The sequence below is a fragment of the Oncorhynchus tshawytscha genome, linkage group LG22 (assembly GCF_018296145.1).
Source record: "Oncorhynchus tshawytscha isolate Ot180627B linkage group LG22, Otsh_v2.0, whole genome shotgun sequence".
NCBI classification, from domain to species: domain Eukaryota; kingdom Metazoa; phylum Chordata; class Actinopteri; order Salmoniformes; family Salmonidae; genus Oncorhynchus; species Oncorhynchus tshawytscha.
The window spans coordinates 24,715,807-24,787,189 of NC_056450.1; the positions used below are offsets into that span (position 1 = coordinate 24,715,807).

Genomic DNA, 71,383 nt, shown 5'->3' on the forward strand with positions numbered 1-71,383 from the left:
TCCTCCTTTCGCTGCTCCTGCTGTCGCTGCCTGTTACCACGCCGCTCGGTCCGGGTGTGGTAGGTGATTCTGTAACGGCGTTCGTCTGTTGAAGGAGAGTCGGACCAAAATGCAGCGTGGTGGTTACTCATGTTCTTTAATGAAAAAATAGCGATACATGAAATAACTAAATAAATACAAAAACAACAAACGAAACGTGAAAACCTAATTACAGCCTATCTGGTGAACACTACACAGAGACAGGAACAATCACCCACAAAATACACAGTGAAACCCAGGCTACCTAAATATTGTTCCCAATCAGAGACAACGAGAATCACCTGACTCTGATTGAGAACCGCCTCAGGCAGCCAAGCCTATGCTAGACGCACCCCTAATCAGCCACAATCCCAATGCCTACAAAAACCCCAATACGACAACACAATAAACCCATGTCACACCCTGGCCTGAATAAATAATTAAAGAAAGCACAAAATACTAAGACCAAGCCGTGACAGGTGCGCTATTTGATAAATCCCCCTTTTGATAAAAGGCACCTAAAGGAATCTCAGACCATGAGAAACAAGATTCTCTGGTCTGATGATTAAACTCTTGAACTCTTTGGCCTGAATGCCATGCGTCACATCTGGAGGAAACATGGCACCATTCCTACAGTGAAGCATGGGGGTGGCAGCATCATGCTCTGTGGATGTTTTTCAGCTACAGGGACTGGGGGACTAGTCAGGATCGAGGGAAAGATGAACGGAGCAAAGCACAGAGAGATATTTGATGAAAACCTGCTCCAGAGCGCTCAGGACCTCAGACTGGGGCGAAGGTTCACCTTTCAACAGGACAACGATCCTAAGCACACAGCCAACACAATGCAGGACAAGTCTCTGAATGTCCTTGAGTGGCCCAGCCAGAGCACGGACTTGAACCCGATCCAACATCTTTGGAGAGACCTGAAAATAGCTGTGCAGTGACGCTCCCCATCCAACCTGACAGAGCTTGAGAGGATCTGCAGAGAAGAATGGAAGAAACTCCTCAAATACAGGTGTGCCACACTTGTAGCGTCATACCCAAGAATACTTGAGGCTGTAATCGCTGCCAAAGGTGCTTCAACAAAGTACAGAGTAAAGGGTCTGAATACTTATGGAAATGTAATATTTCATTATTTTATTTGTTTATAAATTTGCAAAATTTCTAAAAACCTGTTTTTGCTTTGTCATTATGGGGTATTGTGTGGAGATTGATGAGGTAAAACAAATTATGTCATCCATTTTAGAAAAAGGCTGTAACGTAACAAATAGTGGAAAAAGTGAAGGGGTCTGAATACTTTCCGAATGCACTGTAAATCAGCACACTATAGCAACGAGGATGCTCTTGTGCTCATGACACTTTACAACACAGCAAGAAGGGTCTTTAGAGCACCTTTAAAAAACACTTTTTAAAATGTAATATCAGGAAACTGTGGACTGTGTTAGAATAACACATCACAACACATTTTCTGAAATTGTCTCTGTTTTGCTTTAAACATTCTCATCATGTTGACTGTTTCCTTTAAACCTAGCTGTAATGTCATGTACAGTAACACTGTAATGTCAACCTTACCTCTTTCTTCCATCTCTTCACACCTCTCTCTGTGTCAGTGGGCTGTACAGGACGGTGTTGTGAAATTTGTACATTTACATTTTTGTCACTTATTAGACGCTCTTATCCAGAGCGAGTTACAGTTAGTGCATTCCTCTTTATGTCGCTAGGTGGGACAACCAGGCTGCTGTGAGGCTGGTTTTAGCCTGGCCGAGTGTCACCAGTGTCAGGCAGAATGTGTGACTCTCCGCCCTGGTAAGGCGCCAGGGCCCAGAGGTAATTATTGATCCCAGAAACCTCATTCCACTTGGGATACAAACTCACAGTTGGGCTCAGGCAGACTGCCACCATTTTAGGAGACAGAAATAAAGATTAAAGGGGGAGGGAGTGGGGAGGAGATGATGAGAGAAGGGAGGAAAGGAATACCCCCTTAGAATTTGAAATGTTACAAGTAACTAGGTAAAGTAAGGATACACACTGACACATTGACTAGTGACACTTTCTCTCTTCTCGCCAATTATTTATGTCAGTGGCTTTACAACACACAATATGTAAATGGTGATGCCAAGAAAATCTATTTAGGTTGGCAATGCCTGGAACATGCCATTATTCTGCATGTCTATTCCTCCTCTTTCAAACTACCTTCTCACCAATGCTTTTCATTTTCTCCATCTCTCATTGTTCTTTGTCCCCCCTTCCTGACTCTATCTCACAAATGCTTACACGTGCACAGTCACGCATACACTCTTTCCCTCTCTCCTCATGGGCTTGGTCATTTCTGTGTGTTTGTTTCGTAATGATGTGTTGCATAACCTAGTTTGTTTCAGGCGTGATGTGGCGTAGATCTTCACTATCCCTCCTCCTGGGAGTGTTTTATTATTCATTGATTTCTTCTTTCCTCTTTTCCAATTAAACAGATTAGATATAGCCTATTCCTTTTTGCAGCCTGTAGTGCTATACTTCTAATAACGTAGTAATAGTGGGTTGCACCTCTACGGTAAGGCTTGCACAATGATGGTTTGATCAGTTTGGGTGGAAAGTGAAGGGTCTGTATACACAGCAGTGACATGATCACCCACTGGGATACTCTACTTATCAGACCCCACTGTCTATGTGTGTGTGTGTGTGTGTGTGTGTGTGTGTGTGTGTGTGTGTGTGTGTGTGTGTGTGAGAGAGAGAGAGAGAGAGAGTAAGTGAGCCACACTTGTATACTCAAGGAGCGAACATGTATGGAATAAAGCAGGCAGTGCATTAAGAGGGATTTAATATACAAGTAACATAGTATGCGTAATCTTCCATGAAGGGTTGTATACTGTGAGCATCAAGACGCCAAAGTGGTAAACAAAGTTGTGGTTGTGTATCTACATGCTGCATCGCAAGAAAATGCTATTCCATCAGTCACTCAGTAGGCTGGGCACGACCAATAAGCAACAGAATAAATCACATCCAGCATGCCTGTCACGTTCATTGGAATAAATGTCGGACCAAGGCGCAGCGGATGTTGAGTTCCACATTATTTATTACAAAGTGAAACTTAGCAAAGACAAAAAAACAAATAAACAATAAACTAACAATGAACCGTGACTACAGAGATGCTACGTGCACTAACTCAAAACAATATCCCATAACACACAGGTGGAAAAAATGCTACTTAAGTATGATCGCCAATTAGAGACAAGGATAGCCAGCTGCCTCTAATTGGGAATCATAATAAAACACCAACATAGAAAAAACAAACTAGAACCCCCACATAGAAAATATAAACTAGACTAAACCCCTAGTCACGCCCTGACCTACTCTACCATAGAAAATAAAGGCTTTCTATGGTCAGGACGTGACAATGTCTTGCAGTCACGGAATTTGCATAATTAAACCAAGACGTGGTTGAGAGGGTTGCATTATGCAAATTAGGTAATGATTAAATGAGATTCCATACACAAATGTAATCATAAAGAGGAAATGTTTAGCTTTCAGTTATTGCCTTTGATGATGCTACAGTTCATGGATAAAGCATTTAAAACATGTTGATATTAATAAAACAACAAGTTTATTAGCATGATGTTAGCAAGTTTGGACGGGATCTCTCTCCATGCTCACTCCACGTGGACCCATGTCGCACTCTGAGAGAAAAGGCATGAAAGAAATGGCAGTTGATAGCTTCGACTGGATGTTGTGACAAGGTTGTTATTACTTTTTGATTCTTCATACAGATTTCTAATTATACTCCCCTATCATCTTAGTTTTCCTTCCTTTGTTTTTGTCTTACTTAAATAACAAATCTCACCAGATTGGGTCTGCTGGATGGTCGGAATTTCTCCCTAAGGAGAGTCCCAAGTCTAGGACAAAAAGGCTTCTCAACAGTTTTTACCCCCAAGCCATAAGACTCCTGAACAGTTAATCAAATGGCTACCTGGACTATTTGCATTGTGCCCCCCCTCCAAACCCTCTTTTTATGCTGCTGCTGCTCTCTGTTTATCATATATGCATAGTCACTTTAACTATACATTCAGGTACATACTACCTCAATTGGGCCGACCAACAAGTGCTCCTGCACATTGGCTAACCGGGCCATCTGCATTGTGTCCCACCCACCACCCGCCAACCCCTCTTTTACGCTACTGCTACTCTCTGTTCATCATATATGCATAGTCACTTTAACCATATCTATATGTACATACTACCTCAATCAGCCTGACTAACCGGAGTCTGTATGTAGCCTCACTACTTTTATAGCCTCGCTACTGTATATAGCCTGTCTTTCTACTGTTGTTTTATTTCTTTACCTACCTATTGTTCACCTAATACCTTTTTTGCACTATTGGTTAGAGCCTGTAAGTAAGCATTTCACTGTAAGGTCTACTCCTGTTGTATTCAGCGCACGTGACAAATAAACTTTGATTTCATTTGATCCCTCTAACTCCCTGACCTGTAACTCTGCAGTGAGATCAAATTGTTGTGGAAATTCTTACACGGGGACACTCAATGTCAATTTTAAATGAATCATTGTTTATTGTCAGCACGCTAGAGAGGTTCCAACAAACTTGATGCACCAGAGTGAACATCTGTCAGGAGCTCTAACACAGCAGTCCCGTTAGTTCTCTTATGTACTGCACACAAGTCATATTTGCATGCTTTAGCTTATTCATAATTCATTCATCATTAACGTTGGCTTCATTCATGTGACCGACCAATACAGGGTCACGCATATGACAGAACAATACCTCACGAGGCTTCTTCTCTCTAAGCTGTTACCTTGAAACCGAGATATCATTCTCAAAACAAGGGTCTGGGCGTACTGCCAAATTGCAGATACTGATAGTGAGGGTTCGTTCAATCAGTCACTTACATAAACACAGAAAACGGTTATTAGAAAAGCACAAACATAGGACATAGAAATTGGTAAATAGAAAAGCACCAACATAACATTTCCATCACATTTCCCATCTAAAACAATTCGGAAGAGTTTATGCATGTATTATGACGACATTTTGTGACGGTTTTTTAAGAATTGGGCTTCGGTAAGGGTATTTTTGGCTGTTCAAGCCAAAGTTTGGGAGCCAAGTCTACACCCCTTCATCCATGATTGGTCAACTGTAGGGATTCTTTAATAAAGCCTTTGTTGTCATTCAACGAGAGATGACTCATTTTCATGCAAATGTTTTCATTGAGAAATACTGCGCCGAACATCTTAGTTAGATGTTAAATTGTGCAATTAAGATCTTGAAAAAAACGTTTCTTGAGTTATCTTAGATTAATTCTGACTATTTTTAGGAAGTGTATACTGGCTACAGCATCTAAAAATGGACACACAGTACTATTGCCGCTTCTTTCTCGTTTTTCAAGCGGTCTTTTAAGGGACTAAGCAAGCACACTCGTTCGGTTCGCCTAGCCAACTTCATCTAGCCACCACCTGAGCTGAAGCATGCTGACATCTTTAGAAGGATGTGGAAAAAGGAAAATGTGATGTTACAGGATGCTGTATGAATGTATGGTCTAATAGAATAGAATTCAATACAACTTTATTGTCCATATGTTACAGCGAACAACCAAAATGTGTCTTCTGGTTCTGAGAGGGTAGAGAGAGAAAAAGAGGGAAAGAGAGAGAGATGGGCGGATGAGTGGAAGAGAAGAGAGAGAGAAAGAGATTGATTGACCAGATGGGACAGTGTGGCCTTGAGGATGTAACATATATCTGGGGATCCTGTATCACTATGAATCTCTACTGGACCATTCTGACCCCCGTACTCTTCCCCATCTTCTCCATCTCCTTAAATTGTGGTCTATATGGTATGTTCTGTGACCATGTTTGGCTAGGACAGCCTAGGAGGAAGCAAGGGAGGAGAGGAGGAGTGAGGCAGAGGCTCAAGAGATTAGCCAGTAAGCAGGCATGCCGGCCTTTACCCTCTTTCATGCTGGCCAATGTCCAATCCCTGCGCAACAAACTGTATGAACTACATGCAAACATACAATACCCACCCGGAGAAGCCCAAGATATACTGTACAATAAGTCAGGGTGGTATTTGTGGATTTCTTTAGTGCCTTTAATACAGTCATGTCTCACTTAATGGGTCAAAGCTCTAGAACATGAATTTCAATCCACATCTGATTCTCTGGGTCCTCTCCTTCCTGACAAATAGAGAACAGTTAGTCAGATTCAATGGTCATTGCAGCTCGTCCAGAACCATCTCTCACCACAAGGCTCTTTCATCTCGCCTGTTTTATTCACCCTGTACACAGACGACTGTAGGAGCTCAGACCCAGAGATGATGTGCATTAAGTATTCCGATGACACAGTAATTATGGACACAGCAGGCAACTCAGGCTGAAATTGACAGGTTTCCACTGTAGCATAGGCAGAACTACCTGGACCTCAATGCAACCAAAATCACAGACCTGGTCATTGACTTCAGAAGAGACCAATCTACCATCCCAGCTTGGAGATTAACAGACAGATCATTGAGTGAGTGGAGGACTACAAATACCTAGAAACCATAATTTACAACAAGCTGTGTCAACAAAAATGTCATCAACGCCTGTTCTTTCTACAGAAAATGAGGAAGTTTGATGTACACCAATCAATCCTCCAAGCATTTTATTAATGCTTTATAGAATCCATCTGTCTTTAATATTGTGGGGTGATTTGGTGCTCTAGGGAACACAAGTCAGAACCCATTAAACAGGATAATAATAATCGGTGGGAAGGTCATCGGAGCAAGCCAAGAACCCCTCATTGACATTTGTAAAAATCGAGTGAGAAAGAAGGAGGAACAAAAAGCATTTGTCAAAACACACACACTAAATGACCAGTGTAACCCCAACCCTCCGGGCACAGGTATAGAGCTCAGCTTCTAGTTTTGTGCCAACATCCATCAAACTCATTCATTCTTGAAATGTTTATTTGTATATATGTGTATATACTATGGGATTGCATAGAATGCTTATATTCCTTTATACTGTAGCATACATGTTTTTGTGTTCTATGTTGTTATGTGTCTTGTATGTACCATTCATCACAACACATGAAGTTCCCTTCCAGGAAATTAAAGTTATTTGAATTTGAATTGAATGTAACTATAATTAGAATGTACATAGAGACTTAAGACTGTTTCAACTTTCATCCTTGTTGCGTAGCCATAGTCACTGTTATTCTGTTCTGTATCCTGGCTGAGAGCAGCTCTCTGAATGACTGGAGCAATGGAAAGGGTGCTATGGAACTGTATATCATGTGCAACATTGTATGGTAACATTGTGTACTGGAAGACATGGAGACCCGCACACTGTTGAAAAAAAATAAAAAAATAAAAAACTAAGGCTTGTTTATTTAAACATCATGGTGCCCAAAAAATTAAGAAAGTTCATAAATGAAAGGTGAAAACCAAACACCAACATTTCGGCCTCAGGCCATCATTAGTATAAATCATCATCACACACACCTGGCTTCTATTTCAAGGTTCATTTTATATGTCATATGATCAAGCAAGAAAACACATCAGAAAATCTATGAATCTGGACCTAGTAGCCTCCAGAGTGCCACAGTGGTCTAAGGCACTGTAAATCAAATCAAATTTGATTTGTCACTTGCAACGAATCCAACAATGTAGACCTAACCGTGAGATGCTTACTTACAGGCCCTTAACCAACATTGTAGTTCAAGAAATACAGTTAATAAAATATTTACTAAATATACTATAGTAAAAAAAAAAATCTAATCAATCAAAATGTAACACAAGAAATGTACATAACAATAACGAGTCTATATACAGGGGGTACCAGTACCGAGTCAATGTGCAGGGGTACAGGTTAATCAAGGTAATTTGTAAAGTGACTGTGCATAAATAATAGACAGTGAGTGGCAGCAGTGTAAAAACAAAGGGGGAGGACTAACTTCAATAGTCCAGATGGCCATTTGATTAGTTGTTCAGCAGTTTTATGGCTTGGGGGTAGAAGCTGTTAAGGAGCCTTTTGGTCCTAGACTTGGCGCTCCAGTACAGCTTGCCGTGCAGTAGCAGAGAGAACAGTCTATAACTTGGGTGACTGTAGTCTTTGACCATTTTTTGGGCCTTCCTCTGACACTGCCTAGTATATAGATCCTGGATGTCAGGAAGCTTGGCCGCAGTGATGTACAGGACCGTACACACTATCCTCTGTAGCGCCTTACAATCAGATGCCGAGCATTTGCCTTAACAGGCGGTGATGCAACCGGTCAGGATGCTCTCGATGGTGCAGCTGTAGAACTTTTTGAGGATCTGTGGACTCATGTCAAATATTTTCATTCTCCTGAGGGGGAAAAGGTGTTGTCATGCCCTCTTCACAACTGTCTTGGTGTGTTTGGACCATGATAGTTTGTTGGTGATGTGGACACCAAGGAACCCACTCCATTTCAGTCCCATTGATGTTAATAGGGGCCTGTTCAGCCCTCCTTTTCCTATAGTCCATGATCAGCTCCTTTGTCTTGCTCACATTGAGAGAGAGGTTGTTGTCCTTGCACCACACTGCCAGGTCTCTGACCTCCTCCTTATAGGCTGTCTCATTGTTGTTGGTGATCAGGCCTATCATTGTTGTGTCGTCAGCAAATCTAATGATGGTGTTGGAGTTATGCTTGGCCACGCAGTCATTGGTGAACAGGGAGTGCCACCCCAGTATTGAGGATCAGCGTGGCAGATGTGATGTTGCCTACCCTCACCACCTGGGGGCGGCCCGTCAGGAAGTCCAGGATCCAATTGCAGAGTGAGGTGTTTAGTCCCAGGGTCTTTAGCATAGTGATGAGCTTTGTGGGCACTATGGTGTTGAACGCTGAGCTGTAGTCAATGAACAGCATTCTCACATAGGTGTTCCTTTTGTCCAGGTGGGAAAGGGCAGTGTGGAGTGCTACTGAGATTTCGTCATCTGTGGATCTGTTGGGGTGGTATGCGAATTGGAGTGGGTCTAGGGTATCTTGCATGATGGTGTTGATGTGAACCATGACCAGCCTTTCAAAGCATTTCATGGCTAATGACGTGAGTGCTATGGGGCAGTAATCATTTAGGCAGGTTACCTTCGCTTTCTTGGGCACAGGGACTATGGTGGTCTGTAGGTATTACAGACTCGGGCAGGGAGAGGTTGAAAATGTCAGTGAAGACACTTGCCAGTTGGTCCACAAATGCTTTAACTACACGTCCTTGTAATCCGTCTGGCCCTGCGGCTTTGTGAATGTTGACCTGTTAAAAGGTCTTGCTCACATCGGCTACAGAGAGTGTGATCACACGGTCTTCCGGAACAGCTGGTGCTCTCATGCATTTTTCAGTGTTGTTTAACTCCAAGCGAGCAAAAAAGGCATTTAGCTCGTCTGGTAGGCTCGTGTCACTGGGCAGCTCGTGGCTGGGTTTCCCTTTGTAGTCCGTAATAGTTTTCAAGCCCTGCCACATCAGATGAGCATCAGAGCCGGTGTAGTAGGATTCGATCTTAGTCCTGTATTGATGCTTTGCTTGTTTGATGCTTCGTCTGAGGGCATAGCGGGATTTCTTATAAGCATCCGGATTAGTGTCCCGCTCCTTGAAAGCGGAAGCTCTAGCCTTTAGCTCGGTGCAGATGTTGCCTGTAATCCATGGCTTCTGGTTGGGAAATGTATGTACGGTCACTGTGGGGATCCATGTCAATGCACTTATTGATGAAGCCGGTGACTGAGGTGGTATACTCCTCAATACCATTGGATAAATCCTGGAACATATTCCAGTCTAAGCTAGTAAAACAGTCTGTAGCGTAGCATCCGCGTCATCTGACCACTTCCATATTGAGCGAGTCATTGGTACTTCCTGATTCAGTTTTTGCTTGTAAGCAGGAATCAGGAGGATAGAATTATGGTCAGATTTGCCAATTGGTGTCACGTCCTGACCTTAGTTCCTTTTTGTCAATCGTTGTCTCTGATTGAGAACCATACTTAGGCAGCCTGTTTTCCCACTATGGTTGTGGGTAGTTGTTTTCCGTTTCAGTGTTTGCACCATACGGGCCTGTTTCGATTTTGATTTATTCTCTTGTTCTTTTGTATTTAGTGTTCATTTAATTAAAGGAAATATGAACACATACCACGCTGCGCTTTGGTCTACTCCTTCTTCCTCAGACGAACATCGTTACAATTGGAGGGCGAGGGAGAGCTTTGTATGCTTCTCTGTGTGTGGAGTAAAAGTGCTCTGGAGTTTATTTTCCTCTGGTTGCACATGTGACATGCTGGTATAAATTGGTAAAAAGGATTTAAGTTTGACTGCATTAAAGTCCCCCGGCCACTAGGAGCACCGCTTCTGGATTAGCATTTTCTTGTTTTCTTACGGCCTTATACAGCTCGTTGAGTGCGGTCTTAGTGCCAGCATCGGTTTGTGGTGGTAAATAGACGGCTTCGAATAATATAGTTGAGAGCTCTCTTGGTAGATGTGGTGTAGTCTACAGCTTATCATGAGTTATTCTACCTCAGGTGAGCAATAACTTGAGACTTGTTTAATATTAGACATCGCACACCAGCAGTTTTTGAAAAATACACACACACACCTGCCCCTCATCTTACCAGACGTAGCTGCTCTGTCCTGCCTAAACACGGAGAAGCCAGCCAGCCCTATATTTTCCTTGTCGTCGTTCAGCCAAGTCTCAGTGAAATATAAGATATTACAGTTTTTAATGTCCCGTTGGTAGGATAGTCTTAATCGTAGATCATCCAGTTTGTTTTCCAATTATTGCATGTAGGCCAATAATACCAAGGGTAGTGGTGCTTTACCTACTCCTCTGCAAATTTTTACAAGGCACCGCACCCTCCTCCCCCTTTTTCTCTGTCTTTTCTTCACGCTGATGACGGGGATTTGGGCCTTGTCTTGACAAAGCAGTATATCCTTCGCGTCGGACTCATTAAAGAAAATATCTTTGTCCAGTTCGAGGTGAGTAACCACTGTTCTTATGTCTAGAAGCTCTTTATGGTCATATTAGACGGTAGCAGCAACATTCTGTAAAAAATGAGTTACAAACAATGCGAAAAAACAAACAAAATAGCACAGTCCCCTCCAAAGCCTTGCAGTGCTAGATGCATCCCTACAGACCCGGATTCGATTCCGGGCTGTGTCACAGCTGACCACGACTGGGAGACCATGAGGAGGAGCACAATTAGCCCAACCTCGTCCCGGTTAGGGGAGGGTTTGGCCGGCCGGGATGTCTTTGTCCATTCGCGCTCTAGTGACTCCTGTGGTGGGCCGGGCGCATACATACTGACACGGTCGCCAGTTGTACGGTGTTTCCTCCGACACATTGGTGCAGCTGGCTTCTGGGTTAAGCGAGCAGTGTGTCAAGAAGCAGTGCAGCTTGGCAGGGTCGTGTTTCAGAGGACGCATGGGTCTCGACCTTCGCCTCTCCCGAGTCCATACGGGAGTTGAAGCGATGGAACAAGACAACTCTGCTGCTGATATCACAAAATTGAGGAGAAAAAGGGGCAAAAAAATATATATAAAAAAAACATTATAAATAATAATAATCTGTACCTAGTAGAATAGAATGCATGATCTAGATCATATACAAAAGCGGACAGAGAAATATCATCAACTATTGCTTTTACATATACCACATGAACAGTGTGTACTGTACACTGTGTGACATGTGCTCCCTATCTCCCACACTCTTTCTCTCTCTCTTTCTATGTCCCTTTCTCTCTTCTATCCACGCTCTCTGTCTGATTCTACCTGGTTGTAAAGATGCTCCTATATGAATGTTCTGAAGATAACCAACACAATTTCACTTTCTCACTTCTCTCATTAATTATATAGACCTGCTCAGCTTTGATGCATCAAAGGTGGGAAAGGTACAGTAATGGGAAATCAACCAAGGTCCTCTTCTAAGAGACTCTAAGTAGATGACTGTCCCAGAGTAGCGGTGCTTTAACAAAAGCACCCTCACAGTAGAGGAGAGAGCTCTCAATGCTGCAGAGCAGAGAGGGATGGAGAGTGGAACAGCGCTATGTTGTGATGTGAGCGTCCACTCAATTCTCACTCAGCTGCTCTCAACCTTCAGTACAGCAGCACCACTTCAGTCAGGTGCAGTCTTAGTATTTATTAGGATCCCCATTAGCTGTTGCCATGGACAGACCTCTCCCCATCATAGCTTCTGTTGCGTCATGACATGTTTTGACCATGTCAGTTTACAATCTCGGGAAGGGTTTTCTAAACTCGGTCCTGCGGCCTCCCAGAGGTGCAAATTTTGTATTGATGATGAGTAGATTATTTGAATCAGATATGTAGAGCTAGGGCAAACCCCAAAGCATGTACCCCTGGGAGGTCCCAGGACCAAGTTTGGGAAACCCTGATCTTGGGTTACACCAAGCAGTTTAGTCTTTTCAACTTGTTCAATTGTCACATTAGTTTAGCAAATTATTTATTGCAAATACAATGATTTTAGTTTTTGATATATTTAGGACTAGCTTCTTACTTGCCACCCATTCTTAAACTGAGTGCAGCTCTTTGTTAAGTGTAGCAGTGATTTCACTTGCTGTGGTAGATGACGTGTATAGTGTTGAGTCATCCCAGGGGTACACACAGGCTTTACTCAATGCCAGTGGCAGGTCATTAGTAAAAATGTAAAAAAGTAAGGGGCCAGGACAGCTATAAGTAACTCATGATCTGTGATATGGCAGAGGATGTAAAGCCATAATACGTGTTTTTTTTAGCAGCAGACAATGATCGGTAATGTCAAAAGCTACTGAAAGTCTAATAAAACAGCATCCACTATCTTCTTATCAATTTCTTTCAGCCAATCATCAGTCATTTGTTTTAGTGCCTTTCATGTTGAGTGCCCTTCCCTATAAGTGTGCTGAAAGTCAGTTGTACATTTGTTTTCTGTGAAATAACATTGTATCTGGTCAAACACCATTTGACGATAGCAGACTGTTTGTTCGCCTGTTTGAACCAGGCCTGAGGACACACACTTTCCTGTAAGCTTAGATTGAAGAGAAGGCAAATAGAAGTGGCAGTGGGAGTCGCTACCATCCACAGTAATTTTCCATCCAAGTTGTCAGTATCAGGTGGTTTGTCATTATTGATAGACAACAATACTTTTTTCACCTCTTCCACATTCACTTTACGGAATTCAAATGACAACGCGTGTCTTTCATAATTTGGTCAGTTATGCGTGGATTTGAAGGTTCAGAGTTTGTTGTTTGCATGTCATTCCTAAGTTTGCTACTCATTAGGGTTTTGTGATGAGCCATCTGATTCAATGAAGGATGGAGCTGAGTTAATCGTTTTGCCCAAAATGTCATGTACTTTAAAACTATGTTACTATCATCTTTTCTATCATTTTTTCTCCCCTTTAAATCATACTACAGTTTCACCTTCTTTTGTTTAGTTTAGGCAACATAATTTATCCTACCTCCTTCTCCTACCTCATACCTAATTTCCACACACTGTATATATACTTTTTTCTATTGTATTATTGACTGTATGTTTGTTTATTCCATGGGTAACTCTGTGATGTTGTTTGTGTCGCACTGTTTTGCTCTATCTTGGCCAGGTTGCAGTTGTACAGTGCCTTGCGAAAGTATTCGGCCCCCTTGAACTTTGCGACCTTTTGCCACATTTCAGGCTTCAAACATAAAGATATAAAACTGTATTTTTTTGTGAAGAATCAACAACAAGTGGGACACAATCATGAAGTGGAACGACATTTATTGGATATTTCAAACTTTTTTAACAAATCAAAGACTGAAAAATTGGGCGTGCAAAATTATTCAGCCCCCTTAAGTTAATACTTTGTAGCGCCACCTTTTGCTGCGATTACAGCTGTAAATCGCTTGGGGTATGTCTCTATCAGTTTTGCACATCGAGAGACTGAAATTTTTTCCCATTCCTCCTTGCAAAACAGCTCGAGCTCAGTGAGGTTGGATGGAGAGCATTTGTGAACAGCAGTTTTCAGTTCTTTCCACAGATTCTCGATTGGATTCAGGTCTGGACTTTGACTTGGCCATTCTAACACCTGGATATGTTTATTTTTGAACCATTCCATTGTAGATTTTGCTTTATGTTTTGGATCATTGTCTTGATGGAAGACAAATCTCCATCCCAGTCTCAGGTCTTTTGCAGACTCCATCCATCATTTTCTTCCAGAATGGTCCTGTATTTGGCTCCATCCATCTTCCCATCAATTTGAACCATCTTCCCTGTCCCTGCTGAAGAAAAGCAGGCCCAAATCATGATGCTGCCACCACCATGTTTGACAGTGGGGATGGTGTGTTCAGGGTGATGAGCTGTGTTGCTTTTACGCCAAACATAACGTTTTGCATTGTTGCCAAAAAGTTCAATTTTGGTTTCATCTGACCAGAGCACCTTCTTCCACATGTTTGGTGTGTCTCCCAGGTGGCTTGTGGCAAACTTTAAACAACACTTTTTATGGATATCTTTAAGAAATGGCTTTCTTCTTGCCACTCTTCCATAAAGGCCAGATTTGTGCAATATACGACTGATTGTTGTCCTATGGACAGAGTCTCCCACCTCAGCTGTAGATCTCTGCAGTTCATCCAGAGTGATCATGGGCCTCTTGGCTGCATCTCTGATCAGTCTTCTCCTTGTATGAGCGGAAAGTTTAGAGGGATGGCCAGGTCTTTGTAGATTTGCAGTGGTCTGATACTCCTTCCATTTCAATATTTTCGCTTGCACAGTGCTCCTTGGGATGTTTAAAGCTTGGGAAATCTTTTTGTATCCAAATCCGGCTTTAAACTTCTTCACAACAGTATCTCGGACCTGCCTGGTGTGTTCCTTGTTCTTCATGATGCTCTCTGCGCTTTTAACGGACCTCTGAGACTATCACAGTGCAGGTGCATTTATACGGAGACTTGATTACACACAGGTGGATTGTATTTATCATCATTAGTCATTTAGGTCAACATTGGATCATTCAGAGATCCTCACTGAACTTCTGGAGAGAGTTTGCTGCACTGAAAGTAAAGGGGCTGAATAATTTTGCACGCCCAATTTTTCAGTTTTTGATTTGTTAAAAAAGTTTGAAATATCCAATAAATGTCGTTCCACTTCATGATTGTGTCCCACTTGTTGTTGATTCTTCACAAAAAAATACAGTTTTATATCTTTATGTTTGAAGCCTGAAATGTGGCAAAAGGTCGCAAAGTTCAAGGGGGCCGAATACTTTCGCAAGGCACTATAAATGAGAACTTGTTCTTAACTAGCCTACCTGGTTTAAATAGAAAGTGAAATTATTATTATTATTTTAATTCTCAATTTACAGTACGTTTTCCACAACCTGTGCAGCCAAACTGACTTGCCATTTTGCCTCGTCCGTCTGTAACATACCATTTATTTTATTCCTCATCAATCCAACTGGAAGAAACTATTTCATAAATACGTCAAGTGCGGAATCTGGTTGCTACTCATTACAAACAACAGACCAGCAAATATTATTTACATCTTCAACATAGGAATCACTACCCAACCCCTTGTATGATGTCTTATACACAATTTTAGGCCCAACTTAGTTTTTCTAGATTATGCCTACTATATTATGATCACTACACCCGATGGGTGTGGATACAGCTTTAGCGCAGATTTCTGCAGCATTAGTAAAGATGTGATCAATACAGGTGGATGATTTCTTTCCTGTGCTATTTGTATATACCCTGGTAGGTTGACTGATTACCTGAACCAGATTGTAGGCAGTGGTTACAGTTTGAATATGTTTCTAGAGTTGACAGCTTGATGAAAACCAGTCAATATTTAGGTCACCCAGAAAATACACCTCTGTCTTAATATCACATTTCAAGCATTTCACACATATTATCAAAATCCAGAATTTTTGCACTCTGTGGTCTACAGCAAGTCCCCACAAGAGTAGGCTTTAGGTGAGGCAGGTGAACCTATGGCCATATTATTTTACAGGTATATGACTCTAAATATATACAGCAACACCTCCCCCATTGTCGTTCCTGACTTGTCTCTAGATTTTATAACCATATGTTGGTACCACTGTATCAAAGCAATTATCTAAGTGAGATTCAGCGATAACCAGAATATATGAATGTTATCTGATGTTATCTACAATTTATTGATTTCATTAACCTTGTTTCTATGGCTACATACAGTGCCTTCAGAAAGTATTCAGACCCCTTCCCTTTTCTACATTATTTTAAGTTACATCGTTATTTGAAAATTGATTGAATTGTTTTTTTCCCTCATCAATCTACACACAATACCCCATAATGACTAAGCAACATTTTTTTTTTGATATTTAAAACAGAAATATCACATTTACATAAGTATACAGACCCTTTACTCAGTACTTTGTTGAAGCATCTTTGACAGCAATTATGCTCTCAAGGTCTGTCAGGTTGGATGGGGAGTGTTCCTGCACAGCTATTTTCAGGTCTCTCCAGAGATGTTTGATCAGGTTCAAGTCTGGGCTCTGTCTGAGCTTCTCAAGGACATTCAGAGACTTGTCCCGAAGCCACTCCTGCTCTGTGTTAGCTGTGTGCTTTGGGTCGTTGTCCTTTTGGAAGGTGAACCTTCACCCCAGTCTGAGGTCCTGAGTGCTCTGGAGTAGGTTTTCATCAACGATCTCTCTGTACTTTGCTTCGTTCATCTTTGCCTCAATCCTGACTAGTCTCCCAGTCCCTGCCGCTGAAAAACATCCCCACAGCATGATGCTGCCACCCCCATGCTTAACCGTAGGGATGGTGCCAGGTTCCTTCCAGACGTGACACTTGGCATTCAGGTCAAAGAGTTTAATCTTGGTTTCATCAAACCAGGGAATCTTGTTACTTGTGGTCTGAGAGTCTTTAGGTGCCTTTTTGCAAACTCCAAGCGGGCTGTCGTTTACTGAGGAGTGGCTTCCGTCTGGCCACTCTACCATAAAGGTCTGATTGGTGGAGTGCTGCAGAGATGGTTGTCCTTCTGGAAGGTTCTCCCATCTCTACAGACAAACTCTAGAACTCTGTCAGAGTCACCATCGGGTTCTTAGTAACCACCCTGACCAAGGCCCTTCTCCCCGGATTGTTCAGTTTGGCCGGGCGGCCAGCTCCAGGAAGAGTTTGGTTGTTCCAAACTTCTTTCATTTAAGAATGACGGAGGCCACTGTGTTCTTGGGGACCTTCAATGCTGCAGACATTTTTTGGTACCTATCCCCAGATCTGTGCCTCGACACAATCCTGTCTCGGAGCTCTACAGACAATTCCTTCAACCTCATGGTTTGTTTTTTTGCTCTGACATGCCGCATAACTGTGAGACCTTATATAGAGAGGTCTGTGCATTTCCAAATCATGTCCAATCAATTGAATTTACCACAGATGGACTCCAATCAAGTTGTAGAAACATCTCAAGGATGATCAATGGAAGCAGGATGCACCTGAACTCAATTTCGAGTATCATAGCAAAGGTTCTGAATACTTATATAAATAAGTTATTTCTGTTATTTATATATCTTTTATACAAAAGTTTCTACAAACCTGTTTTTGCGTTGTCATTATTGTGTATTGTGTGTAGATTGCTGAGGATTTGTATTTATTTAATACATTTTATAATGTAACAAAATGTGGAAAAAGTCAAGGGGTCTGAATACATTCCGAAGGCACTGCATGTTGATATGGGCTTGTACACCTGAAGGACAACATTCTCCAGGTATAACAAACATACATGATCCACACACACACACACACACACACACACACACACACACACACACACACACACACACACACACACACACACACAAACAGCCGGCTTGGTTCAGAATTTAGAACCCTGTTGGCTGGGTTCTGAGGAGCCCCTGAGAAACACATGAGTCATTCCATTAACAGGGGGCACATCTACCCAATCTATCTCCTCTGCTGATTAACTGCAGTGTGGTGGGCGTGAAGGAGCGGGTATCTATGGAGAGGCATCACACACATGGGCAATCTTTCAGGAAGAGATTAGCTGACATTGCATCGCCATCTGATGGTCATAGAGGAAAAATGCAATCCATCACCATTTAGGCCTGTGTCAATGAACAGCAGTAGACTACCATAAGAACCATTTTATAAACAGAAAGTATTACATCAAACCAAAAAGAATATTAAAGTGAATTGTAAATCTGCCAATCCAGTCATCATTTGCAGAGTAAAATAACATTGCTATATGTCTGTCAGGAAGATCAAATCATGAATGATATCGTCTCATGAAAATGATCTTATTTGGTGTGACAAATGAGCAGGTAATTAAACACACACAACATCTTTCACATGAACCTTTTGGAGCTGCTATGAATGATCACTGAAGGATGCTTAGCCTAGGGTCAAGATGGCGGGTATGCCCAAATGTTTGTCAGATTAGGAGATGGAGTCAGGGGAACCCATAGAGGTTGGTAAGAAGGCGGGCAGGGAAAAAAATGAAAAAAGTGGAACATATTATGAGTAAATATGTAGTGCTGCAGAAGGAAATTGAACTTGACAAGAGTGAGGATGAAATTAACTGCTGTGGCAGGTGTGGTGGTGACCGCTGAGTTTGAGCCTCCTCCCGATGGTGATAAATATGTTTTTTGCCCAGTGGGACTAAGATATTTGAAGAGAATGGATCCATGTCTTCTGGCTGATCCATATGTGGTGTCAGATTGTGTGGAGAATAGGTTGGGGAATGTTGGGTCGGTGAAAGTGACTCGAAGTGAAATCGTGTAGATTTTTTGCATTTCTGCTGTACAGAAGGAGTGTGCACTCTGCATTACTCGACCTGGGAAAAGAACTGTGAATTGCTTTCCTCTCCGGAGCAGGGCAACATTGAAAGGAGTGATAACTGAAGTGGTGTTAAGTGTTGAAAAGGTTCAACTAAAGTTGAAGATTCCCTGTGTCTGTGACGCCCTACGTTTGGTGCGAAGTAGAACCGGTGGGGAGCGTGGTGAAACAGAGGAGTCATTGTCAGTCCTTTAGAATTTTAATTCAGAGTCTCTACCAGACAAAGTCATGTTAGGATACAGTATATCAGTTATCCTGTTAGAGCTTTTGTGCTGAATCCCCTGCTCTGTTTCAGGTGCAACATTTAGAGCCAATTTATGCTTGATCTGAAAATGTGGTCGGTGGCGCCAATGGATGATGCAATTGTGGTCGGTGGTGCCTATGGATGATGCAATTGCGGCAAATTGAGCTCTGTACCGCATCGCTGTGCATGTGCCTCTCAAATTGTACATGATTAGTTGACGGTAGGTGAGGTCGGAAGGTCCTGTGTAAACACAAACTCACTTCCTTGACAATTTCCTTCACAAAAGCTCTGCACTGCTCGGCGAAGTGCAATAAGTATGAATGCACTGACTTATGCAGAGGCCATATCACCATAAATGCTGCATTTACAGGCAATGCAGACTTCTTACGGGCAATGCAGACTTCTTACAGGCAATGCAGACTTCTTACAGGCAATGAAGACTTCTTACAGGCAATGCAGACTTCTTACAGGCAATGCAGACTTCTTACAGGCAATGCAGACTTCTTACAGGCAATGCAGACTTCGAATTGACCATGCAGCTTCTTTTATGGTCATGTTGCAGCTGTGTGAAGGAGGGAGATTACAAGATGTGGGAAGTGTGTTGGGGGGCATGGGACAGAGGATTGTGTATTTCGGTGGATAAAGTAGTGTGTGTAAACTGTAGGGGTGCGAGAGAGGCAGGTCGAAGTTGCCAGAGTCAGAATAGTGCAGAGGTTGTCATATGCTGAGGCAGTGAAGAAAGTGGAGGAGGATGGGTCAAATGTGAGGGATCTTGAGAGGATCCCAGTGAGAAGTAGATTTGTGCCAGCACAGAGGGATAGGCCAACAAGTGATATATGTTTCATTAAGGTTGGCTTCTTACCATTCATAGCATTGGTTATCAACTGTACCACAGAAATGGAACGTCAATTATAGAGAATAGATTTTGTGGTGGCAGCTGCATAGAAGTATTTGGGCACACAAGATTTGACCAGAAGAGTTACAGGGTGTGTTAAGGAGTGGTGTCTGCCCTCCCATGCCGTTGGCATGGTGCAGGAGCAAATAGAGTCAAAGTATTGGAATGATGTAGTGGTAGTACATGGGTGTATGAGATTTTACTGCAAAGAGTTGATGGGGTGGTGATTTTTATTTGATTAAATAGTGATATATACAGTACCAGTCAAAAGTGTGGACACACCTACTCATTCAAGGGTTTTTCTTTATTCTATTATTGTAGAATAATAGTGAAGACATCAAAACTATGAAATAACACATACGGAATCATGTAGTAACCAAAAAAGTGTTTAAACAAATCAAAATATATTTTTGATTCTTCAAAAAGCAACTCTTTACCCTGATGACAGCTTTGCACACACTTGGTATTCTCTCAACCAGCTTCACCTGGAATGCTTTTCCAACAGTCTTGAAGGAGTTCCCACCAATTCTGAGCACTTGTTGGCTGATTTTCCTACACTCTACGGTCCCACTCTTCCCAACTCACACTTCCTGGAGGTGTGTTGGGTCATCCTGTTGAAAAACAAATGATAGTCCCACTAAGCGCAAACCAGATGGGATGGCAAATCGCTGCAGAATGCTGTGGTACCCATGCTGGTTAAGTGTGCCTTGAATTATAAATAAATCACAGACAGTGTCACCAGTAAAGCATGCCCTCTTCACGACTGTCTTGGTGTGTTTGGTCCATGATAGTTTGTTGGTGATGTGGACACCAAGGAAATTGAAGCCCTCAACCTGCTCCACTACAGCCCTGTCGATGAAATTGGGGGCGTGCTCGGTCCTCCTTTTCCTGTAGCCCACAATCATCTCCTTTGTCTTGATCACATTGTGGGAGAGGTTATCCTGGAACCACACGGCCAGGTCTCTGACCTCCTCCCTATAGGGTGTCTCATTGTTGTTGGTGATCAGACCGACCACTGTTGTGTCGTCAGCAAACTTAATGATGGTGTTGGAGTCATGCCTGGCCATGCAGTCATGGGTGAACAAGGAGTACAGGAGCAGACTGAACACGCACCCCTGAGGGGACCCCGTGTTGAGGATCAGCGTGGCGGATGTGTTTTTACCCACCCTTACCACCTGGGGGTGGCCCGTCAGGAGTCCAGGATCCAGATGCAGAATGAGGTGTTTCGTCCCAGGGTGCTTAGCTTATTGATGAGTTTTGAGAGCACTATAGTGTTGAACGCTGAGCTGTAGTCAATGAATAGCATTCTCACATAGGTGCTCCTTTTGTCCAGGTGGGAAAGGGCAATGTGGAGTGCGATTGAGATTGCATCATCTGTGGATCTGTTAGGGCGATATGCAAATTGAAGTGGGTCTAGGGTTTCTGGGATGATGGTGTTGATGTGAGCCATGACCAGCCTTTCAAAGCACTTCATGGCTACATACGTGAGTGCTACAGGTCAGTAGTCATTTAGGCAGGTTACCTTAGTGTTATTGGGCACAAGGACTATGGTGGTCTGCTTGAAATATGTTGGTATTACAGACTCAGTCAGGCCAGGTTGAAAATGTCAGTGAAGACACTTGCCAGTTGGTAGCGCATGATCGGAGTACACGTCTTGGTAATCGATCTGGCCCTGCGGCCTTGTGAATGTTGACCTGTTTAAAGGTCTTACTGACATCGGCTACGGAGAGCGTGATCACACAGTCATCCAGAACAGCTAGTGCTCTCATGTATGCTTCAGTGTTACTTGCCTCGAAGCGAGCATAGAAGTAATTTAGCTTGTCTGGTAGGTTAGTGTCATTGGGCAGCTCGTGACTGTGCTTCCCTTTGTAGTCTGTAATAGTTTGCAAGCCCTGACACATCTGACGAGCGTCAGAGTCGGTGTAGTAGGATACAATCTTAGTCCTGTATTGACACTTTGCCTGTTTGATGGTTCGTCTGAGGGCATAGCAGGATTTCTTATAAGCATCCGGGTTAGAGTCCCGCTCCTTGAAAGCGGCAGCTCCACCGTTTAGCTCAGTGCGGATGTTTTCTGTAATCCATGGCTTCTGTTTGGGGTATGTACGTACGGTCACTATGTGGATGATGTCATCGATGCACTTATTGATGAAGCCAGTGACTGATGTGGTGTACTCCTCAATGCTGTCAGAAGAATCCTGGAACATATTCCAGTCTGTGCTAGCAAAACAGTCCTGTAGTTTAGCATCTGCGTCATCTGACCACTTCTTTTATTGACCGAGTCACTGATGCTTCCTGCTTTAGTTTTTGCTTGTAAGCAGGAATCAGGAGGATATAATTATGGTCAGATTTGCCAAATGGAGGGTGAGGGAGAGCGTTGTATATGTCTCTGTGTGTGGAGTAAAGGTGGTCTAGAGGTTTTTTTTCATCTGGTTGCACATTTAACATGCTGGTAGAAATGAGGTAAAACAGATTTAAGTTTCCCTGCATTAAAGTCCACGGCCACTAGGACTTATACAGCTCATTGAGTGCAGACTTAGTGCCAGCATAGGTTTGCGGTGGTAAATAGAGAGCTACGAAAAATATAGACAAAAACTCTCTTGGTAAATAGTGTGGTCTGCAGGTTATCATGAGGTACTCTTCCTCAGGCGAGCAAAACCTTGAGACTACCTTAATATTAGATTTCGTGCACCAGCTGTTGTTTACAAATATACACAGACCGCCACCCCTTGTCTTACCGGTGGTAGCTGTTCTATCTTGCCGATACAGAGTAAATCCCGACCAGCTGTATTTTATCCATGTCGTCGTTCAGCCACGACTCTGTGAAACATAAGATATTATAGTTTTTAATTTCTCATTGGTAGGTTATTTGTGATCGTAGCTCGTCTATTTTGTTATCCAATGATTGTACGTTGGCTGACAGGACTGATGGTAGAGGCAGATTACCCACTCGCCATCGGATCCTTACAAGGCACCCAAACCTACGTCCTCGATATCTCCCTCTCTTTCTCATACGAATGACAGGGATGTGGGCCTTATTGGGTGTCTGAAGTAAATCCTTCGCTTCCGACTCGTTAAAGAAAAAAACGTTGTCCAATACGAGGTGTGTAGTTGCTGTTCTGATATCCAGAAGCTCTTTTCGGTCATAAGAGACGGTGGCAGAAACATTATGTACAAAATAAGTTACAAATAACGTGAAAAAACACAATAGCACAATTGTTTAAGAGCCCATCTCCTCTGGCGCCATTAAGTCTGCACTACAGGTGGTGATGGGAGATATGTCATTGCGGATTAGGAGACAGCAGCTGGCAATTAAATATTGGGTCAACCTACAGGGACATGCGGTGTCTCCTCCTGCAAAAGCGATTTTACAGGCATGCTGGGAACATGAGTGAGGACAGAACACAAGCTTTGGGTGGATGGGTAATACTCAGATGAGGGAGATGGGACTGTATGGAAGGGATGGGTGGCAGTCAGGAAACATATTCCAAATAATCTGGCTGTATATACGGCGGAGCTGATTTCCACACTGTTGGCCTTCCAGTGGGCGGAGAAAGTCAAGCCAGACAGAGTACTTATTTGCTCTGATTCATGTGCAGTGTTGATGAGTCTGCAGTCCTTTAGCTCATGATGAACTACAAACCCATGGCAGGATTAGACTAATGGGTATACAGAGAAGAGTTACTTGGGTCACAGCCCATGTGGGAGTGGAGGGGAACGAGGCAGTTGAAATACTGTACTGGCTAAACAAGCACTTAGTCATGCGGATGTTGATGTTGTCGTTTCAATGAGCAAGGCAGACGCAAAAAGCCTAATATGGACAGTGAGTGTGCAGAGATGGCAAGAGCTGTGGAATAGAGATACCAATCTCAGGCATTTATTTCAAGTACAGAAGAAAGTCGGGGAGGACAGTAGGAATGGACAGAAGAAAGGAGACTATTTTTAAAAGAATTAAGGGTGAGACACAGCCGGTTGAATAAGACTTTAAATGTGATAGGAAAGCATCCAACAGGAAAGTGTGATTATTACCAGAAAACAGAGATAGTGGAGCATGTATTTGTTATGGGTGTCTCGTCATTTAACATTCAAACAGTATTGATACAGTACGGGCAGCATGAGAGGGAAAGAGAGAGGTTGAGAACAAAATATTTGAGTCTGTATTTTTTAAGAGAAATGGGGCTGGCAGGTAGGATTTAGTTTCTCCCTCCAGTGCAGTAGGTGACGGCAATGAACCATAATTGTGGATGCCAACCGCCGATAAACCCCACTGAAGAAGAAGAAGAAGAAGAAGGAAATTCCGGTCAACTTTCAGAGTTTCGCGCGCACTCGAATGTCAGACAAAGAACTGCGGGTACATTCAGCTATCAACATTTTCGAATAAATCAATACATTTGCATAACTTCAGAAATGACAACTGCTGATTACGACCAGGCTTCTCTACCGGACTTATTGCCTCTGTACTACCGCCGACTTTTCCCTTTCTCTCAATACCACCGGTGGCTGAACTATGGAGGAGGTGAGTACAGTAAGCTAGCTACTGCTAGCCTCTACGCTTCCGAGTGGGAAGTTCTCTCTCCCCACTCGAACAGTTATTTTATTCAGAATGTTCAATAAACTCTATCGGTTGGTTGTCAGCTAACGTTATGTTGCTAGAAATGAGACAAACATAAACAGCAAAGTTTTTTTTAACGGCAAAGGACAGTATAATATGAATATAGGCTAAAACTCTAGTGTAGGTAGCAGAATCGCTGTAGTAACTATTTTATTGGACGTATCGAGAGAAGTGGGAGGATCAGGCGTAACATGGTTTCTCCACAGGTAGAGAATCGCGGTCCAAACACGTAAAAGAAACACCCTATTCCCACCCTATTCCCTCAGCCCCCAAATTAAATGGGCACTTCTGATGACGTCTGAAGAATATACACTTGCAGGGCAAGGGAGGAAGGAATCATTTTTAAATGGACCACCCTTAGCCTGAAATTCATCACTTGTTCATCCCGCGATGATTGTTTTCAGCCACCGTAAACTTGTGGGTGCTTTATATGCGCTGCAGTCAATTAAGTGCATGTCTACGTATATTAAATATATAATTATTAATATATGCCTACAGTATGATAGGTAGCAAATTAATTACCTAACTAACGTTAGCCTGCCTAGCAGGAACTTCTGAAGGAACATTTTTTATTCCTACAATTTCCAAAAGATACCCAAACAAAAATATTTACTTTGTACATAGTAGAGAAATGTCTAACTTATTTGCATTCGTTGTTAATAAAAGACGCTAATCAAAACGTCACCGGTCCTAAAAGTAAATCAGAATGAGATCGTGTTACATGTGTGACGATGTATGTTGATTTCTCCATTGATGTTTTTAATTTTTCGCTGGCTTTTCTTAGCGGATGTACAATCTTCGCGAATTGAATTATGGGGCGTTTCAGACCAGGAGTGAACATAATTGGTAACTCGCAAAGCCGACTAAAAACGAGGGCTGATCGGCTTACGTTGCAAACTTCCCTTACTTGGCTAATCATTTGGACCACCCTCCAAGATGGTGAGGCGGATTACGCCAAGGGCATAAGGTGAGGGTAAGTGGACAAGGGTGTGTCTCTTAAGTGTTTGGACCGCAGTGGGAGTAGATAGATTTTGTTCCCAAAACTATAATCTGTTATGAAAGGGAAAGGGGGATACCTAGTCAGTTGTACAACTGAATGCATTCAACTGAAATGTGTCTACAGCATTTAACCCAAGCCCTCTGAATCAGAGAGATGTGGGGGGGGGGGGCTGCCATAATCCATATAAATTTAGGAAATGTATTAAAAAAATACTAAATTGATATCACATTTACATAAGTATTCAGACCCTTTACTCAGTACTTTGTTTAAGCACCTTCGGCATCTATTACAGCCTCGAGTGTAATTGGGTATGACGCTACAAGCTTGGCACACCTGTATTTGGGGACTCTCTCCCATTTTTCTCTGCAGACCCTCTCGAGCTCTGTTAGGTTGATGGGGAGTGTTGCTGCACAGCTATTTTCAGGTCTCTCCAGAGATGTTGGATCGGGTTCAAGTCTGGGCTCTGGCTGGGCCACTCAAGGACATTCAGAGACTTGTCCCGAAGCCACTCCTAAGTTGTCCTGGCTGTGTGCTTAGGGTCGTTGTCCTGTTGGAAGGTGAACCTTCGCCCCCAGTCTGGGGTCCTGAGCACTCTGGAGGAGGTTTTCATCAAGGATCTCTCTGTACTTTGCTTCGTTCATATTTCCCTCGATCCTGATTAGTCTCCCAGTCCCTGCCACTGGAAACATCCCCACAGCATGCTGCCACCACCATGCTTCACCATAGGGATGGTGCCAGGTTTCCTCCAGATGTGACGTTTGGCATTCGGGCTTCATCAGACCAGAGAATCTTATGGTAGAGTGGCTTCTGTCTGGCCACTCTACCATAAATGCCTGATTTGGTGGAGTGCAACAGAGATGGTTGTCCTCCTGGGAGATTCTCGCATCTCCACAGAAGAACTCTGGAGCTCTGTCAGTGACCATCGGGTTCTTGGTCACCTCCCTGACCAAGGCCCGTCTCCTCTGATTTCTCTGTTTGGCCAGGCGGCCAGCTCGAGGAAGAGTCTTGGTGGTTCCAAACTCCTTCCATTTAAGAATGATGCAGGCCACAGTGTTCTTGGGGATCGTCAATGCTGCAGACATTTTTTGGTACTCTCCCCAGATCTGTACCTCGACACAGTCCTGTTTCGGGGCTCTACTGACAATTCCTTTGACCTCGTGGCTTATTTTTTGCTCTGACATGCCGCATAACTGCGGGACCTATAATTGACCGCTCTGTGCCTTTCCAAATCATGTCTATTCAATTTAATTAAAAAAGTGCTGTTTGAATGAATATTTACGCGCCTGCTTCTGCCTACCACCGCTCAGTCAGATACACGCTAGATAATATCTAGTAATATCATCAACCATGTGTAGTTAACAAGTGATTATGATTGTTTTTTATAAGATAAGTTTAATGCTAGCTAGCAACTTACCTTGGCTTACTGCATTCGCGTAACAGGCAGTCTCCTTGTGGAGTGCAACGAGAGAGAGGCAGGTCGTTATTGCGTTGGACTAGTTAACTGTAAGGTTGCAAGACTGGCTCCCCCGAGCTGACAAGGTGAAAATCTGTCATTCTGCCCCTGAACAAGGCAGTTAACCTACCGTTCCTAGGCAGTCATTGAAAATGTGTTCTTAACTGACTTGCCTCGTTAAATAAAGGTATAAAAACAAAACAAAAATATTTTACAAATCGGCGCCCAAAAATCCCGATTTCCGGTTGTTAAGAGAACTTGAAATCGGCCCCAATTAATCGGCCATTCCGATTAATCGGTCGACCTCTACTCCACATGCTTAATTACATCACTTTTGTCTTGAGCCGCGTTCACAGTTGGCTTTGAACAGGGCACCTTCCAAAACAAATGCAATCAACTTTCGCCCAGTGCAAAACACGCCTAAAAGAATCTCCTCACTAGATTACTGGGGATATTTTGTCTCAAATTTCCAACAGCATAAGACATGTAAGGATTTTAACAGCTTTGCAGACAATGACATTGTGCCCCATGCCTCTGGCATTTTTTGACTGAAACAGTTTTGCCCCTCCAACAACACACTTGCTATCTAGTTCACAACCAGTCAAGTTTAATGGTTGAGGACAACTTCTTTTGAAACCCCTCAGTGACAAAGAACTACTTCCAGAATCGAGAGTTTTCCTTCACGTTGAAGGATGACATCTACGTACGATATCAGTCGTTCAGCACACAGAACGAGCTGGAGAAGGAGATGCAGAAGATGAACCCGTACAAGATTGACATTGGAGCAGTCTACAGTCACAGGGTGAGGATCCATTACCCACGGTCTGGATCTGACCACCACTTACTCACATACTCTTGCTCTCTTCTCCCTTTATCTCTCTCTATCTCTCTCACACACACCTCTCTCTTGTCACTCAAGTGTCCATTCTATTTTTCTTCTTCTGCCACCCTCAGCCCAATCAGCACAACACAGTCAAGTCTGGATCCTTCCAGGCTCTGGAGAAGGAGCTGGTGTTTGATATTGATATGACAGACTATGATGACGTCAGAAGCTGTTGCAGGTACTTGATCACATTAGCCAGAAAGTGTCTGTAGTTCAACCATCTTTACGATTGTAAAGTTGTGGAGTATGTTTGAATGTACAACATATTATAATTTGGGGATGATAATTTTTGATAAGTTTTGGGGATCTGGGACCGTTCATCAGCTGTCTTGTCTTGCAGTGGTGCAGACATCTGCCCAAAGTGCTGGACTCTGATGACCATTGCCATCCGTATATTGGACCGGGCCCTTCGAGGTGAGTTAGAAAAACGGTTAGTTTTCACAGGATTAAAAGTAGGTTCAAGACCAGAGCTCATCTTTCTATTGGTCATTTTACAAAATTGTCTGATGTTGATTAATTTTCATTGTTACCTGTGTTTGTTGACTTTTTTCTGGGATGCTCCAGATGACTTCGGTTTCCGGCACTGCCTGTGGGTGTATTCTGGCAGGAGAGGGGTGCATTGCTGGGTGTGTGACGAGGCCGCCCGGAAGCTCTCTGTGGCGGCACGCTCCGCTGTGGCTGAGTACTTGAGTCTGGTCAAGGTAAGACCACTTCTCATGACATCATAACCCACTCTAGGCTAAAAGAGGTTTCCAACAATCAAGGGTTATACTCTTCTTGGCTATATTTTAATGGATTAGTAGACTCAATCCACATGCAATATTTGATAAAGGTGATGCGGGAGCCTTACATTTATCGACTTCTGTTCATTTGAGTCAAGAAGTTCTGAGTAAAGAAATGCTAACAATCATAAGATCAACATCAAAGTGATATCAACACTGGAGATTGTCACACAAAAATTCTGTTCTTCAGGGTGGAGATGAGACTGTGAGGAAAGTTGTGCTGTCAGACCCAATTCATCCATTCATCACGTAAGATCACGTTTCAGAGCCATACTTGTATCCTTGTTAGCTGTTGTGGGTTCTACTAGTTGAGAAAAGGACCATTAGTTTAAGTTGTTGTCTAACTGTTAAAGGGCAGAATCATGTTGAATTTTGACTGACCAGTTGACCTCTAACCCTCATCTCCCCTCCAGGGAATCCCTGACTGTGGTGGAGCACTACTTCTCCCAGTACGCTCTGCTGGGACAGGACATACTGGGTAGCAAAGAGTCTGTAGACAAAGTGCTGGCTCTTTTACCTGAAGATATCCTTTTCCTCTGTGCCACTTTTCATATGATATTTGGCGTGCATACAGTACATACACTCAGTGGCCAGTTTATTAGGTACCCCACCCAGTTCACGAAAATAGATCGCTCCTACAGACGATGAGTCACATGGCCATGGCTTGCTATATAAAGCTGGCAGACAGGCATCGAGGCATTGTTACTGTTCGGTTGAACGTTAGAATGGGCTAAACGAGTGACCTAAGCGACTTTGAGCGAGGTATGATCGCCAGTTCCAGTGTCTCAGAAACGGCCGGCCTCCTGGGCTTTTCACGCATGTCAGTGTAGGCTTTGCCAAGAATGGTGCGGATATCATTTATTTATTCATTTTAAATTGTCCTGTTCCGACAGGTGCATGATAATGGCCCATTCTAAATACAAACAAATTTTGCACATATTATTTAGTATATGTGAAGACGATTAATTTGAGAAAAGTGTAAATGGTGAGGATATTATCACTTGTGAATGATGCACAGCGCATGCATTTTTCAGCAACTTTTCCAAATCATAATCTCATGCATCATGTTGCCTAGCACATAGGCCTATATGTTTTGCTAAGGTTTATATCACAACTGAAGTGGCCAAATAATGCCAAACGTAGCCTATAGGCAGTGGCGTGAAGTACTGAAGTAAATATACTTGAAGTACAACTTAAGTAGTTTTTTAGGGTATCTGTACTTTACTATTTATATACTGAAAATAAATATAAACGCAACATAATACAATTTCAAAGATTTTGCTGAGTTACAGTTCATATAAGGAAATTAGTCAATTTAAATACTTTCATTAGGCACTAAATCTATGGATTTTACATGACTGGACAGGGGTGCAGCCATGGGTGGATCTGGGAGGGCATAGGCCCCACCCACTCGGGAGCCAGGCCCAGCCAATCAGGATGAGTTTTTCCCCACAAAAATACTTTATTACAGACATAAAAACTCCTTAGCACTCCCCCTCAGATGATCCCGGAGGTGAAGAAGCTGGATGTGGAGGGGCTGGCGTGGTTACATGTGGTCTGTGATTGAGTCCAGTTGGACGTACTGCCAAATTCTATAAAACGGCTTATGATAGAGAAATTAACATTACATCTCTGGCAACAGCTCTGGTGGACATTCCTGCAGTCAGCATGCAAATTGCAAGCTCCCTCAGCTTGAGATGTTGTGTGACACAACCTCACATTTTAGTGGCCTTTTATTTTCCCCAGCACAAGGTCCACCTGTGTAATCATCATGCTGTTTAATCAGCTTCTTGATATGCCCACCTGTCAAGTGGATGGATTATCTTGGCAAATGAGAAATGCTCAGTAACAGGGATGTAAATACGTTTGTGCACAAAATTAGAGAGAGAAAAGCTTTTGGTGCGTATGGAACATTTCTGGGCTTCTATTTCAACTCATGAAACATGGGACCAACACTTAACATGTTGAGTTTATATTTTTGTTCAGTATATAACCAAATAATGTTTTACTTTTACTCAAGAAGTATTTTACTGGGTGACTTTTACTTGAGTGATTTCCTATTAGGGTATCTTTACTTTTACTCAAGTATGACAATTGGGTACTTTTTCGACCACTGCCTACTGGCCCAAGACCCCTGGAACATGTTTGGAAAGCCCATAGCCTACAGAACCTAGTGAAACTAAACCCAGTCATTGCGCAATTGAGTGTGAAAACAGTGGTTTTTTTTCAATTGTATTGTTCTTACCATAGCCTCAGAAAGTAAGGGCGCTGAGGGTGCTGCATCACCCCCTTAAAAAAAAATCGGAATTTCTATATACATACATACAGTTGAAGTCGGAATTTCACATACACCTTAGCCAAATTCATTTAAACTCAGTTTTTCACAATTCCTGACATTTAATCCTAGTAAAAATTCCCTGTTTTAGGTCAGTTAAGATCACCACTTTATTTTAAGAATGTGAAATGTCAGAATACTAGTAGAGTGATTTATTTCAGCTTTTATTTCATCACATTCCCAGTGGGTCAGAAGTTTACATACTAATTGCGTGTATTTGGTAGCATTGCCTTTAAATTGTTTAACTTGGGTCAAACGTTTTGGGTAGCCTTCCACAAGCTTCCCACAATAAGTTGGGTGAATTTTGGCCCATTCCTCCTGACAGAGCTGGTGTAACTGAGTCAGGTTTGTAGGCCTCCTTGCTTGCACACGCTTTTTCAGTTCTGCCCACAAATGTTCTATAGGATTGAGGTCAGGGCTTTGTGATGGCCACTCCAATACCTTGACTTTCTTGTCCTTAAGCCATTTTTTCCGCAACTTTGGAAGTATGCTTGGGGTCATTGTCCATTTGGAAGACCTATTTGCGACCAAGCTTTAACTTCCTGACTGATGTCTTGAGATGTTGCTTCAATATATCCACATAATTTCTCTTCCTCAAGATGCCATCTATTTTGTGAAGTGCACCAGTCCCTTCTGCAGCAAACCACCCCCACAACATGATGCTGCCACCCCCGTGCTACACAGTTGGTATGGTGTTCTTCGGCTTGCAAACATCCCCCTTTTTCCTCCAAACATAACGATGGTCATTATGGCCAAACAGTTCTATTTTTGTTTCATCTGACCAGAGGACATTTTTCCAAAAAGTATGATTTTTGTCCCCATGTGCAGTTGCAAACCGTAGTCTGGCTTTTTTATGGCATCCTTGGAGCAGTGGCTTCTTCCTTGCTGAGCGGCCTTTCAGGTTATGTCGATATAGGACTTGTTTTACTGTGGATATAGATACTTTTTTTTCGCACCAAAGTACGTTCATCTCTAGAAGACAGAACGCATCTAATTCCTGAGCGGAATGACTGCTGTGTGGTCCCATGGTGTTTATACTTGCGTACTATTGTTTGTACAGATGAACGTGGTACCTTCAGGTGTTTGGAAATTGCTCCCAAGGATGAACAAGACTGGAGGTCTACAATTTTCTTTCTGAGGTCTTGGCTGATTTCTTTTGATTTTCCCATGATGTCAAGCAAAGAGGCACTGAGTTTGAAGGTAGGCCTTGAAATACATCCACAGGTACACCTCCAATTGACTCAAATGATGTCAATTAGCCTATCAGAAGCTTCTAAAGCCATTACATAATTTTCTGGAATTTTCCAAGCTGTTTAAAGGCACAGTCAACTTAGTGTATGTGAACTTCTGACCCACTGGAATTGTGATACAGTGAATTATAAGTGAAATAATGTCTGTAAACAATTGTTGGAAAATTTGCTTGTGTCATGAACAAAGTAATGTCCTAACTGACTTGCCAAAACTATAGCTTGTCAACAAGAAATTTGGAGTGATTGAAAAACAAGTTTTAATGACTCCAACCTAAGTGAATATAAACTTCCGACTTCAACCTTATGTATGTATATCTTTTTTTATTTCCCAAAAGTAGTGTCCTGGGCCTTTACTAGTCCTGTATTTGCAACCCCCCCTCTGAAATGGACTACATTTTCTTCATATGTTTCTTTAGACCTGTCTAAAATAAATTATCTATTTACTGTGATGGTGTAGGCTATATTAAATTGATTTATTAGACTTTTAAAAATTTAGATGTTTTAAAGGTCCACATCAGTGGCTTGGAGGCTATGCGTTGAAGCCAGAGATTATAAACATGTTTATTTTAATTAACGGTTACTGTAAGACTGGCAGTTACTTGAATGACAATCACCTGCTGACAAAATGTCATGACCGCCACAGGCTTCGGTGCGACAAACAAAAAACATCCAGTCAGTGGCAGTCCTGTGGGCGAAAGCAGCTCGTTGATTTAGGTTCTAAGAGTGGCAATAATCGTGCAACTTAACAGGTGGGCCACAAACAGGCAAAGAATGGCACAGTGGTGTGCAGAATGGCATCTCGGAACGCGCAGCTTGTCAATCCCTGTCACAGATGGGCTGATGAAGCGGCTCTAGTGGGCACCCGATCACCAACACTGGACATTTGAGGAGTGGAAAAACATTGCCTGGGCCAACGAATCACGGTCCTTGTTGTATCATGCTGATGGCAGACTCGGGATTTGGCGTAAGCAGCCTGAGTCCATGGCCCCATCCTGCCTAGTGTCAACAGTACAGGCTGGTGGTGGAATGTTGTCCTGGCACACGTTAGGTACCTTGATACCAATTGAGCAATGTTTCCATTCCCCAAAGAATTCCAGATGTTCTGGAGGCAAAGGGGGGTCCAACCCGGTACTAGATGGGTATGCCTAAAAACTGGCCAACAGTGTTCTGTGTGTCGCAGTTTAGCAGGTTTTGTGATATATCATTACATGTTGAGGGAGAACATGCCTATCCTTAGCGGAGACTTCACATGTCAGAAAGAAGCTGCTGCAGTACTTCCAGACTGAAAAGAACCCTGAGATGCGCTGGGATACACTCAGAAGTATGGCCCAAGACAAACGCGTAGGTGGCCATGATCACACAACACTGCAATAAAGACTGACATAAGCCCTGTTTGAACACAGTACAACAATGTGGTGATGTCAATGGCAGCCAAGCATGCCCTTATGAAAACTGCTTTTTTCAACCAGACGACTGCCAAGAAGGGCCACTACTTTGAGATGGAGATCATGCTTCAGTACTGTTACCCTCGGCTGGATGTTAACGTCAGTAAAGGAGTCAATCACTTGCTGAAGAGCCCCTTCAGCGTCCATCCCAAAACAGGTGAGGAGAAACTCATGAAGTGCAAAACTAACACGTTGAACCATGACAAACATTTAACCCAAATGTTGCCTGTGAGAGAAACAATCAAAGGATGCTTCTCATCCAATTGAGGGAGATAATCTTTGGATGTCAGCCCAACGCGCAACACCTTTCCTCCCTATGTTCCTTACCTCCCCACAGGGCGCATCTCTGTTCCTATTGACCTAAGAGAACTGGATCGCTTTGACCCCTTTGAAGTGCCCACTATCAGGTAAGCCCACAGTCAGTTTGTCATAACTTTGTAAAGGGCTTTTCAAAAATGGTATTCCCAAAGGGCTAAACAGAAGGTTTGTGTTGCGTCTGTAGTGTTCTCTGTTGGTTTTCTCACCGATCCTGTTATTGTATCTCCTTGTAGTCTAATCTGTGAGGAGCTGGATCAGCCCAAGACTGAAGAGGAGCAGGATGACACCATGGAGAATGAGAATAAAAAAGAAGCAGGAGAGCGGCGGAAGATGAGAGGTAATTCAAAAAGACCAGTGCAATTCATTACTAAGGGAGCCAAGGGATCTGATATGCGTTTGTTCATTGCACGTTGATTTGACTAACAAAAGCTTATTGGTTTCAGATTACAAACGAACAAGCTTGGCGAAGTATGTGAAAGTGTTTGATAATTTCTTGGAGGGGATGGCTCACTCAAGGAAAGGGGAGGTTCTTAAAAACAGTGGTGAGTGTAATTTATATCCTTAGTGGAAGAATACAATTGTTAGCATGAACATTTCTAAAAGATTTGATGATCATGGCCTTATTTCTCAATTTCTTTTCAGATCTTCAAAAGGACTTCTAACCCTGTGCGGTGTCCAACAATAGTTGGTCTAATCTTAAACAAGCATGTCATATTAGTTGTTAATCTGACATTTAAAAGATGAACACACATTACATATGCACTGTAAGCAAATGGTTTCAGTCTGAGAATTGTCATGCAAATATACTACTCTATGAATGATTGAAAATATCAGTTGTGCAAACTTTTATATGGCTTATTGTTTTCTCATTAAATTGACTTTGTCCTCCAGTCAACCTATTTTGTGTCTTAGTATTGCTGTAGTGGAGACCAACTAGATCTAGTCAGTTCCATCATGGCACGTGCCTTGCCTAATAAATCCAACTGATACCAATTGAGTCTGAAACAAAGCACTGCAAAAACTTGGAAAGTTTCCACAAAAGTCAGAAAGTATAATACAATGATATTTGAATTTACTTTACAAGTTGTTTGTGAGGTTGGGCCTTCAGTGGGTTGAAATCTGAGACAAAGTATCCTACAGGAAAGTTATATTTCCCTGACTTTTTATTTCTATCACCTGGCACATGCGCCAAATCATGAAAACACCTGCAAGACTTTGGTTAGTATGTGTGCATCGTGTTTATGTACTACCATCTTGTGCACGTGCATTAGGCCTCAAGCAAACAAATATTGATTGCCACACACAGAGACTTGTGTTTTGATGTCTGTTTATTGCCTGTGGGTATTTTCTCAAATTTCAACCCACTGGAGGACCAACCCCACAGGCAATCGGCAGAGTAAGATCCAATATAATTTTATTCAACATTCGTGACAGACAACGGGACATTCACTTTTTTAAATGTAATTGTGCGTTTCTATGCTGTAAAGTTACTCAGCATTGCCACAGCGGGACGATTCTTTGCTATGAGAGTCGAAGACAAGGTCAGAAGCATTTCCCCCCCCTAGCATATATACTCCAGCTATATTATGCAGTTCATTTAACTGTCAGAATGAAACTTTTGATAGGCCTATGTACCAGTGACTATAACTAAAATCATTAATACCATCCAAATCACATTTTATTGATCGCATACACACACTATATATACAAAAGCATGTGGACACCCCTTCAAATTAGTGGAGACAGCTATTTCGCCACACCTGTGGCTAAAAGGTGTATAACATTTAACACACCGCCATGCAATCTCCATAGACACACATTGGCAGTAGAATGGCCTTTACTGAAGTGCTCAGTGACTTTCAACGTGCCACCTTTCCAACAAGTCAGTTTGTCAAATTGCTGCCCTGCTGGAGCTGCCCTGGTCAACTGTAAGTGCTGTTATTGTGAAGTGTAAATGTCTGGGAGCAACAACGGCTATGCCATTTAGTGGTAGGCCACAGAAACGGACCCCTGAGTGCTGAAGCGCTTAGCGCTTAAAAATCGTCTGTCGGTTGCAACGCACTACCGAGATCCAAACGGTCTAAAAGCAATATCGGCACAACGACTTTGTCGGGAGCCTCATGAAATGGATTTCAATGGCCGAGCCGCCGCATACAAACCTATTCCTAGCGTCGGCTGGAGTGGTGTAAAGTTTGCTGCCATTGGACTCTGGAGCAGTGGAAAGGCGTTCTCTGGAGTGTTGAATCACGCATCGCCATCTAGCAGTCCAATGGACAAATCTGAGTTTGGCGGATGCCAGGAGAACGCTACCTGCCCCAATGCATAGCGCCAACTGTAAAGTTTGGTGGAGGAGGCAGAATGGTCTGGGACTTTTTTTCATGGTTTTGGCTAGGCCCCTTAGTTTGAGTGAAGGGAAATATTAATGCTACAGCATACAATGACTTTCTAGACGATTCTGTGCTTCCAACTTTGTGGCAACAATTTGGGGAAGGTCCTTTCCTGTTTCAGCGTGATAATGCCCCCATGCACAAAGCGAGGGCTGTACAGAAATGGTTTGTCGAGATCGGTGTTGAAGAACTTGACTGGCCTGCACAGAGCACTGACCCCATCGAACACCTTTGGCATGAATTATAACACTAACTTCGAGCCAGGCCTAATCGCCCAACATCAGTGCCCGACCTCACTAATGCTCTTTTGGCTGAATGGAAGCAAGTCCCTGCAGCAATGGTCCAACATCTAGTGGAAAGCTGTCCCAGAAAAGTGGAGGCTGTTATAGCAGCAAAGGGGGGGGACCAGCTCCACATTAATGCCAATGATTTTGTAATGAGATGTTTTTCTACTTTTGGTCATGTACTGTATTTAGCAGATGTTATTGCAGGTGTAGTGAATTCCTTGTGTTCCTAGCTCCAACAGTACAGTAATATCTAGCAATACACAACAATACACACATCTAAAAGTAAAATAATGGAATTAATGTATATAGAAATATTAGGACAAACAATGTCGGAGTCCGGAGTATGTATTTTGTGTGTGTATATACACTACCAGTCAAAAGTTTGGACACACCTACTCAAGGGTTTTTCTTTATTTTTTTTACTATTTTCTACATTGTAGAATAATAGTGAAGACAAAACTATGAAATAACACATGGAATCATTTAGTAACCAAAGAAGTGTTAAACAAATAAAAATATATTTTATGAGATTATTCAAAGTAGCCACCTTAATGACAGCTTTGCACACACTTGGCTTTGCACACACTTGGCATTATCTCAACCAACTTCAAGGGGTAGTCCGCTCGAATGCATTTCAATTAAGGTGTGCCTTGTTAAAAGTTAATTTGTGGAATTCCTTTCCTCAATGCATTTGAGCAAATCAGTTGTTTGGTGACAAGGTAGCGGTGGTATACAGAAGATTGCCCTATTTGGTAAAAGACTAGGTCCATATTATGGCAAGAACAGCTCAAATAAGCAAAGATAAACAACAATCCATTATTACTTTAAGACATGAAGGTCAGTCAATCTGTAAAACTTAAAGAATTGTTAAAGTTTCTTCAAGTGCAGTCACAAAAACCAAACGCTATGATGAAACTGGCTCTCATGAGGACCGCCACAGGAAAGGAAGACCCAGAGTTACCTATGCCGCAGAGGATAAGTTCATTAGAGTGACCAGCCCAGATAAATGCTTATTTGCATAAGAATTCATTGATTCCATTGATCATCTTTGAGATGTTTCTACAACTTGATTGGAGTTCACCTGTGGTAAATTCAATTGATTGTACATGATTTGGAAAGGCACACGTCTGTCCATATAAGGTCCCACAGTTGACAGTGCATGTCAGAGTAAAAACCAAGCTATGAGGTCGAAGGAATTGTCCATAGAGCTCCGAGACAGGATTGTGTCGAGGCAAACATCTGGGGAAGACTACCAAAACATTTCTGCAGCATTGACGGACCCCAAGAACGCTGTGGCCTCCATTTTTAAATGGAAGCGGTTTGGAACCACCAAGACTAGGCCTAACTGAACAATCGGGGGAGAAGGGCTTTGGTCAGGGAGGTGACCAAGAACCCGATGGTCACTCTGACAGATTTCCAGAACTCCTCTGTGGAGATGGGAGAACCTTCCAGAAGGACAGCCATCACTGCAGCACTCCATCAATCAGGCCTTTCCTCCAATCAGACGGAAGCCACTCCTCAGTAAAAGACACATTTAAAAAATATATATATATATTTTATTTAACAAGGTAGGCTAGTTGAGAACAAGTTCTCATTTACTAATGTGACCTGGCCAAGATAAAGCATAGCAGTGCGACACAAACACAGAGTTACTCATGGAATAAACAAACATACAGTCAATAATACAATAGAAAAAGTCTATATACAATGTGCTCAAATAAGGGAGGTAAGGCAATAAATAGGCCATAGTGGCGAAATAATTTACAATATAGCAATTAAACACTGGAGTGATAGATGTGCAAATAGAGATACTGGGGTGCAAAGGAGCAAAATAAATAACAGTATGGGGATGAGGTAGTTGGATGGGCTATGTACAGATGGCTATGTGCAGTGATCTGTGAGCTGCTCTGACAGCAGCTGCTTAAAGCTAGTGAGGGAGATGTGAGTCTCCAGCTTCAGTGATTTGTTTGTTTGTTGTTGTTGCAGTTCGTTCCAGTCATTGGCAGCAGAGAACTGGAATGAAAGGCGGCTGAAGGAGGAATTGGCTTTGGGGGTGACCAGTGAGATATACCTGCTGTGGTGTGTGCTATGGGTGGGTGCTGCTATGGTGATCAATGAGCTGAGATAAGGCGAGGCTTTACCTAGCAAAGACTTAGAGGACATGGAGCTAATGGTTTTGGTGACGAATATGAAGCGAGGGCCAGCCATCGAGCGCATACAGGTCGCAGTGGTGGATAGTATATGGGGCTTTGGTGACAAAACGGATGGCACTGTGATAGACTGCATCCAATTTGCTGAGTAGAGTGTTGGAGGCTATTTTGTAAAGGACATCGCCGAAGTCAAGGATCGGTAGGATAGTCAGTTTTACGAGGGTATGTTTGGCAGCATGAGTGAAGGATGCTTTGTTGCGAAATAGGAAGCCGATTCTAGATTTAATTTTGGATTGGAGGTGTTTAATGTGAGTCTGGAAGAAGAGTTTACAGTCTAACCAGACACCTAGGTATTTGTAGTTGTCCACATATTCTAAGTCAGAACCGTCCAGAGTAGTGATGCTGGACGGGCGGGCAGGTGCGGGCAGCGATCGGTTGAAGAGCATGCATTTAGTTTTACTTGTATTTAAGAGCAGTTGGAGGCACCGGAAGGAGAGTTGTGTGGTATAGTTAACACAGGTTAGTTAACACAGTGTCCAATGAAGGGCCAGAAGTATACAGAATGGTATCGTCTGCGTAGAGGTGGATCAGAGAATCACCAGCAGCAAGAGCGACATCATTGATGTATACAGAGTAAAGAGTCGGCCCGATTATTGAACCCTGTGGCACACCCATAGAGACTGCCAGAGGTCCGGACAACAGGCCCTCCGATTTGACACACTGAACTCTGCCTGAGAAGTAGTTGGTGAACCAGGTGAGGCAGTCATTTGAGAAACCAAGGCTGTTTAGTCTGCTGATAAGCATGTGGTGACTGACAGAGTTGAAAGCCTTGGCCAGGTCGATGAAGATGGCTACACAGTATTGTCTCTTATCGATGGCGGTTATGATATCGTTTAGGATCTTGAGCTTTGCTGACGTGCACCCATGACCAGCTCGTAAACCAGATTGCGTAGAGGAGAAGAAACGGTGGGATTCTAAATGTTCGGTGATCTGTTTGTTAAGTTGGCTTTTGAAGATCTTAGAAAGGCAGGGTAGGATAGATATAGGTCTGTAGCAGTTTGGGTCTAGATTGTCACCCCCTTGGAAGAGGGGGGTGATGCGGCAGCTTTCGAATCTTTTGAGATCTCAGACGATACGAAAGAGAGGTTGAACAGGCTAGTAATTAGGGGTTGCAAAAATGTTGGCGGATAAATGTAGAAAAAAGGGTCCTGATTGTCTAGCCCAGCTGATTTGTAGGGGTCCAGATTTGGCTGTTCTTTCAGAACATCAGCTATCTGGATTTGGGTGAAAGAGAAATGGGGAGGCTTGGGCAAGTTGCTGTGGGGGGCGCAGGGCTGTTGACCAGGGTAGGGGTAGCCAGATGGAAAGCATGGCCAGCCGTAGAAAAATGCTTTTTGAAATTCTCAATTATCGCGGATTTATCGGTGGTGACAGTGTTTCCTAGCCTCTGAAGTTGGGAGGAGGTGCTCTTATTCTCCATGGACTTTACAGTGTCCCAGAACTTTTTTGAGTTTGTGCTACAGGATGCAAATTTCTGTTTGAAAAAGCTAGTCTTTGCTTTCCTAACTGTGTATATTGGTTCCTAACTTCCCTGAAAAGTTATATATCGCGGGGGCTATTCAATGCTAATGCAGTACGCCACAGGATGTTTTTGTGCTGGTCAAGGGCAGTCAGGTCTGGAGTGAACCAAGGGCTACATCTGTTCCTGGTTCTACATTTTTTGAATGGGGCATGCTTATTTAAGATGGTGAGGAAGGCACTTTTAAAGAATAACCATGCATCCTCTACTGACGAAATTAGGTCAATATTCTTCCAGGATACCAGGGCCAGATCGATTAGAAAGTGACGGCCCACTTGGAGTTTGCCAAATGGCACCTAAAGAACTCAGACCATGAGAAACAAGATTCTCTGGTCTGACGAAACCAAGATTGAACTCTTTGGCCTGAATGCCAAGCGTCACGTCTGGATGAAACCTGGCACCACCCCTACGGGGAAGCATGTTAGTGGAGATGTTTTTTTAGCGGCAGCGACTGGGCGACTAGTCCGGATTGAGGGAAAGATGAATGGAGCAAATTACAGTGAAATCCTTGATGAAAACCTGCTCCAGAGCGCGCAGGACCTCAGACTGGGGCAAAGGTTCACCTTCCAACAGGGCAACGACCCTAAGTACTCAGGCAAAATAAATCAGGAGTGGCTTTTGCGACAAGTATCTGGATGTCATTGAGTGGCCCAGCCAGAGCCCGGACTTGAACTTGAGGAATATCTCTGGAGAGACCTGAAAATTGCTATGCAGTGACACTCCCCATCCAACCTGATAGCTTGATAGGATCTGCATAGCAGAATGGGAGACTCCCAAAATACAGGTGTGCCAAGCTTGTAGTGTCATACCTAAGGAGACTCGAGGCTGTAGTCGCTGCCAAAGGTGCTTCAACAAAGTACTGAGTAAAGGGACTAACTAGTTATGTAAATTTATGTTGTGTCTTTACTATCATTAACTGAAGACTTATAGTTTTTATCAAAGATTCTCTAAAATTAGTATTACGCGATTAGACTGATTAATCATGTAACCGTAATTACTAGGAAGTCGGGCACCAAGGAAAAATATTCAGATTACAAAGTTATCATTTCCTAAAATAACTTTTCAGATATTTTATCTGATCAATTAGTCTTTGAATTAAATAATTATTTACTTTACCTCACGTTAGTCTCATTCCAAACATCGTAAATTGTTGGCTATCTGCACGAACCCAGTCTTCACTATGAGTCATCCATACATCAATTGTCTTAAATCATTTATGTATTACTAACTAAGTAATTCACAGAAATGCATAAACATACAGAAAATATGGTTACAAGAAATTATAGGAGAATGTGCCCTAGTGGGCTAAACCAGCATGGCGGCTTGTTAGACAAAAAGGGAAGTGTGGGTCGACTAAGAAGTCACTACAGAGTGATAATTATAACAACTGAAATGCTAGTCCTTTGCACATGAACGCTCACTCATTCGGGAACAATTGCACTCAATATATATATTTACGCTCAGTGTGTCGTCTTGATCGCTGGTGAAAAGTTTGTTTCTTTTGTAGAATTGTCCGTCTCTCTCCCTCTCTCTCTCTGTCGTGGTTATAGTGTATAGTTCAGAGTGACATTCATTTGCTTCGTTATAGTGTGGATGTTTCGGAGGTTGTGCTTCACGTTCAATGATACCGAATTCCTAGCTGCAGACTAGTAATTCATATCAAAGACTTGTTCTTATTCTGTCGGTATCGATAGTCTAAGAGTTTAACCACGTGGTATGGTTAAAAGATTCAGCAATGGTCGACAACCTTTGTCCTCTCCTAATGGATAAAAACATGGTCTGGTGATAATTTCTCAAAGTTGGGTTTTATTCGGAATGGCAGAAAAGGGCTGTCCCAGGACGCCTGACCCTAACTAGGCTCAGGGGCGGTCCTCTGATTTAGTTAACTCCAATCCCCTTTTTGAGTTTTCCTTCATTAAACAGTCCAAAATCATATTACACAATTTTACAAACAGTATCATACTCACTCATTCATCTTATACAACAATTAGATGTAAACCTCATATCTGAGGCTATTATATAAACAGCGTTATGATAATGTGGCCACACCGTCTCCAATGAGCTTCCCCAATTTGTGACAAACGGACCAGTTCGTAGCTGGATTCTTCACCGATCTTTTATACTTTCTCCAGAACATGAAATTTGTTCGTGCCTCAAGTTCTGTGTGCTCCATGAAAATTTCCTCTGCCTCTTATACTATGTGGCCATGTGGCAGGGACTTCTCAGGAATTTACGACCTCTCTCTGACCACAGCAGCCTAGTTGAAGGAGGAAAGGGGGAGGCAGGGAGGGGGGATGGGCTTGCTATACCCAAAGAGGCCAACGTCATGACAGTATTTATGTAATTTTTAAAGTTTTTGCTTTGTCATTATGGGGTATTGTTTGTAGATTGATGAGAGGAAAAAGACAATTGACTTAATTTTAGAATATGGCTGTAACATAACAAAATGTGGAAAAATGACATGTGAAATGGGTAAAACAGTATGTAAACAACAGCCTAGTTGAAGGAGGAAAGTGGGAGGCAGGGAGAGGGGAATGGGCTTGCTATACCCAAAGAGGCCAATGTCATGACAGTATTTATGTAATTTTTTTAGTTTTTGCTTTGTCATTATGGGGTATTGTTTGTAGATTGATGCGATGAAAAAAACAATTGACTTCATTTTAGAATATGGCTGTAACATAACAAAATGTGGAGGGTCAAACAGTATGTAAACATTATTAAAGTGACCAGTGCTCCATGTCTATGTACATAGGGCAGCAGCCTCTAAGGTGCAGGGCTGAGTAACCAAGTGGTAGCCAGCTAGTGACAGTGACTTAGGTCAGGGCAGGATACTGGTTGGAGGCTTGCTAGTGATGGCTATTTAACAGTCTGATGGCCTTGAGTTAAGAAGCTATTTTTCAGTCTCTCTGCCCCAGCTTTGATGCACCTGTACTGACCTCGCCTTCTGGATAATAGCGCGGGGGGGGGGGATAAGCCGTAACTCAGGTAGATGAGGTCCATGGTGATCTTATTGGCATTCCTGTGACCCCAGGTGCGGTAGATGTCCTGGAGGGCAAGTAGTGTGCCCCCGGTGATGCATTGGGCGGACCACACCACCCTCTGGATAGCCATGTGGTTGTGGACGGTGCAGTTGCTGTACCAGGTGGTGATACAGCCCGACCGGATGCTCTCAATGGTGCATCTGTAAAAGTCTGTGAGGAACTTAGGGGCCAAGCCAAATTTCTTCTTGAAGAGGCGCTGTTGGGCCTTCTTCACCACACTGTCTGTGTGGGTGGACCATTTCAGATTCCAGTGATGTGTACACTGAGGAATTTTAAGCTTTTCACCTTCTCCACTGCGGCCCCGTCGATGTGGGTGGGGGCGTGCTCGCTTTGTCTGGTCTTTTTTGGTAAACAAGCCTATAACTGTTGTGTCATCTGCAAACTTGATGGCACAACACCTGGGGGTGTCCTGTCAGACTGGGTCATGCACTTCCTGACGGGCCGTCCCCAGGTGGTAAAAGTAGACAACAACACCTCCACTACGCTGATCCTCTAACACAAGGGCCCCACAAGGGTGCTTGCTCAGCCCCCTCCTCTACTCCCTGTTCACCCATAACTGCATGGCCATCCTGATGTCACTGAAGTTGCTAATGATTTGCACTGCAGTGTTCATTTATCGTGTTAATGAGGCCCAGACAAAGAAGCTGACCAGTGCTGAAAGATTTAAACAGACACGATCAAGTCACACACAAAAATAACAGTGCCTGCCAGAATGTCAAATGTTAAAATGTCCCACCATATAATGTCAACTTTGCAGATTTCAAATATGACGGTTGAAAATGTAGAGCTGTAACTTCACCTGAAAAACCTCTGAAAGGATACGCCATAGATGTTATGGAAAAAATTGTGTAAACACCACTTGGAAACACCGGAACAACCCGGAAGAAGAAGCTAGTGCAAAATGTGATAACACCGCGAGACAGAGGTCAGAAATTCTCTCTCACAACCATCTTGGATATAGAATCCTGACTCGGTGAGTCTCTCGCTAATCTAGTTTAATCTAACCGTTTATTGTATTTGAATTTTTTTTAAACAGGGTTCCGACAATACATGATAAATTTGTCATACACTTTATGTGGATATTAATCTATATCATTGTATGTACACATTCACTGTTATGTAGTCGATCTCTGATACAAAATGGGGGAACACGACTGCTCACATTCCTTATCTGGAACAGGCTAACTAGTTCATAACACAGGACGAATTTTAAATGTTACCAATTGTGGTATGTTTGTGAAGTGTTTAGTAAACGTTGTCCGTGTATGAACACGTAAAATTGTTTGTCGGCTTTTTGTGACCGTGCACAGCCAGCTAGCTAACGTTAGCTTCAAGTGAAGCTTGTTCGCCAGAAAGTGAGTTTAACGTTAGCTTGCTAACTTTTTTGTTTTCTTTGTAGAGTGTAAAAGTTGATACGAGTGTTTATTATTGCTGATATGTTATATTAAACAGCGTTTCCGTTCAGTGGCCATTTTGTATCCTGATTTACAGTTTAACATTAACTAGTTAACTAATCATTTTAAAGTGGCTTGTTTGTGTGCTAACTAGGCTGGTGGCTAACGCTAGCTATGTAGCAACACGTGAAACACGCACATCACTTGAGTTATAATTTAAAATGGCTAACGTTAGCTACTATCCATTAGCCAGTTACCCCTCAGTCAGTAAGTTGCATAACGTTACATTTGACAGTATCAGTTGTAAAGTGATTAAAATGTTACACAAGTACAGTAGCTTGTACTTAGTATAAATGAGATCTAGCTGGGAATGATTGATATTTGAACACAGACACGTTGAATCCAGTTCCTACTACAGTACACTGAAGCCATCAGCGCTCTGCATTCGCCTAGTCAGTGAGCCATGTAAAAAATAATTAGTAAGTTGGCTGTGTTTTATTCAATCCTCGCTTGATTTAAATGTGAGTTGTTCCTGGTGATCATTACTTGATTTCTCCTTTCAGACACAAGCATGCCTGGCGAAGCCACAGAGACGGTCCCAGTCACTGAGCAGGAGATGCAACAGCCGCAAGTTGAGACTGGTTCGTATTGCATTATTATATCACACATGCATGTTAAGATGCTAAACTACAGGACTAATGGGGTCCTGGAACTCAAACACTGCAGTAGAAGTCATATTCCCCCATTGGGAGTGGAGTGGTGGCTTTTATTTCAGAGCTCTATATTGGTTTAACTCCTTTTGGGAAAGGTAACACTCGTCAGTTGACACTGAAATAATCAAGCAGGTGACACTGCTGTTGAATGACACTAACATCTGTTGGTGGCGTTGACTTGGAACTCTGGGTCTCCTGTTGAGTCCTGCTTTACAAACATTCTCAGCATAAATGGGGAGGTGTGGTGTCGGGTTTATTTTAAGGGGATGGGTGGGCTGAGCAGCTGATGGATCATATAAACCATACCCTGTCTCTATCTACTCGGTCTCTATCCACAACTTCCAGACTAGAAACCTTGTTTTTATACTGGGAAGTGAGTAGCCCTCTAGAATTATGTTTGACAAGGCCGGTCATTGCCTCACTTTGCATTAATGTGGGAATAACTGTGTGTTACCAATTTGGTTGTTGTGTCCTGAAATTCACTGCAGTCGAAATGGGTTATCCAGGACCCCTTATTTACTCAAACTCACTCACAACTGCCTGTTGAATGTTACTGCACTGACAACTGGGTTGTGAGAAACTTCCCAATGCATGGGTATTTATGTAGTTGTCTTGTGTATGGAACATTTTAAAGAAACAGGAATTAATTACGTGGTCAAACTAATAGCAACCTTTGGTATAAAGGGGTGGCACTGACTCATAACGTTACAGTTGTAGGAATTACTAATCGTTCTGGGAAATTCCAGTCCACATAAAATATAATTTTTTATAGCAGCTTTATTTATTTTTTATTCACACTACATTCTCATTGACCATGTTAAGTGTCCATTGCTTAATGCTATTTTCTGTTTATTTTATCTGAAATTCCAGCTTTTACTTCGAATTGACGGTAATGATAGTGCTATAGTATAGAGGTCGACCGATTATGATTTTTTTTCAACGACAATACCGATATATTGGAGGACCAAAAAAAACGATACTGATTAATCGGCCTATTTACATACATATTTATTTATTTTTATATTTATTTATTTGTAATAATTACAACTAGACTGAATGAACATGTTTATTTTAACTTAATACATAAATAAAATCGATTTAGTCTCAAATAAATCATGGAAAATGTTCAATTTGGTTTAAATAATGCAAAAACGCAGTTGGAGAAGAATGTAAAAGTGCAGTATGTGCCATTGTTAAAAAAAAAAAAAAAAAAAAAAAAAAAAACTCCCGTTTAAGTTCCTTGCTCAACATGAGAACGTATGAAAGCTAGTGGTTCCTTTTAACATGAGTCTTCAATATTCCCAGTTAATAAGTTTTAGGTTGTAGTTATTGGAATTATAGGACTATTTCTCTCTCTACCATTTGTATTTCCATATACCTTTGACTATTGGGTGTTCTTATAGGCACTATAGTATTTCCAGCCTAATCTCGGGAGTTGATAGGCTTGAAGTGATAAACAGCGCTGTGCTTCAAGCATTGCGGAAAGCTGCTGGCAAACGCAGGAAAGTGCTGTTTGAATGAATGCTTACAAGCCTGCTGCTGCCTACCACCAATCAGTCAGACTGCACTATCATACTTAATTATAATAAACACAGATGTGAGCTTTAGGTCAGTATGTTCAAATTTTGAAAACGGTGTTTATTCTTTCAGTGACTACGGAACTTTTCCGTATTTTATGGAAGGAGTGGCAACCCTAAATATTGCTGTTACATTGCACAGCCTTCAATGTTATGTCATAATTATGTAAAATTCTGACATGACTTACGGTCTTTGTGAGGAAGAAATATTCTTCACAGTTCGCAACGAGCCAGGTTTTTTTTTTTACAAAAAAATATACTTGTGTATTGATTTTAAGTAAGGTATTGATGTTTATGGTTAGGTGCATTGGTGCAACGATCGGCCTTAATTAATCGGCTAACCTCTACTATGGTAATGTACTGATGCCCTAACAAGTGCAGGCCTGTTACGGCATTGATTTGACTAAATGTTGATGTCAAAGGTACGCTGCTTCTGTGAAGTAGCTTATGGCTTTTTATTTTCAAGTCATTTGAGAAACATTTGGTTTTGACTAGAAAGGAGTTAGTATTGTGGTTTTCTTAAAGCATTTTCGTGCTGTAACAAACTAAATTCTGATTAGTATGGCGAAGATGTCAATATGCTAGTGATTATAATTGGTGAAACTTTTATGGATTTCCTCACTACCAAGCCCTGTACTAGAAGCGTTATAAGCAGATGAAAGTCCATGTTTCCTCAAAGAGACTATGGGGTGGCGCTGATTAAGACCACAAATTGCTTTTGAAGTCCATTGGTCATGATGGCAGCCAAAGAAGATGCATGTGCTAAACAAGTGAAGACTACTGATATTGATTGGAGAAGACGGGTGTTCAGTACCACAGGTGCTTGTTTAATCAAGTTGCTGAGAAACTACCGTGAAGGATTTATGGAGAGAGCCCACATACTAGTGATAACTGTTTTTAGCTGAAGACCACACGTGAAGGCTTTAGGAATTAATGTTAAGACTGTTGGAAGAGCGGTATTTTTTTTGTTCTGCATGGAAGTCGGTGTTTCAGAAAAGTGTTGAAAATCCTATTGGGGAATTGGTTTGTTGCATGAAATGGGTGAAAAAATGTGCTTTTCAGTTGTAGTTATTTGAAGGTTTTTCGGGTAAGGTTATTAAATTGCCTCATTATATATAACAGAATAGGAACTTAGTAAATCGGGATTTACTAATTCAAAAGTTTTCTAGTATTCCAGTGTGCATGATTGTCTCTGTCGCAAGACACTTCACTCTGAAATGTTGTCATTACGGTTTGTAGGTCTATTGAATGCTACTCTGTCTTCAGAGGGTTTCCTCACACTTTCGGTCTCAAGGTGTTTCCAAGTACAATCTTGTGCATTTGGGCACTGCATGGTAACTGGGACATGGGCACAAGTTTGGTTTTGTTGGTATACACATTCACCCATTTTAGGTTCAGTTATAACAAATGGAAAGCTCATGTCTGCATCTTTGAACAACCCCACAAACACCTTGGTTCAACTGAATTGGTAGATGTAGATCACAAACCCATTGCTAAAAAATGTACTCTTATTCAATTGTTTCCTCTTAATATTTTGTCACACAGGACCCTACCTTGTGTTTTAGTCTCTCGTATAGGGGAGTACTATTAGTGTAGCTAGATTTTCTTAAACAAGGTGTTCAATCATTTTGATCATATGCTTTTAAAAAAACACGCTATCGCTGTGACTATCCCCTGCTGCTCCTTCCGCTCCTCCTCCTTTCCTTCCTATCAGCTCCAGGGGTGTTGAGTTCCTCTGCTCCCCTTGGGATGTCTGTGCCCGACGTGACCAATGCCCCTTTGGAGAGTCCTGTGCCTCCAGAAGGCTCCACTTTTCTTCCAGAAATTAAATCCCATTCAGTGTCAGACATGGCTTCTGGAGAGGCGGCTAGTGGACAACTTAATGGTGTAAAAGCAACACCTGAAGCCACTGCGCAAACTGAAGTGCCTGGTGTCACAGAGGAAGCAGTGATCCAAGAATCTGTCTCACCAGTTGAGGCAGCTGCATCTGCCGCAGAAGAAACGCATGTTCAGGAACCAACGGCTCTTTCCGACGAACCTGATGCCTCAAATGAAGAACCAACTGTTAAAGACCTAGAAGCTGCTGCAGAAGAGCTGGTCACCCAAGCAACTGAAAATATAATAATTCAAGATTCAGCTGAAGTTACAGAGGCTACCGTGGCAACTAGTCAAGAGACTGTGGCTGAGGTACCTATGGCTGAAGCTGAAGAACCCATTGAAGTGGTCAAAGAACCTGTGCCTGCTGCTGAAGAGCCCATAGATGATGCTGTTGACGCGCCAATCGTAGACACTGTTGATGGGATGGCACGTGGAACTCCAGAATTCACCCCTGAGCCTGCAGTTGAGACAATCGTTGAAGATGTGAAGACTGTGAGTTTGAAGCCAGCTCCTGAAGATGCAGTACCATGCACTGAAGTGGCCAGCTCGAACCTTGGGGCCAAAGAACCGAAATCTCTGCCTACTGATTTGACCATAGACACTGCCACACTAAACACAACTCTCGTTGAGAAAGAAGCATTTGCGGCCTTCTCTGAGGCCGACCAGCCAAAGGTGACGTCAAATCGTGCAGGCCCGACCATCTCCACCCGGCACCTGTCAGGTGGGTCATTTTGTGTGTAAAGTAAAAGCTGCTTTTACTTTCTTACAGCACCTCCCCCTTCCAGATCTTTTGTTTCTTATATACTTGATAACTTTTGCACCCACTGGGCCTAGATTTGCCTTGTAAATGGTATGTTTTCCCCAATTTATCTTTTTGTATTTCAATATGCTTGATGAAAAGGGCTAATGTTGAGAGAATTAAGAATGTCAAGATTTTATTTTAAGGCTTGTTATCTCGATGGCTCGCTATCTTTTGCGTCACTGTTTTAAACTCATTGTTTCACCTTGAAACAGGCCAGTCCATTTAAGCACTTCATGTAAAGAGTTGATTTCCAGCAACTTTTTCCTCCTGTTGTCAATGTTGACTGTTCTGTTTCTGTTGCTCTATTTTCTCTCTCGGCGCTGATTGGTGTTTGTCCAGGAAGAATGCATCAAGCCAACTGTGTTCATGTGCTTTAACTGCAGTGTGTTTTCAACACTGATATTTGTTTCCAATGAAGGTGTTTGTATCCATTTGTGGGAGTTGTAGTTCCAGTTTAAGGCTTTTTGTTCATTGTGGTACACCATTTTTAATCCTCTATCTTTTAATCATCCTCACATCTGCTGTTGATTGCTTTAAAAAAAATGAATGGTAGTATTAAACATAGCGAATTGGTTAAATGTTTCAAAGAAATGCTGATTTTATTTGTATCTATACTATAGTGATTCCCAAACCTATGGGGTTCGCTATGACGAAGGGGGGCATGAGTGAAAATGTTTGGGAGCACTGGTATAGCTTAACTTTGAAACTCTGTAAACCACAATTCGTCATTCTACCTAGGGTTTAGGTCAAATGTTCTTAGTGTTATTTGTTCTGCATAGCATTGTTTATAATCTCTAAAGTGCCTTTGAATTTGACCGGTCACAAACTCATTTTGGTATAAATCGTGCCATACTTTGCGAATGCGTTTGCCACACTTTGTCTTTCCTCTGCACTGAGTGGGTCCTCAATTTGATTCTCTGGTTCTGAATGTAGAGTAATGTTCTAGAAAATGTGACGTGTGTGTGTGTTTTGCCTGAATACTTGAAATTGAGTGTGCTGCCCTGCAACAAATCCTTCCATTTCGGAAAGAAGTTTGGTGTGGTGTTTATTTTCCTAACCCTGGATTTCTGAGGGAACATTGCCTCCTGTGTTCCGATCTTTTAACCCGCATGGTTCAGGCTTTGACATCCTTGTCTTCCAAATGTAAAAACTTTTTTTAAAAACAAATTTGTTTCATTCAGCTGCACCCTCTGCCCCTGCAAGTCTGGCCTCTTCCCAAAAACCTCAGACTGCTTCTGGCCCTGCCAAGCCCAAAGGCAAAGAGGCCAAGGGTGGCTCTGCCCCAAAGGCTGTCCCTGGCAGAAGAAAACGCTCTTCTATGTCTGCCTCCTCTGCTTCTCCTACCTCCTCCACACCCCATTCCCCCCTAGCTAACTCACCTGGGGCTTCTGGAACTCCCAGCCAGGGCAGTCGTGCCGCACCCAAGGTTGTGAAGGTTGGCAAACAAAGAAAGGCTAAAAAAGAGTATTTTAAGCCTGCTGCTGACCTGCCAGCCCCAGCAGAGGCTCCTGCCCCCACAGAGGCCAAACCTCTTCCTATGGAGCCTAAAGCTGCTCCTGCACCAGTAGTGGCCATGCCAGTAACTGTTGCTCCAGATCCTGCCTCTCCCAAACCTGTGGCGTCCCCTGTGTCCTTCAAAGTGACCTCAACGCCTGCTGCACCAGCCCCTGTGTCATTTGCTGCCACTATTGCCTCTAGCCCCCCTAGAGCTGCCTCTGAAATGCCCATGGCCAAGCCAGAGCGTCTGCTCAAAGCTGAGGTGAAAGAGATCAATGCAGCACCTGCCCTGGAGGATGACGATGACCTTCCCCCTCTAATTCCACCAGAGGAGCCAGTAAATATGCCTGTCTTCTCACCCCCTACAGTAGTAGGGACTCCTAAGCCTGCCCCAGTTGCTTCTCCAGCTCCCCCTAAGCCAGCTCCTGTTGAGCCCGTTGTAGCGGCGTCAGCTCCTTTTAAGCCCATTGTTGCTACACCAGCTACCCCTAAGCCTGCTCCAATTGTAGCTGCTCCGGCTCCTGTTAAGCCCATTGTTGCTACACCAGTTCCCCTTAAGCCTGCTCCAGTTGTAGCTGCACCAGCTCCCCCTAAGCCAGGTCCAGTTAAGCCCATTGTTGCTACACCAGTTCCCCTTAAGCCTGCTCCAGTTGTAGCTGCACCAGCTCCCCCTAAGCCAGTTCCAGTTAAGCCCATTGTTGCTACACCAGCTACCCCTAAGCCTGCTCCAATTGTAGCTGCTCCGGCTCCTGTTAAGCCCGTTGTGGCTACAACAGCGCCCCCTAAGCCAGTTCCAGTTAAGCCCATTGTTGCTACACCAGCTATCCCTAAGCCTGCTCCAATTGTAGCTGCTCCGGCTCCTGTTAAGTCCATTGTTGCTACACCAGTTCCCCTTAAGCATGCTCCAGTTGTAGCTGCACCAGCTCCCCCTAAGCCAGTTCCAGTTAAGCCCATTGTTGCTACACCAGCTCCCCCTAAGCCTGCTCCAATTGTACCTGCGCCAGCTCCTGTTAAGCCCGTTGTGGCTTCAACATCGCCCCCTAAGTCTGCTCCAATTGTAGCTGCGCCGGCTCCTGTTAAGCCCGTTGTGGCTACAATAGCGCCCCCTAAGCCAGTTCCAGTTCAGCCCGTTGTGGCTACACCAGCTCCCCTTAAGCCTGCTCCAGTTGTAGCTGCACTAGCTTCCGTCAAGGCCTCTCCGGTTGTAGCTTCGCCAGCTCCCGTTGAGCCAGTTATAGTTGCACCAGCTTCCGTCAAGACCGTTCCCGTTGTAGTTGCTCCAACTCCTATTGAGGCCTCTCCGGTTGTAGCTGCTACCGTTGAGCCCATTGTACCAGCACCCGCTAAGCCAGCTCTTGTTGAGCCCGTTGTAGCTGCACCAGCTTCCGTCAAGGCCACTCCCATTGTAGCTGGACCAGCTCCCCTTAAGCCTGCTTCCTATGCAGCCGTGGTAGCTGCACCAGCTCCCCTTAAGCCTGTTCCCATCGAGCCTGTTGTAGCTTCCCCAGCTCCCCCTAAGCCTGTTGAAGTAGCCGTTGTACCAGCACCTGTTTCAAACCCTGCCCCCACCCCTGCTAAACCCTCTACCAAACCGGAGCCTGTGATCAAGAATGACAAGGGTATTTCTCCTTATTTTGTTTGTCTGTGTCCCCTCTGTTTGCCCACCAGTGTTGATTTCTGTGGCCTGTTCAAGTCTCTTTTCCCTTTTTAAGGTTTAAGCTAAAGAAAGTAGAGATTGTAGTAGTCTGTATTAGCTTTTCCTCAAATGTAACCTCTGAACTGGCCTGTTTCAAAGATCACTTGTAATTATTGGAGCTATTGATTGGAGAAATCGGGGCTCCCATTTGAGTGCCATTTTTATGATTTGGGGTACATTTTTACTGTACTTTCAAACAAGACATTCCAGTGTTTTTCCTCCCAACAAGATAAGTTTCAAATTATGTAAATGCCCTGCTTTTATATACTGTTTTTTTCTGGGGGGGGCTCTCAATTATAGTGAAATGAGGAGCCCTATTACAGTGCCTTCAAAGTATTCATACCCCTGGACTTATTCCACATTTTGTTACAGCCTAACTTCAAAATGGATTTTAAAATACACTTTTGCACCCATCTTCACACTAATGTCAAAGTGAAAACGTTATTTTTTTTGCAAATCTATTAAATTAAATGCAGATCTCATTTACATAAGTATTCACGAGTAAGCACCTTAGACCCACAGCTGTATCTGGGTAAGTCTCTAAGAGCTTTCCACACCTGTTTAACATATGCCCATTTATTCTTTTCAAAAGTCTTCAAGCTCTGTGAAATTGGTTCTTGAGCATTGCTAGAAAATCAAGTAGATTTAAGGAAAAACTACCTCTGCCACTTGAACATTTGGCCTTGAGGTTTAGGTTATTTTCCTGCTGAAAGTTGAAATCTCCAAATGTCTGGTGGAATGCAGACTGAACCAGGTTTTCCTCTAGGATTTTGTCTGCTTAGCTCGTTCTTTTTTTAAATCCTGAAACTCCACAGTCCTTAACGATTACAAGCATACCCATAACATGATGCAGCCACCACTAGGCTTGAAAATATGGAGTGGTACTCATTAATGCGTTGTATTGTATTTACCCCAAGCATAACACTATTCCGGACAAAACATTCATTGTTTTTTGCGGTATTACTTTAGTGCCTTGTTGCAAACAGGATGTTTGTTTTGGAATATTTAAAAAATTCTGTACAGGCTTCCTTTTCAGTCTGTCAATTAGGTTAGTATTGTGGAGTAACTACAATATTGATCCATCCTCAGTTTTCTCCTGTAAACCATTAAACTCTAACTGTTTGAAAGTCAACATTGGCCTCATGGTGAAATCCCTGGGTGGTTTCCTTCCTCTCTGGCAACTGCGTTAGGAAGAATGTCTATCTTTGTGGTAACTGGGTGTATTGATAATTATTAATGACTTCACCTTGCTCAATGGGATATTTAGTGTCTGCTTTTAAATTATAATTTTTTTAGTTGCCCCTTTGCTAGGCATTGGAATACCTCCCTGGTTTTTGGGGTTGACTCTGTATTTGAAATTCGCTACCTGACTGGGGGACCATACAATTGTATGTATGGGATACAGGGATGAGGTAGTCATTCGAAATTTGTGTTAAACACTATTGCACACAGTCCATGCAACTTATTATATGGCTTGTTAAGCACGTTTTTACTCCTGAACTTATTTAGGCTTGCCATAACAAAAGGCTTGACTATTTAAGATGTTTCAGACCTCGTTTTGAAATGGTGTATTAAGCCTTCGATAAAATCAATTTAATCCCCTTTTAAATTCTGTCTAACAAAATGTTGGCAAGTCAAGGGGTGTGAATACTTTCTGAAGGAGCTCTATTTCTGTCAGCCTATAAAAGTACTTTTGAGGGGAATGGCAAGGGGGGTGGCAGTTCTATGTCATTGTGATACAGATTTGTCAAGTTGGGAGATTACTTTTCAAATCCATATGCAAAGGGTGTGCAAGATTTTATTACTCCAGATACTTTCACATTTCTAAGCAGGTCTGTTAATTTCTACACTGATGTTTTTGTTAACCTCATCCACATATACCCATTTTTATTCTGTTTCACTGCCACAAATGAATAGGTTAGATTCACCTACCACCAACCAATGTTGCGCTCATTCAACATCTCGATTTTTATTAGTCTCTGTTGTGCCTCATAGACTTTGCTCTGTTAAATACCTATGCAATTGCAATTCTCTTACAAAGGCTACTGTAGAAGAACTGGTTTTCTGCAGCTCAGGCCAGTGCCAGTGACCACATGAATAATGCTTGTTTCTCTGGGGGTGGCTTACAGGGTCTGGCACTGAATCAGACAGTGATGAGTCTGTACCAGATCTGGAGGAACACGACTCTGCACAGACACAGCAAGCTCAGGTAAGACCACCTGAGAGCGACCAAGTGCCCAGATAAGACTATTCAGGCAGAGGTCTGGTAGGCCACAGAACAGATTAATTTAGCACGTTGCTTCTACGGTGTATGGGTGTGATAGTAAACCATTATATTTCACTCCCGACATGATTAGAATAAATCCTGGACTCTTCAGTGATGATTGATTCAGTGACTTTCGTTCTTCTGATTCTACTGAAGCTATCCTTCCTGTTCTGAGAAGAGAAAAGGCCAAAGGGATATTTTAATATGCTTTATTTTTACCACGCACACCATATTCTTACATATGGGTTGAATTTTTGATCTCGTTCTCTAAAAATCTACATCTTCCCTGTCATTAAAGGAGGATTTATATATTTTCCTCCACAGCTTGCAGCTGCTGCAGAAATAGATGAAGAACCCGTTAGCAAAGCCAAACAGAGCCGTAGTGAAAAGAAGGCACGAAAGGTAACTCATTTGAAACGATCTAGACTTGTTTTCATAAGGCATTCCAGTCTTAAAAGTATACATTGAATTATTTAAATTACTATGCCATCTATAACTGTCCATTGTTGGAGCTAGTGTTCATTTCCACTCAAAATAGAGCATGACCCATGTTTCTTTGCTTCTCTCCAGGCAATGTCTAAGCTGGGTCTCAGGCAGGTGACGGGGGTTACCAGGGTTACCATTCGCAAGTCTAAAAATATCCTTTTCGTTATCACCAAACCAGACGTCTACAAGAGCCCTGCATCAGACACGTACATTGTCTTTGGTGAGGCTAAGGTAAGATGGATACGGTTTGAATTTTGTTTTCTGGTCCCTTTTAAATGTCATGTTAGTGTTATTCCATCTCATCTAAACTGCTCTTTCAGAACCAGAATGACATTCTTAATGGTATCAGTCAAATGTGCCATATAATGTCCATTCAACTAAGGTGTTGGGCTTCTTTCCAAAGGTTACAGCGCTGATGTCACGGTCTGTTTCTCTCCCTTTGTGTCTCAGATCGAGGATCTTTCACAACAAGCCCAGCTTGCCGCGGCAGAGAAGTTCAAGGTACAGGGAGAAGCCGTGTCGAACGTCCAGGAAAACACACAGACTCCCACTGTACAAGAGGAGAGCGAAGAGGAAGAGGTGAGGGCCTTGAGAGGGGTGAAACTGTTAACATAGAATCATCAGCAGGTCATTTCTCTTCAGTGATGATTGATACAGTGACTTTCGTTCTTCTGAGTCTACTGAAGCCAACCTTTCTGTCCTGAGAAGAGCAATTGAAACTATGATGGGGCTTAGTTTTATACATGATCAGAAACCAGACTGCTGTAAACTATGATGGGTTTTAGTTTATACATTATCAGAAACCAGGTACCATACTTTTTGTCCATTTTAGACGGTATAACTCTGTTTGCCTCCATTAATTAGCTTCTAGTTTGTAGTAGTCTCCCTTGTGTAATGGGGTTATTGTGGGTCCAATCCCAAAAAAAACATTCCCCTTGATATCAGTGAATTGCAGTGTGAGTTAAACTGTCTGATACTAATGCTTTGTCTCGATGCATAGGTTGACGAGACGGGGGTTGAGGTGAAGGACATTGAACTCGTGATGTCACAAGCCAACGTGTCGCGAGCGAAGGCTGTACGCGCCCTTAAAAACAACAACAATGATATTGTCAATGCTATTATGGTAAGTATATTTTACCACACAATTCCCTTGTCACCAGACAGTATTATCCAGCACAGGGTCCCTTCAATTCAAATATTTGTAGATTTGAGTTGTGATCTGTCAGTTACCGTAGGATCTACTAGCTGGAGATCCTTTCTCTTCAGTGATGATTGATACAGTGACTTTTGTTCTTCTGAGTCTACTGAAGCCAACCTTTCTGCCCTGAGAAGAGATTGGCACTTAACTATGACAGGGCTTAGTTTGTACATGTATCAACACATTGTATTCTTATATTCACAGGAATTGACGATGTAAGCTGCTGGTCGAAGGGGGTTCTGAAAGTTTGCTGGTTTAATCTACTATTGTTTGTACAATTTATACCTGAGATGGAAATAAAGTTGTGGTTTGGTAAATTGAACCTGGTTTCCCTCTATTAGTTTTGTGAAATTATGAATCGTATATCTCCAGGACTAGGATTGAAGAACACTTGACTCAAAGGGATTCGTCTGAACAGCGGTATAGAATACAGTTTAGTCCTCAGAGGTGTAAACTCTGCTCTGTTTTACTGAACTTTCAAGAAGTCCCTCTGCTGAAATGGTATTGTAGGACTTTTCATTGCTGTGGTTAAATATTTTTTTGTAAACAATGTCCACAAATTTAAGACAAAGTATTGCGTTTTAATGAGCTGGTGCTGGGAATCTTGAGCCGTTTTGTTACTATGACTAATCTAAAGACTTCCAGTGTAAACCGCACCTCTGATGAAACAAGGAAACTGGAAGGCACTTCGTCTCTGAAAGATTACTGACAGTAAAGGTATTTGATATCCTAGAAATACCTGACTGATACCTGTGATAATACACCAGACATAACCCGGAGTGCTTCAAATGTATGTTAACCACTGATGGTCTGTTTCCCCATTCTCCTAATGATAAAGGCAAGAAATGGAATAATCTTAGATTGGTGGTCAGGCCAGGTCAACCACGGAATTTGGTCAAACATGCTCCCATCTAGGGTTTCTACTAAAGGGGAGTAGTCTCCTGAACTTTAATTCATGTGTCCTAACCTATTTCATGAGCAACTGGTGAATGCTTGAGATGCATCCAGCTGCAACCCTGCAGCAGCCTGTGATTAGCCTGTCAATAGACAATACTATCGACATCTACTGGCTGTGGCTAATTCCTACCGGGGGAGAGCGACTGCGCCCTCTCATGGAAGCCACGGATGTTCAAGGCCGACCGTGATCCTGCAGGCATTGACAGGAAACAGGATCCCCCATTCTAGACGGGTGGGTTGTTTAGCAACAAATCAAATTTTGTGAAATGCTTTGTAAACAGGTGTACAGTCGTGGCCAAAAGTTGAGAAAGACGCATATTAATTTCCACAGAGTTTACTGCTTCAGTGTCTACAGATATTTGTGTCAGATGTTACTATGGAATAATACTGAAGTATAATTACAAGCATTTCATAAGTGTCAAAGGCTTTTATTGACAATTACAAGAAGTTGATGCAAAGAGTGAATATTTGCAGTGTTGATCCTTTTTCAAGACCTCTGCAATCCACTGATAGCAGTCAATTCTTGCATAATCAATGCTTGGAGTTTGTCAGAATTTGTGGGGTTTGTCCACCTGCCTCTTGAGGATTGACCACAAGTTCTCAATGGGATTAAGGTCTGGGGAGTTTCCTGGCCAAGGGTCCAAAATATTGATGTTTTGTTCCCTGAGCCACTTAGTTATCACTTGTCTTATGGCAAGGTACTCCATCATGCTGGAAAAGGCATTGTTCGTCACCAAACTGTTCCTGGATGGTTGGGAGAAGTTGCTCTCAGAGGATGTGTTGGTACCATTCTTTATTCATGGCTGTGTTTTAGGCAAAATTGTGAGTGAGCCCACTCCCTTGGCTGAGAAGCAACCCCACACATGAATGGTCTCAGGGTGCTTTACTGTTGGCATGACACAGGACTGATGATAGCGCTCACCTTGTCTTCTCCGGACAAACTTTTTTTCTGGATGCCCCAAACAATCGGAAAGGGGATTCGTCAGAGAAAATGACTTTACCCCAGTCCTCAGCAGTCCAGTCCCTGTACCTTTTGCAGAATATCAGGCTGTCCCTGATGATTTTCCTGGAGAGAAGTAGCTTCTTTGCACCTGCCTGCTGCCATTCCTGAGCAAGCTCTGTACTGGTGGTGCCCCGATCCTGCAGCTGAATCAACTTTAGGAGACGGTCCTGGTGCTTTCTGGACTTTCTTGGGCGCCCTGAAGCCACCTTCACAATTGAAGCCCTCTTCTTGGAGTTCTTGATCCGATAAATGGTTGATTTGGGTGCAATCTTACTGGCAGCAATATCCTTGCCAGTGAAGCCCTTCTTGTGCAAAGCAATGATGACTGCACGCGTTTCTTTGCAGGTAACCATGGTTGACAGAGCACTACCCTCCTTTTGAAGCTTCCATTCTGTTATTCGAACTCAATCAGCATGAGTGATCTCCAGCCTTGTCCTCGTCAACACTCACACCTGTGTTAACGAGAGAATCACTGACATGTCAGGTGGTCCTTTAGTGACCCAGTGGAAATGTTTTTGGGGGATTCAGTTCATTTGCATGGCAAAGAGGGACTTAGCAATTAATTGCAATTCATCTGATCACTCTTCATAACATTCTGGAGTATATGCAAATTAACATCATACAAACTGAGGCAGCAGACTTTGAATTTATATTTGTGTCGGTCTCAACTTTTGGCCACGACTGTAGAACAGTGAAATACATACGGGCCCTTCCCAACAATGCAGCGAAAGAAATAATACGAGGAAACAGTATGCAATAGGTAATGATATCTTGGCTACAGTGTCTTTAGAATGTATTCATATCCCTGGACTTAATCCACATTGAGTTACAGCCTGAATTCAAAGTGGATTATATTGATTGATTTTCTTACTCATCTACACACTACCCCATAATGACAAAGTGAAAACATGTTTTGAGAAATGTTTGCAACTTTATTGAAAATGAAATATCTTGTTTACATAAACATTAACCAAATACATTTAAACTCGGTTTTTCATAATTCCTGATATTAATCCAAGTAAAAATTCCCATTCTTGGGTCAGTTAGGATCACCACTGTATTTTAAGAATGTGAAATTGTAGAATAATAGTAGAGAATGGTTAAATTCAGCTTTTATTTCATCACATGCCCAGTGGGTCAGAAGTTTACATCCACTCAATTAGTATTTAATAGCATTGCCTATAAATTGTTTAACTTGGGTCAAACGTTGCAGGTAGCCTTCCACAAGCTTCCCACAATAAGTTGGGTGAATTTTGGCCCATTCCTCCTGACAGAGCTGGTGTAACTGAGTCAGTTTTGTAGGCTTCTTTGCTCGCACACGCTTTTTCAGTTCTGCCCACACAAATGTTCTATAGGATTGAGGTCAGGGCTTTGTGATGGCCACTCCAATACCTTGACTTCGTTGTCCTGAAGGCATTTTGCCACAACTTTGGAAATATACTTGGGGTCATTGTCCAATTGGAAGACCCATTTGCGACCAAGCTTTAACTTCCTGACTGATGTCTTGAGATGTTGCTTCAATTTTCCTCCCTCATGTCATCTAGGTTGAGAAGTGCACCAGTCCCTCCTGCAGCCAAGCACCCCCACAACATGATGCTACCACCCCCATGCTTCACAGTTGGGATGGTGTTCTTCGGCTTGCAAGCTTCCCCCTTTTTCCTTTAAACATATTGATGGTCATTATTGCCAAACAGTTCTATTTTGTTTCATCAGTCCAGAGGACATTTATCCAAAAAGTACTATCTTTGTTCCCATGTGCAGTTGCAAACCGTAGTCTGGCTTTTTATGGTGGTTTTGGAGCATTGGCTTCTTCCTTGCTGAGCGGCCTTTCAGGTTATGTTGATATAGGACTCGTTTTACTGTGCATATACTTTTGTACCGGTGTCTTCCAGCATCTTCACATGGTCTTTTGCTGCTGTTCTGGGATTGATTTGCACTTTTTGCCCCAAAGTATGTTCATCTCTAGGAGACAGAACGGGTCTCCTTCCTGAGCGGAATGAAGGCTGAAGGCTGCGTGGTCCCATGGTGTTTATGCTTGCGTGCTATTGTTTGTACAGATGAACGTGGTACCTTCAAGCGTTTGGAAAAAGCTCCCAAGGATGAACCAGACTTGTGGTCTACAATTTTCTTTCTGAGATCTTGGCTGATTTCTTTTAATTTTCCCATGATGTCAAGCAAAGAAATGTGGGAAAATATAACACATTAGATCTGGTAAAAGATAATACAAAGAAAAACATTTTTTTTTTTTGGTACCATCTTTGAAATGCAAGAGAGGCCATAATGTATTATTCCAACCCAGGCACAATTTAAATTTTGGCCACTAGATGGCAGCAGTGTATGTGCAAAGTTTTAGACTGGTCCAATGAACTATTACATTTTTGTTCAAAATGTTGTATCAACACTGCCCAAATGTGCCAAATTGGTTTATTAAAAACAGTTCAAGTTCATAACTGTGCACTCTCCTCAAACAATAGCACAGTATTCTTTCACTGTAATAGGTACTGTATATTGGACAGTGCAGTTAGATTAACAAATGTCATTCTTCTGCCAATATCAGGTATGGCTATGTCCTGGGAAATGTTGTTGTTACGTACAACCTCATGCTAATCACATTAGCCTACGTTAGCTCAGCCATACCGCAGGGGACCCACCGATCCTGTAGAGGTTAATTTAATTTCACATTTTGTTTACAATCTTTCGGTTCAACCATAATGCATAATAAGCATCAACAGGGTGAACATATTGGGTGTATGCTGATAAGTTGTAGAAAGAACTTATTCATTTACAGACTTTTATGGAAAAAATATAAATCTTCATAAAAAGGCCAAAGTCAAAATTCAGACCACTAAGGGGTCAATGTTTTTAAATAAGATATCCAGTTGGCCTCTAGTTGTAGGTAGGATCTCAATGTTACCTCCTCTCCTTGGTAGAGAAATTTGATCAATCCCTGTGTATTTGAGAGAGGAGATGGGATGGTAAGCTTCAACAAAGTGAGCTGCTACTGGATAGTCGGTGTTCTTACACCTGATTGAGCTGTTCAGCTATGCTTTGTTTTAATTTGTTTTATGTAGGCTTTCCCACATGAACAGGTGATGAGATAGATGACTCCCTTTGTCTTAATTTTTTTATTTTTTATAGCTTAGTTTATTAACCCTTAGTCAGCACCTCTACACTAAATAATCTTCTCTTTTATTAGACAATCAAATGAAAACCATCAATACTGGTTGGGCTTATGCCACATTAAAAGCTAATACATGTTAGAACATATTTGTCATATCACTTTTAAGGCCTACAGAGATCATATGAAATTAATAGGGTTTCTATGATCACACCAGAGGATGCTGGTGTGAGAAGCTATAGGAGGACAGGCTCATTTTAATAGCTGGAATGGAATAAAGATTGAGTGGTATTGAACATATCAAACATGGAAACCATATGTTTGACTCCGTTCCATGAATTCCATTCCAGCCGTTACAATGAGCCCGTCCTCCTATAGCTCCTCCCACCAGCCTCCACTGTATTACACCTAGGCTATTAATAAAATGTGTGCGCTTGGTTGTCCCTGACCTACCGGTATTTTTTAATCTACTTTCACCCGTATTGAAAATGTAAATACATTTGCACAATGAGTATTTCTCTCAAGTACATAGTTAGTTGTTGGTTCACTAACTAGCTAATTTTAGCATAGACATAACGAGCAGTGCTTGACTTGGACCAAAATAGGCACTAAAAAATATGTAATAATTGTAGGTGCTGGTACTGTTTATATTTAGGTGCAGGAGAAGTTGAAAATTTGAAGTGCAGGAATTTAGCACCGGTGAGCTCCTCAAAACAAGACATGGTATCAATAACAAGATGGACCTATGATTCCCCACATGGCAGCTTCATGTCATTGTTGCTTGCTATCTGACCATCCAGAATCATAACTACAGATGGACTTCTTCCCCATCAATGCACATGCATAATCTTCGTGTTGTCAGCTAACCCATCTATAGTGAATGGAAAAATCTTTGTGTAAATAATTATTTCTAATGGCAGCCTACTGTACCCCAGTGTCGGCCTTCAACTTGATGGCTTTGTCCTTTCATATATACCGTCATTGATCCCTACCACTTACATGTGAAATCCTCTTATTTCCTAAATTAATTTCCTCCTTTTCTTGCTAACTTTCCTCTTTTCCTAGCTCCCATTTCCTCCTTTCCTAGCTTCATTTCCTAATAGATTAGCTTCCTTTCCTAACCTAATTTCCTTCCCTCATTTCCTTCCCTATCTCCTTCCTGAGGACCCTTCCTCTTTTCCTAGATTAATTTCCTTCTTTTCTTACCTCTTCCTAGCTCCATTTCTGTTCTGCCTTTCCTATTTGCCTTGCTACCTTTCCTTCCCTACTTCCCTTTCCTCTTTCCCTAATTCCTTTCTTTACTTGCTCCCTTTTCCTAGGAAGCTAGGAAAGGAGGAAAAGAAAGCAGAAAGGAATCTAGGAAAGAGAAGTTAATGTGTGTTGCAGGGATTAACCACGGCCAGTAGATGGCGATAGGATTGGTTTTAGTGACGGGCTACTTTTAGTTGCAGGCTGCTCAGCTGAATACTATTGCATTGTTGGAAAAGGAACCGCAAGTAATGGTGCTTTCAAGACAACTGGGAACAAGACAAATCATGACGCCAGTGATCTTCAGGTCAGAAAGCCGGAGCTCTAGAAAGAGGCCCGAGTTCCGGACTTGGAATTCTGATTTGGATGACTGTTCAAAATCACTTTTCCCAGTTGGAACTCGTTTTTTCAGCGTTCACAGTTGTCTTGATTGCACTGAAGTCGGAGATTTCCGAGGTCCGAGTACCCGTTTGTATTTAACGAGGCATAATCATTTCACTGTTACACCTGTTGTCTACTAAGCATGTGACAAATACAATGTTATGTTATTAGATTTATTGGAATGTTCTAGAAACGTTAAATTTGCATTAGCCGAGTCATGGCGTCATTGGTGGTGCCAAGTTCCCAGTTGTTTTGAACACGCTATCAGTCGCAATACCATACAGAGGGGAAAAGAGAGGCAGAGGAGTTCTAAGAGAGCGGGAGGAAGTGGGTGAGCTTGAGTCGATTAAGGGAGATGGTTTGTTAAAAAATAATGGTAGAATGTGTAAACAGAGTGAGTTGAAGACGAGGAGAAATGGAAGTGAATGAGGGTTAAGTATTGGAGGTGGTAGGTGTGAAGTTCTCAGAGCCCGAGGGTTGCACTGAAGGTCCAGATAAACATGGGTCTATGACAGGAGGAGGGAAGTTTTTTGAAAAAAGTGATACATTTTTGGATGATCCATTTGTGGTTTCAGAGTGGTTGTAACAGATTTGGATGCTGTGGAATTGGTGAGGGTAACCAGAAGTGGTCTTGTGATTGTTTGTGTTTCTGCTGGTCAGAGGGAGCAGGTGCTCCATGTTAAACGAATGGGGGCAAGAGATGTGACTTGTTTTGCTCTAAAGAAAAGGCCAACATTGAATGGCGTGATTACTGGGGCAGCAGTAAATGTGAAAGCTGACCAACTAAAGGGGAAGATTGATTCCTGGTGTTTGTGATGCTCGTAGTTTGGTGCGACGCAGACAGGGTGGGGTGAGTGGTGAAACAGTCATTGTCTGTTCTTTTCAGTTTTGAGGTTGAGTCTTTGCCCAACAAAGTGATGTTAGAATATATATTATCCTGTACGAGCTTTTGTGCCGAATACATTACATTGTTACAGGTGTTAAGCTTATGGGCATGTGGCAGCTGTGTGTAGGAGGGAGGTTCCTAGGTGTGAGAAGTGTGCAGAAGGGAATGAGACAAAGGAATGTGTAGCATTGGGGAAAGTAGTGGTATGTGTTAATTGTATGGGTGCCCATGGGGCTGGGGACCAGAAATGTCCTGTGCGAGAGAGGCAGGTTGAGGTTTCCAGGGTTAGAGTAGTGCAGAAGTTGTAATATTCTGAGGCAGTGAAGAAAGTAGAGGAAGAAGGGTCAAGGGGGAGGGATCATGAAAGGAGTGGTGTCTTTTTTTATTATTATTATTATTTATTTTTTCTTTTTTTTTCTTCCAGCCTTATTTAACCAGGTAAGCTAGTTGAGAACATGTTCTCATTTACAACTGCGACCTGGCCAAGATAAAGCAAAGCAGTGTGACAAAAACAGCAACAGAGTTACACATAGAATAAACAAGCGCACAGTCAATAACACAATAGAAAAAAATTACTTATATATATACAGTGTGTGCAAATGGTATGAGGAGGTAAGGCAATAAATAGGCCATAGTAACGAAGTAATTAGACGCTTTACCTAGCATAGACTTATAGATGACCTGGAGCCATGGGGTCTGGCGACGAATATGTAGCGAGTGGTGGTGGGTGGTATAAGGGGCTTTGGTAACAAAACGGATGGCACGGTGTTAGACTGCATACAGTTTGCTGAGTAGAGTATTGGAAGCTATTTTGTAGATGACATTGCCGAAGTCGAGGATCGGTAGGATAGTCAGTTTTACTAGGGTATGTTTGGCGGCGCGAGTGAAGGAGGCTTTGTTGGGAAATAGAAAGCAGATTCTAGATTTGATTTTGGATTGGTGATGTTTGATATTAGTCTGGAAGGAGAGATTACAGTCTAACCAGACACCTAGGTATTTGTAGTTGTCCACATATTCTAGGTCAGAACCGCCCAGAGTAGTGATGCTGGGCGGGCGGGCGGGCGGGCGGGCGGGCGGGCAGCGAACGGTTGAAAAGCATGCATTTGGTTTTACTAGCGTTTAAGAACAGTTGGAGGCCACGGAAGGAGTGTGGTATACAGTGCCTTCCACTAATATTGGCACCCTTGGTAAATATGAATAAAACGGCCTGTGAAACAAATGTATATTTATCCTCTTGGTATTATATATATATATTATATATATTCATAAAACTCTAACCTTTAAAGTCAAATATTTTAAAGGAAAAAACAAATCTTATCATAAAACAAATATTTTTCTCAAATATATGTGTGCCACAATTATTGGCACCCCTTCATTCAATACTTTGTACAACCTCCCTTTGCCAAGATAACAGCTCTGTCTTCTCCTATAATGCATAATGAGGTTGGAGAACACATGGCAAGGGATCTGAGACCATTCCTCCATACAGAATCTCTCCAGATCCTTCAGATTCTGAGGTCCACGCTTGTGGACTGTCCTCTTCAGCTCATCCAACAAGTTCTCTGTGGGGTTTAGGTCAGGAGACTGGGACGGCCATGGCAAAACCTTGATTCTGTGATCAGTGAACCATTTTTGTGTTGATTTTGAGGTGTGCTTTGGTTCATTGTCCTGCTGGAAGATCCAACCTCGGCCCAGTTTAAGATTCCTTCTAGAAGCAGTCAGGTTTTGATTTAATGTCTGCTGGTACTTAATTGAGTCCATGATACTATGTATCCTAACAAGTTGTCCAGGGCCTTTGGAAGAAGAACAGCCACACAATATCAAAGATCCATCACCATACTTCACAGTGGGGATGAGATACTTTCCTGTATGGCTATCTTTCTGTCTATGCCAAACCCACCTCTGGTGTTTATAAAAAATTTTTTTTTAAAAAGCTATATTTTGGTCTCATCTGACCATGGAACCTGGTCCCATTGACAGATCCAGTAATGTTTGGCAAACTGTAGGCACTTGAGTTTGTGGTTTGATGACAGCAAAGGCTTTTTATGGCAAACCTCCTAAACAACTTGTGGTTATGTAGGTGGCAGTAGTTAATAGTTTGAGACTTTCTGACCCCAAGACCCAACTGACGTCTGCAATTCTCCAGCTGTGATCCTTGGAGATTTTTTTGTCCACTCGAACTATCCTCCTCACTGTGCGTGGGGTCAATATAGACATACATTCTTTTTCAGGCCGATTGTTAACCTCTCCAGTTGCTTTAAACTTCTTAATTATTGCCCTGATTGTGGAAATGGGCATTTTCAACCGTTTGAGATATTTTCTTAAAGCCATTTCCTGATTTGTGCAGCTCAACAATCTTTTGTTGCACATCATTACTGTATTTTCTGGTCTTTCCCATAGTGATTGATGGCTATGGGAACTTGGCCTGTGTGTCACCTCATATTTATACCCCAGTGAAACACCAAGTCATGGCTTACCACTTAAGCGTTCCTAATCACTCAGGTGAACTTAAAATCGTAAAATATGAATGGGAATATAGTTCAGTTAGATTTTACTCATAAGAATTTCTCGGGGTGCCAGTAATTGTGGCAGACATGTTTTGGAGAGAAATATTTATTTCACATGTATTTTTTTCAATCATTTTACTTCAATTAAAGGTTTGATTTTTGTGAATATTTTTGAATGAAATACCAAGAGGATTTTTCACAGCCCATTTTGCTCATGTTTACCATGGGTGCCAATATTAATGGAGGTCACTGGAGATCTGTACCAGTACAGAGGGATTAATCAACAAGTGATATATGTTCCAGCAAGATTGGATTTTTGGCATTTATAGCAATGGTTATCAACTGTACTGCAGGGATGGAACATAAGTCGCAGAAATAAAGGTTGTGGTGGCAGCTGCAGAGAGGTATTTTGTGTGTGTAAGATTTGATGTCAGAGTTACAGGGTGTGTTAAGTGGTGGTGTCCCATTCTTTCAGGCTGTTGGCCTGAATTAGGACTAAATAGATTTAAATAGTGGAGTATGGTATTTATTTATTTTTAATTGTGAGTGTAGTTGGATGGTAGAGTTTATTTTTAAATTAAGCAAAGTATAAAGGTGTAATACTCCAGTATAGTAGGTGGCGGTAATGCAACATTTATTGAATGCCAACTGCCGTTAAACCTCATCGAAGAAGTCGTAATACCAGAGGTTCCTCTTGCTATCCCACCTTGATGTCTTCCTCAACCAGTGATAGATCTAGGGTTGCTTGAGAGGGTAAGAGATGTTGAGGAAGGAGTAGATTCAGTTGTAAGTGAAAATTTAAGAACACTATGCTTTCTTGAACATATTCACAGATGGATCTACGGACCCTAAAACAGGGAAGACAGGAGCAACTTTTAGTGTTCCTGAGTTTAAGATGGCAGTGACAAAGAGCAACGGAGGATTTATCTGTTTACACATTGGAGTTGTTGGCCATACTATTGGCTGCAGAGTGGGTGGAGGAGGTGAGGCCAGACAGGCTAGTCATCTGCTCTGACTCCTGTGCAGCACTGATGAGCTTAAATTCATGTATGTCTTAGAGCAGACAGGATGTATTGTATGAGGTTTTGCAGTGTTTGTATAGGGTGAAACAGATGGCGGTATTTGTGACGTTTCTCTGGATACCAGCTCATGTGGGAGTAGAGGGGAATGAGGAAGTGGATATTATTGCCAAGCAGGCTCTTAAACGTCCTAATGTTGAGATGGAATTATCAATCAGTAAAGCAGAAGTCAAGGGATTAATAAGAACAGTGGTTAAAAATGAGTGGCAAGAGTTGTGGAACAGTGATAGTAAGGGAAGACCCCTGTATAAGATCCAGGAGAGGGTGGGGGCAGGGAGGTCTACAGGCCGAGACTGGCACCCACAGGGCTAAATAGTACATTGAAAGTGGTGGGGAAACATTGACTGGGAGGTGTGATCATATTCAGGAGGAGATGGAGACAGTGGAACATCGTTCTTTTTCAGTGCCAGAAATATGTGAGAGAAAGGAAGCAATTGTTATTAGATTTGAGGAGTAAATGGGGTTGAAGAGCCAGGATTAAATTAACTGCTGAAGACCTTTTCAGGGGATGTAGTATTTAATTATGTAATTCGTTTCCTTAGGGAGACGATATTATTTGGTAGGATTTAGACCTTCACTGTCTCTGGTCCACACTCCAGTCCAGTTGGTGGCGGTAATGCACCTTAAAGTTGGTTACCAACCGAGATATAAAATGCACAGAAAAAGAAGACACACAGTCCGCGACTCATAGAAACGGTGGCTTTGCAGTGTATGGATATAGCACATTTTTGTACAGCCCATTGAAACGAAATCCCCATAAGGACAGTATTGTAAATTAGCTTTCTCCTTGGGGATACAAAATTATCACACATCAACAAGACATGTAAGTTTGTGATGAATTGCGAGCTTCTGTAAAATGTAGTCCGCAAGAGCACGTTAGCGCCACTAGCTAGCTAACGTCGTTGGTTTCGTTAAGGTTATGGCAAGTTAGCTACCTAGCATACCAACATGCTTTTACGAAAGGCGGGAGGGACGCCTAGCGACGATAGGCCTTGTTAGGTATCTGTTGGCTACCAAGCTAGCTCATTTAAATGCAAGTCATTGAATATAATCATGCGAATGTCGGTCAGTTGATTTGCTAACTAACTAGCTAGTAACGTTAGAAAATAAATGTAAAAAAAAAAAGCTAGTACTAGTAACTAACGGCAAGGATTGAACTAGCTACTAACGTTAATCTGATTTAGAAACTGTTAAACCAAACTGAATATATCGAGGTTTCTTTCTATGCTCACATTGTTCAGTCATGGGCTAAATTCCCCTGCTAGCCAAATAGACGCTAGTTATCTAACGTTAGTTAGCTAATGATGGAAGTTGGCTAGGTAGTGGTCAAGTGCACCGCATGGCATGTGGTGTGCATTCCATTTCCCCCCCTGAGTTAACGTTAGCTATAAAATATATTTGCTAGTTACCTAACACAACTGATTAATTAACTATTATATTAGCATGTTGATCGATCCCCATGGTTGTTTCCCACATTTGAACTGAATCCAATCATGACATGTTAGTAACTTTAACACACTAGTTAGCGAAGTGCTCTGGTTATAATTAACTTTATTTTTATTTTTAATGATGAATGACTGACAGTTTAAAATAACAAAATGTTTACATGCATACTATGCACATAGATAATGTCCAGTTAATCTCAACAAAATGAAAGGTTGGTCATCCGGCTGCTAACTGTAAGGAAGCCAAGAGAGATGGCTAACTAGCCAATGATACATAATGCTCATTAATGGATGTCGTAAAGTAGTGAAGTGCATTTAACATCAATTGTCAGTATGGTAAGATAAATGTGATTTATCTTAGGCAGTGAGGGCAAAGTCGTCTCAAAGCTCTGGTTTAGCCTACGTCATTGACAGCCTACAATGCTTACTTTTGACTTTGAACAAGAATATGGAAGGAATGTGTAACTTTAGCTATCTAGATCACTATTTAGTCAGTCAGGCCTTAATAATCAAATCTTGATCATTCATTGGTGCATTGGGGCTATTTTTCACTACAGCATCACATAAGAACACTAAAGCAGGAAGTAGCTAATTTCAAAAACATTAATGTTTTTTTATCAGTTGAGTTTGCACGTTTCAAGTTAATGTCTCTATCTCTGACCTCAACAATGCAGTAATAAATAACAATATAATACTAAAAATAAAAGGGTAGAACAAAAACGTGAAAAAGTAAGAAAGCATACTATATACAGGGTCAGTTCCAGTACCATATTTACAATGTGCAGGGATATGGTTTTTTATTAGCCTGTTATTTTATTTCACTTAGCCCAGCATGTTGGAGCTTGAAGCCTAAGATTGTCACTGTATCCTATAATCGCGCCTGTACATGTGACTATTAAACACTTTGAATCTGAGAGGTAGATATGGATAGGGGTAGGTGAGTAGGCATCACAATATATGATAAACAGAGTAGCAGCAGTGTATATGATTGTGTGTAGAGTCAGTATAAATGTGCATGATCAAATTATGGAGTGTGTTGGAATGCCTAGTGTTTAGGGCCCTGTGAGTGTGCATAGAGAATAAAATACAAAGGTCAACTCAGTCTGTGTACCTATTTAGCAGTCTTGTCTTTTTTACATTTTATTTAACTAGGCAAGTCAGTTAAGAACAACTCCTTATTTACAATGACGCCTAGGAACAGTTGGTTAACTGCCTTGTTTAGGGGCAGAACGACATATTTTTACATTGTCAGCTCGGGGTTTTGATCTAGCAACCTTTCAGTTACTGGCCCAGCGTTCTAACCACTAGGCTAACTGCCGCCGCATGGGGATAATAGCTGGTCAATAGCCTGTTGGTCAGACTTGATGCACCAGTACCGCTTGCTGTGCGGAAGAAGAGAGAAGTCTATGGCTTGGGATTTTAACTTATTTCCCGGGCCTTTCACACCGCCTGATATACAGGTCCTGGATGTCAGGGAGCTCGGCCCCAGTGATGTAATGGGCTGTCCGCACCACCATCTGTAGCACCATGTGATGGAGAGCAATGATATTGCTGTTTATAACATCATTTGTGCTGCTACCATGTTGTTGCTACCATGCTGTGTTGTGTGTTGCTGCCTTGTCTTAAGTCTCTCTTTATGTAGTTGTCTTGTTGTGATGTGTTTTTTGTCTTTTTTTTTATCCCCCGTCTCCGCAGGAGGTCTTTTGCCTTTTGGTAGGTCGTCATTGTAAATAAGAATTTGTTCTTAACTGACTTGCCTAGTTAAATAAAAAAAAATGCCATACCAAGCAGTGATGCAGCCAGTCAAGATGCTCTC

At 42.3% G+C, this 71,383-nt stretch overlaps 3 protein-coding genes and 3 non-coding genes across 10 annotated transcripts in view; all 6 read left to right on the forward strand.

Moving 5' to 3' along the window:
- Nucleotides 1-23,823: 23,823 nt before the first annotated feature.
- prim1 (DNA primase subunit 1) lies at nt 23,824-34,882 on the forward strand. Its single transcript, XM_024384815.2, has 13 exons — nt 23,824-24,430; nt 27,624-27,781; nt 27,934-28,040; nt 28,203-28,276; nt 28,427-28,563; nt 28,835-28,893; nt 29,058-29,167; nt 33,479-33,570; nt 33,699-33,831; nt 34,012-34,081; nt 34,226-34,329; nt 34,436-34,534; nt 34,635-34,882. Exons 1-13 carry the CDS (start codon nt 24,142-24,144, stop codon nt 34,652-34,654), a joined length of 1,452 nt encoding a protein of 483 aa, XP_024240583.1. The 5' UTR covers nt 23,824-24,141; the 3' UTR covers nt 34,655-34,882.
- Nucleotides 34,883-44,297: 9,415 nt separating this feature from the next.
- Nucleotides 44,298-57,265, forward strand: LOC112222163 (nascent polypeptide-associated complex subunit alpha). Of its 4 annotated transcripts, XM_024384817.2 has the most exons (10): nt 44,298-44,409; nt 45,394-45,471; nt 50,982-51,821; nt 51,903-52,916; nt 55,123-55,202; nt 55,584-55,661; nt 55,830-55,976; nt 56,196-56,324; nt 56,746-56,868; nt 57,148-57,265. In XM_024384817.2, the coding sequence occupies exons 2-10, from the start codon at nt 45,402-45,404 to the stop codon at nt 57,160-57,162; spliced, it is 2,496 nt and encodes an 831-aa protein (XP_024240585.1). In that variant the 5' UTR covers nt 44,298-44,409; nt 45,394-45,401; the 3' UTR covers nt 57,163-57,265. The 4 variants fall into 4 exon arrangements, with proteins under 4 accessions (XP_024240585.1, XP_024240586.1, XP_024240584.1 ...); XM_024384818.2 differs by lacking the exons at nt 50,982-51,821; nt 51,903-52,916 and adding an exon at nt 48,835-49,719; XM_024384816.2 differs by having other exon boundaries at nt 50,982-52,916.
- On the forward strand, nt 55,365-55,438 carry LOC112222452. Its single transcript, XR_002949150.1, has one exon. It is a non-coding gene; the product is annotated as a small nucleolar RNA SNORD59 (small nucleolar RNA).
- Nucleotides 56,381-56,454, forward strand: LOC112222456. The gene has a single exon (XR_002949153.1). It is a non-coding gene; the product is annotated as a small nucleolar RNA SNORD59 (small nucleolar RNA).
- Nucleotides 57,005-57,078, forward strand: LOC112222451. The gene has a single exon (XR_002949149.1). It is a non-coding gene; the product is annotated as a small nucleolar RNA SNORD59 (small nucleolar RNA).
- Nucleotides 57,266-63,541: 6,276 nt separating the features above from the next.
- LOC112222164 (prostaglandin E synthase 3) overlaps nt 63,542-71,383 on the forward strand; it is a 12,263-nt gene continuing 4,421 nt past the window's right edge. Inside the window, exon 1 of one of the 2 annotated variants that reach the window (XM_024384820.1) lies at nt 63,542-63,576. In XM_024384820.1, coding sequence (XP_024240588.1) covers nt 63,557-63,576 — 20 coding nt within the window. In that variant the 5' untranslated portion in view covers nt 63,542-63,556. Of the gene's footprint in view, nt 63,577-68,782; nt 68,946-71,383 lie in introns of those variants that run through there. The other variant, XM_024384821.2, reaches the window with a different exon arrangement.

Coding starts and splice junctions, on each gene's coding strand:
- LOC112222163 (XM_024384816.2), top strand. CDS start 45,402: ATGCCTGGCGAAGCCACAGAGACGGTCCCAGTCACTGAGCAGGAGATG. Junction 52,917..55,122: donor TGTGATCAAGAATGACAAGG/GTATTTCTCCTT, acceptor GGTGGCTTACAG/GGTCTGGCACTGAATCAGAC. Junction 55,662..55,829: donor GTGAAAAGAAGGCACGAAAG/GTAACTCATTTG, acceptor GCTTCTCTCCAG/GCAATGTCTAAGCTGGGTCT.
- prim1 (XM_024384815.2), top strand. CDS start 24,142: ATGAACCATAATTGTGGATGCCAACCGCCGATAAACCCCACTGAAGAA. Junction 33,832..34,011: donor CAGCGTCCATCCCAAAACAG/GTGAGGAGAAAC, acceptor ACCTCCCCACAG/GGCGCATCTCTGTTCCTATT. Junction 34,330..34,435: donor AGAGCGGCGGAAGATGAGAG/GTAATTCAAAAA, acceptor TATTGGTTTCAG/ATTACAAACGAACAAGCTTG.